We start from the raw sequence: 72,089 nt of genomic DNA on the forward strand, positions 1-72,089 counted from the left end.
CAAATAATAACAACAATGAAACGTTGAAGAACTAAACTCAGGAAATTAAAACAAAAAGAATACCTTAGTAACATCCATCTAAAGCATGCATTATACTTTTTTGCTCAAATATTGGTGTTATTATTAAAAACAAAACTTCAAAACAATTTTCATCCATGGAACTAAATCCTTTCCTAAATAATGTGACCATGATTCATGTCATAGTCAGTTTAATTTTGGTCGACTAGAAAAAAGGCCAGTCACCCTAAACTTGTTTGAAGCTACAAATAATTGATTTAAATAGAAGAAAAAAAGAAAATTGTTTCTACCTATATAAGTCATAACCTCAGTGGTATGTAAACCAATAACCAAAACCATTATTACAATACTAATTGAAATCCAACAATAGAAACTATTAAGAAATGCAGCACAACACAAAATAATTGATCATAACCGTCATCAGAGGTGAATGGTTAACATTACTATACGTATAGAAAAAGAACCAATTTATCATTCCAGTTCAACCCTTAATCATGTTATGTAGATATATACAAAAAGGAAGAGCTACCATCGGCTCGACATATACAATTTTAGTTTAAATATACGTTTAAATTTTCTCTAACTTGTTGCCTCGCAATTTCTATGGGGAACTTTTCTACTTTTGTAGTGACTCTTCTCTTGGCTCGAGTAAGAAACTATACCGGCAAAGGATTTTTGAATTTATGGGTTTGTAAATTATAGTTTAAAATGAACTGAGGCTAAAACCCTAGTTAGGTTGCTTGGACCAACAACGGTAGCTGAGAAACACTGAGCCACCAATGACCTAGGAGTTAAAATAGAGATTTTATCTTACAAATCTTGAGACTAACCTTGAAAGCAACTTGCCAATAGTAATATGATGGTTAATGTAAAAAATTGAAATGAAAGCAAAGTGGATGCAAATGCAGGAAAAACTCTGTCCTGGTGCAGGCATATTGTACCTACAATCGCCAACAGTCTTAATGTTAGAGGAAATTACTAGAATAAAACCCTTAATGAACTTACCTAGTATTGTTGGGAAGACCAAGCAGGAGCATGCAATAACCCTGTGACAAAAAAAATGAGAATTCATTCCACATATCAGAGGTGGACAATTGAAAGAGAAAACATATCAGTTTCGAGGAAGCCTTAGAGAAGATTTACCATTGAGCCTGGGTATTCCAACAGACTCTTACAATAACCATCATATGAAGCGAAATGAAACAAAAATCTTGAATAAGGAACCAAAATGTGATATTTTTTAATGGTAAGCTATGACACAACAGGGTTACATATGAAAAGTGTTGGAGGACCACATTTGTAAGGCTAAATAGTGATAGATTGGAAAGTTATTCTCATGACGTTGCAAATCTTATTCTTGCAAGAGCATCATTGCAAATGACCAGTTAGGCGATGAGAGCGAAGGAAAAATTATTACCCTAACCTCCCAAGTAGACTTACCACCATCAGATTGAACCTCAACAAAATCAGCGGAGTAGAGGGAGCCACCTAGCCATTTTTTCCTATCGAATGTACTCTCGTCAATGTGGCAACTAAGAGAAGGTTCTCGACTCCCATTAATACTCATAACAATAGGTATGGCATAATAATATCATAAAAACAAGTGTGAAATATACAGGCATTAAAGAGATTGGTGTAATTATGCATAATCCACATCTATTAATCAAGTGTCAAGAGGTCATAAGAACCGAGGAGTGATAAACACCCACCTCATAAACTTTTCATAATGTATCCCATGTAAATGTAATTCATAAACAAAGACTTAGTTCGTTGCATAGATGTGTAGGATTTTTTGTATGAATACAACTGAGATAAGGTTGCAGTGAGTATCAAAGTCAAAATATTTAATGTGCTTACAATTATTTAATTCGACAGTGAGTCATTGTTGACGTTTAATGGATCAATAAGATAATAGTAAAAATATTGACTCTATATGTCTTGTGAACCCTAAAATGCACCAAATTATACACTATATGTCTTGTGAACCCTAAAATGCACCAAATTATACACTATATACAAGTAATATCCCACACTTCATATTGATGAAGTTACTTCTAGTGTACATTTTTACGGGTTGACATGGGATAGCTGATTCATTGACTATAAACTATCACATTGCATATTTTTTTAGCTTAAAAATGTTTTTAGAAGGGTTTGGATATTATGCATTCTTTGAGCTAATATGTGTTCAATTTTAAGATGTATAATAATACGTGTTTTGATTTCAAAGCTAATGACTTGTACTTGAGAAAGCATAATGAATTTTTTTAAGTGTAGTTGATACTATTCTTGGGTTCAATTTCCATATGAGAGATATGTGTACGGTTTAAGGGTGGATATTAATCCACATAGAAATGAAAAATTTATTTACAAAATTTTTATAGTCCTTTGTAGACACATGTTTCAAACTATAAAAATTTCTTTGTATTGATTAATATTGTCAATAGAAGGAGGAAGCGATCAAGAAGAAGTATGAGTAATTATACAAAAGCAACCTCTGATTTCAAAGGTTGCGAATCATGATCTATTTCTTTATTTATGAGGCATTCATGTTGGCATAATCAGACAAGGTCTTTAACTTCAACATATGCCTCATGATTTGTAAGGCTCAAGGAAGTATAATTGCACTAATATTTCATTGTAGCATGGTCCATGATGCCATAAAATAATTTGTACTTGCCAATTACTAAATTCTCATGGGACCACAATGGTCACTATGTGAAATTTTCACATGCATTTTTTTGCTTCATCCAACATTTTTTCTTAAAATTATCCATATGTTTCTTTTCTAAAATGAAAATTTCTCAATAATTCCTTCATTTTTATAGCAGTCAGAGAGATGAGTAGGTTATATAATTTTTGGGGACATTATTTTGAAACCTAGGTGAGACGTGGTCTTTTGATGTGTCGTGCTTATGGACCACAGTTGCTTGATTTTCCAGATAAAATCATTTAAATGTTGTTGAATGATCTCTACATTATTATCAATTGCATGACATGGGTTAGATTTACTTAAGCAAGCTCTGTTGGATTAAAAGAAGAACATAGAAAAAATTGAGGAGATTAGTGGTAAAGAGAAATGTGATCTTTTGAATAATTTCAAGGATCATGAATGAAATAACACATGGATGAGTCAACATCCAATAGAGAAACACATGTAATTTTCTCAAGAAGAGATGTAGTTGGTGTTATTCTTGGGTTCAATTTCCATATTGGAGATATGTGCATTTTTATTCAATGGTATATCTTAATTCACATATAAATTCAAAATTTATTTACAAAATTCTTATAGTCCTTTGCAAACAATTTTTTCAAACTATAAAAAAAAATATTTGTACTGATTAAGGTTGTGTATAGCAAGAGGAAATTATCAAGAATAAATATGGAGGAATTGTACCAAAACGACTCGTGATTTTGAAGGTAGGGAATCACAATATATTTCTTTATTTAGGAGGTAATCTCGCATGAAAATGTATGGAGTTAGAACTTTTTTACGCATTTTACCCACAGGTAGCTATCCAAATTACTATTCTAGATTCCTCATTAACCGTTAGATATAATCTTCATCATTACATAAAGTAACTTTACTAATAGAATATTAAATTGCATAATCATTAACAAACGTTGCTGTAGCATATTAACATAAACTTTATGATGCACCATTGCATTAATTTCATGATTATTTTAAATCTATCAGTTAATCATATTCTTGACAATATAAATGTCACATCATGCAAGGAATCAACATCATAAAAATGGCAGAAAATGCAACTGCATCATTTGACACCGATATACCATAGAACCCCGTAGGGTGAAAACCAAAAAACGTTTAATTTTATTATTAAACACTCGTGAGTGTGTTCACTCCTCACTCAATGGTTACAAAGGGATTCCATCCCTTGACAATTTTCATAAAATATTACAAAGAATATCATTTGAAAAACACCATATCTTGTTATAAGCTATTACAATCATCATGGCATCATTTACCCACAACCCTTGAGCATTGTGTCTTTCGGGCCTACTTATTTCCATCAGTAGATTATCTTGCAACCAACATTCCTTAAATTTTCATAGACTTCTTATGAGCCTCGGTATTGCAACAAGAATGTTGCAACTCCCAAGGCTACTGACTTTAATTATCAACTTGTGGTTCGTACAAACTTAAGAGGTATCAGCACTATATGTGTAGCATACAATGTGTCCTTCCTTTGCTGCCATGAGAGAAAATAAATGCTGCCTATTTGCAGGAATGAAAGACTAAATTTAAAAATATTTTTAAAGTAACATGAAATCCTCTATCTACTTACTAACACACTTTTCTTGCAAAAGAACCCTATTTTAATCATATTTGTCACATGTGATGTTTAACTAATCTAAACATGAAATATGATCTAGAGAGTACTAATTATTTTGTGTATGTGTAAATATAAAAGAACTCATTTTTTTAATCCTTTTTCTTAATAAATGCAAATGCTAATCTTTCCTTGATCTTTGGCAGGGGAGAATAGTGTGGAGTAAGAGGGGTCCAATGATTCTGATGGCTTGGAGGTCAAGTAGGGGCCTAATCCCAGCTTCAATGATTTTTTTTCTCAATTTGGGCTCAAAATAGGTTGCTACAAGATTTTCTACATGATGTACTACTTCTCCTACAAGATCCCATAGTTCGCCTACAGGGTCCTTTTTTACTATAGGATGTTACAGATTTACTATATGAAATTATAATTCATCGAATGACCAAGAAAATCAAATCCAAATTGGATGGGATTTTTATTTATTTATTTATTAGGATGTCTTAGGTCCCCATTCCAAGCGGAATCAATCAAATAATACCTCTGTTAACCCATGCTAAAAAATAACAGAAAATTACTAGTTGAAAATCTAAAAACTCGAGAACTCGTGAGCTAGTAAATATAAAAAATGACTATCCTAATCAATTGCAAATGAAATGGGGTAAAATTTGTTATGAAACAGATTTTTTTTTTGACCTAAGTCAAGTGAAACTAGCATAATTGTAGTTTGTTAGTATTCTCTAGAAAAAATAATAGATATTTATTTCTCTTTGCCACAAAGGAGTTCCAGAAATCTAGATTTGGGAATAAGAAAGCTAATCCAAATAGCTCAATGATTACTATGACCTTCCAAATATTTTAAAATGATGAAATAATGCTTATCATCCTACAAGAGAACTTACATCAACCATTTAACCCAATCCTACAACAAGAAATCATTAATACTAAATGAAGAAATAGAAAGAAATAAAAACAAGAGATGCATGTGAATAAGAAGTGAAAATAAGGAAAGAAAATGATATAAAAGGGATCTAAGGGTCCTGGGATGGCCAAGCCCAAGGAAACTCAAAGATCTATGGATGAGAAAAATATTTAGATGCTGAACATGAAACCAATCTTCATTTTTTTCATCAATACAATTATATCCCTACAAGAAAATACAATGGAGTTGCAGAAATATGAATTTTCTCCACAAAAACACTAATGAAAATCTATATCTAGAGGAAAATTCGACTTGGTACTTATACAAAATGATTAGGAATCATTCCCCATGAATGGAGGAAGCTTTCCCAACCAAAATCCTTTAATTAGTGGATCTGGTTCCCAAAACTAGGAATCTGCATTAAATGGCAGGGAACACATTCCTAGATTTTCTCAATCATTGGAGTTTCACAATATGTGCCATAATTACATAATATTTTGTTGGTTTATTATTTAATATTGATCCTCTTGTAGTAAGGACCAAGTCCCTAAATTATCTCCTCCTCCAAATCTCCATAATCTGCCCAATATTCTCATAATATTCCACATAGATAAGTAATATTAGGGACAAATATGCAATTATTTATAAACATTCCTAATGAATATATTAAAGTTAAAAATACATTATCTAATGCAAAAAGAGAGATTTAATGTGTTGAAGGATGGTCATAGGCCTTAATTTATGTTTAATTTAGAGGCATGGGCCTTAATTTATGTCTAATTTAGAAGCCCATCGTACCCACCCTGCTAAAAGTGTTTCTCATCCTCTAAGCAACTTAGTGACCTCATTGTGCCTCATTCATGGCCATGGTGGCCTCTCTCTTGTGCATTAAGAATCTTGGCTGTAAGTTCTAGAAGGACAAGCCCAAAAGCATATTTGTGCAAAGAAAAATCATTTTTTCTTGAGAACATTAATTTTCCTTCTTCCTCTTATTCAAAATGTTTCTTGAATATTTTACAGTTTGGAAAGGTCTTCCACATCCTTATCAACCTTCTACTACCTTGTTCTAACATTTGGAAATCTCTGAAACCTTCAAAATGTCTTGAGATGAGAACTAGGACAACCTATAGTAATTCCTGTCAAAACTACATGAAACCCTTTTTGAGCATAAATGATAGTTTTAGCTTATGACAAACCCTCGTCTTGACTCCGATGCCTTTCTCTCATTTCTATAACATTTTTAGGCCTTGTACAAAAGATAGAAAGAGATTATAGACCTCGTAGAAAGTCTCTTTTCATCACTGCAGTTTGAGTTCTATTTTGATGGTGGATGCCTCATTTCCTTTTGTTACCTTCTTCTTCTCTCTTGTGGCCTAGATGGTTACCTAATGGCCTTGGGGATCCCTGTTTTGATTAGGTATATCTTAGGCACTATCATTTTTGGTTTTAGCAAAATTTTTTCTTTCTTCCTTCTTGTAGCAGCATTTTGCCTTCTTGTAGTAGTCTTCAGAGTCTTCTAACTATATGGGAGTGATGAGAAATGATGTAGGTTTGTGAAAGTGGAGAGGATGCTCTGTTTCTTTCTTAAGAAAATTTGAAGTTGAGATAGGGTTTTCTCTTGAAATTATGAAATCGGGTGGATGAATGATGGATATATAGTGAATATGAAGTGGATGGAGGGCTGTGAGTGCTGTGTTGACTTGGCCTTTGCAAAATTTTCTTCTTTTAACTGTTGTCCTCATCCCTTGAAGTCATCACCCTTCATAATTTGACTTTTCAACATTATACAATTCAAGGAGTGAGCTACAATTAAATAGTTGAATATGACTCAGACTGTTGACGCATCCTTAGCTTATAAATCCTCATCTCTCGTGCATTGACAACAAATTTATAACTATAATATGCCCAAGTGAAGAGGTCAAGAATATTGCATACCTGTACCTACTTGATGGTTGTTGGAGAGACATGCATGCTGCTGTTGAGTTGATGTTGTTATGCTTCTCATGACTGAGGTACATCTTCTTGACTTCCTTTTTCCTTTTTGTTGATACTATTTTGCTGATGAGTTTTCTTCTTGTTGATGTGTAGATGATGGATTCCTTTGTTGTTGCTGAGATCTAGAGGAGTTTCATTGAGCCTATAGTTATGCTTCTCCTCTTTCAATCATCGTGCTAAAGATTAGGCCTGGAGCCTGCTATTACTTTCAAATAGGATGCTATAGCTACCCTTTTTTTTGAATGTTTGTTGCCTTTCTCTGTTGGAGAGTAAATAGGTATTGGAATGAGTGGAAGGTGTGGCCATAGAGTGACATGGTCATGATGGGTGTTGGCTGAGATGTGGTGCAGTCAATGTCATTTTTTCCTACCCAAAATAGACCTGCATCAAAATTTTTCCATCAGACTACCTTTCTTGTAGATTTTCAAAACTTCCTATAGTACTAAAAGAAACTCCTGTAGTAATTCAGGACGACCTCTTGTAACAGACTTGTTTTGTACATATCTCCCAAACGGTATAATTGATTTCCCTGGAACATTTTGAGCATGTTCCCATCATCATTATGCACCTCCCCATAAAAGAAATTTGGTCAATGGATGCATGGATTAAAAAAAAATAAAATAAATAAAAAATGGATGAAAGTGATGGAGGTTGATTTCTTGGAAAATACGCACTTGAATTTGTTCAAATTTCTTGGGTATGTTACCATCATCCATATGCATCTCCCCATGAAACATATTTTTAAATAGATGCACGGATATCGAGAAAATGGAAAAATGGTTGTAGGTGATGGAGGCTGATTTCTCGAAAATTATGAGCTAGAATTTGCTAAAATTGCTTGAGCATGTTACCATCATCAATATACTTTTTTCACTAAAACATATTAACAAATGTATGCATGGGTTTCAAGTTATGGCAAAAACAAATTTCTCCTCTATGTATTTTTTTTCATCTAGTAAAACCGAGCCTTTCTATAATTTTTAGAACAACAAGCAAGTTGAATGGGAAAAGCTTGAGAATGATGGGCGGATGGTGGAAATAGATGAGGCTGATGGATTTTCATGGCCTTGGCCTTGTTGGAGCATTTGAGCAAAGCAGGAGAAAGTCAAAATTTGACATCTTTTGACAAGGTTTGACCTATTTTTTCTTTCTTTGGTGGCAACTTGTTTTCGTTCCTTATAGATGTTGGAGAGCACCTACATTCATCAAAGAGATACATGGAGAGTATATATATATTCTCTAGACTTACTAGCCGCCTCAATGAGGTTTTCAACTAGTAGGTATGCCTAGGCACCTCAAAGTAAGTTTTCACCTAAGATCTTTTATTCTTTTTTTCCTATTTTTTTTTTCCAATCCATTGACTGCCTCATGGAGGTTTTCAATCAATAAGCCAATTTCAAGCACGTCAAAAGAGGTTTTCACCTAAGGTTTTTAATTTTTCTCTTATTTTTCATCTTTTTTCTACCCTACCCTACTTTAAAAACAAAATCACTTTCAAGTATAACAATACTTCCAATGGAGCCATGTGCACATCAAAATGATAGAAAAAACTAATGTGTAGGCCTGAAATGTTTTGACATGTACCTCAATTTGAGTGATCAAATGCTTTGACTTTGATGAATACAAGCACCACTGAAGAAGAGAGTATTTTTGCAACTTGACGACTATCCATAACCATATTTCAGTATAGTTGTGATGTCCTTGGTCCTTCTATTGATCTAGATTATTCTTCATGTCTTCTTATACCATGACCTTCAAATCTTCCTCTTTTTGTTTATTGTTCTCTTGAATACATGGAGGATTTGATGGTAACCATGAAGGAGCTTTCTCATTCTCTAATTTTGATGTTTGTTCTTCACCAATTTTAGCCCATGTTTCCATGGTCTTCTCATTTGAAAATTCTTCTTCTGGATGTGGTGCTTCAATGATATCAAGATAATCTCTTCTTTACAATACTCTTCCTGAGCTATGGTGAATACCATTGAGCTCAAGAGGAGATGTTTGGAAGCGGTGTACCTCAGCATTGTAATTGGGCTGAGCTACTTCAATGTGTGGCTTTGGAAATGGTGGTACAAGTAGTTGACTCGGAGTGGGTATTTGAAATGGATGTGGTTAGGGTTGTGGTTGTGGAACAGATGAATGGTAGGGATAACATAGGGTTGGGTATGGAGGATATTGAGGAAAGTATTGAAAATATTGTGGATGGCTCCCATAAGTTCCTTGCCAACCTTGTTGCCAAGATCGGTTTTGGGGTTAAGATGGCCAATTTTTCTAAGGAAAGGGTGTGTTCCAATTACTTTAAGGTGGATATGCATAACCTTGAAATTTTGAATTAGGATTTTGCATCATGCTAGGTTGACTAGGCTGCCATAGTCCTCCTGGAGCTACATAAGATAGTTTCATTTGTAATTGACTTGCTCCATTGTCCTCTTGGTAAACTTCCTTCAACCTTGGTAATGATGAACAATGTTTAACATCATGTGATTCAGCATAGACAACACAAATATCAGCATCTTGTTTTTCTTCATCTTACATTTTGAACATTCCTACTTGTTTGGTTAGATTGATAAGAATTTTTGCCTTTAAATCATCAAACAAATTTCCAATTTTAGTTTCACTTATAAATCTTGATGTTGATTTACCTACTCTTGCCCTTCCTATTGATATGTGTTTGCATGTTTCACAAATTTATTCAAATGATAATTGGTATACATCACCTCTACTCATGAGATCAAGGAGATCAATCCATGCATCCTTAATTGTTCTAAGTAATAGGGTTTTTAGTCAGTCAGATCCTAAATTATGTAGTTTTTCCCTCTTAACATTATATATGAACCTCTCTATTAGATCCTCTAGACTCTCATCTTCTCTTTGATTCATTCTAAATATTTCTTCTTTAAGATCGTGATCTTTATATTTTTCTAGAAATATCTTTTGCACATCATTCGATGATCTTATTAAATGAGTCCATAACCTCATGAACCATTTAAGAGCTATATCTTTCAATGTTTCCATAAACAATCTTAGTTTTTGAGTTTTTAATAAGTAACCATAAGATCTACAAATAATTTAAAACTAAAATAGAAAGGTTTCCAGATCCTCTGACCTTAAACCATGAAATTTTGGAAGAAAATATGAGGGATGTTCTTCATGTGCACACTACCATTAGTATCTTGAATGGAAAATCCGAGAGGATTTTACTCATTGTCATCATATCCATCCATTTCTTCTACATTATTTGCAATCTTCTTCTTTTACATGCAAAAGTGAATGGTGATGTCGCTTTTACTGCACCACGTGATCAAATGGGGGCGCAGGGGGGTTTGTGTTGGAGATTTTTTGTTTTTATGATTCAATGAAAACAATAATGCGATACACTTTTCTATTTTTGAAATGAAATATGCCTAAAGCAATTATTCTTTTGTTTTTGCAAAACGTAAAATTAAATGAATCAACTCAGGAAAAAAACAATGCATACTTTGACACCTCCCCCACAATGGCAAGAAAAAGTGATGAGCCTCGGTATTGCAACAAGAATACTACAACTCCTAAAGCTACAAACTTTAATTATCAACTTAGGGTTCGTACAAACTTAAAAGGTATCGGAAATATATGTGCAACATACAATGTGTCCTTTCTTTGTTGTCATGAGAGAAAATAAATGTTTCCTATTTGCAGGACTGAAAGGCTGAATTTAAAAATTCTTGTAAGGTAACATGAAATCCTCTATCTACTTATTAACACACTTTTCTTGCAAAAGAACCCTATTTGTCACATGTGATGTTTTAACTAATCTAAGCATGAAATCTAATCTAGAGAGTACTAATTGTTATGTCCATGTGAAAATATAAAAGAACTCATTTTTTTAATGTTTTTGCTTTATAAATGCAAATGTTAATCTTTCCCTGATCTTTGGCAGGAAAGATAGGTGTGGAGGAAGAGGGTTCCAATTATTTTGATGGCTTAGAGGTCAAGTAAGGGCCTAATCCCAGCTTCAGTGATGATTTTTCTCAATTCGGCCTCAAAACATACCATTACAGGATTTCCTACATGGTGTACTAATTCTCCTACACAATCCCTTGTTTTACTACATGATGTTACAAATTTACTATATGAAATTATAATTCATCAAATGACCAAGAAAATCAAATCCAAATTGGATAGGATTTTTTTATTATTTTTTATTGACTAGGATATGTTAGATACCCATTCCAAGTGGAACCACTAAAAGAGACTTGTGTTAACTCATGCTGAAAAATAGCAGAAAATTACTAGTTGAAAATCTAGAAATTCGACAACTAGTGAGCTAGTAAATCTATAAATGACTAACCTAATCAATTGAAAATGAAATGGGGTAATTTTTGTTATGAAATAGAATGATTTTTTGATCTAATGAAAGTAGAACCAACTCAATTGAAGCTCGTTAGCATGCTCTAAAAAATAGAAGCAATTTGTTGTTTTTTGCCACAAAGGAGTTCCACGAATCTAGATTTGGGAATATGAAAGCTAACCAAGTAGCTCAATGATTAATATGACCTTCCAAAGCTTTTCCAAGGATGCAATTATGCTTGTGATCGTGATAAATCACTTACATCAACCATTTAACCCAATCCTACAATAAGAAATCATTAATACTAAATGTAGAAATAGAAAGAAATAAAAACAAGAGATGCATGTGAATAAGAAGTGAAAAGAAGGAAATAAAATGATACAAAATGACTCTGAGGCTCTTGGGATGGCCAAGTACAGAGAAAATCAGAGACCTATGGAGAAGAACAAGATTTAGAGGTTGAGCATGAAACTAATCTTTATTATTTTCATCAATACAATTACATCCCTGTAAGAAAATACAGTGGAGCTCCAAAAATACGAGTTCTCTCCACAAGAACACTAATCAAAATCTATATCTAGAGGAAAATTCAACTTGGTACTTATACAAAATGATTAGGAATCATTCCACATGAATGGAGGAAGCCTTCCCCACCAAAATCCCTTGATTAGTGGATCTGGTTCCCAATACTACGAATCTGCATTAAATGACAGGGAACACATTCCTAGGTTTTCTCAATCATTGGAGTTCCACAATATGTGCCATAATTCTTTTTGATTTATTATTTAATAGTGATCCTCCTGTAGTAGGCAGCAAGTACCTAAATTATCTCCTCCTCCAAATCTTCATAATTTACCCAATATTCTCATAATATTCCACAAAAATAAATAATTTTAGGCACTATGGAATTATTCATAAACCTTCCTAATAGATATATTAAAGTTAAAAATACATTATCTAATGCAAAAATAGAGGTTTAATGCATTGAAGGATGGTCATAAGCCTTAATTTATGTTTAATTTAGAGGCATGGACCTTAATTTAAGTTTAATTTAGAGGCCCATCAACCACTAACTTATTTCTTACAATAACAGTAACTTAATCCATGTTTATATGTCACAACCTTTTCCTACAACTGTTATTGTCAACAACCTTTGATATCATGATTAAATCAAGTATTAATCAAAGCAATTCATAAATCTACAGTAGTAGTGCTTCACCATTTATTCAAGTGCATTCATGAAATGTAAACAAAATATCGTTACATGGTTCCTTTAACAATATTGCATATGTATTAGTTATAAGTGTATAACCATCAATGAATTTATATAATAAAATACCACATTAAGTAATATTCCCCTCGCATAAGCACACATTCTGGCAAGAAAAATCAGTCAACTGCCCAGACATTTCTTTAAAGTAAATTAACACATCAATTATGATCTTCGTGCATGCGAATTACATAAACTTTATCAAAAGAACTACCGCTTCAAATATTACTTTTGGTGCATGGAAATAAGCAAAGAAATATAACACAATGAATGTTATTCCAATGCATGCAAATGCATATACTTTCCAAAATAATGCTTAACACAATAGAGCATGCAACACATGTTTCTTTTTCGAGGAAATCTAGTATAATACGACATGGAAAAACATGTTTTATTTTCCATAAAACAAATATAATAAAGCATACAAATACGTGTCTTATTTTCCAAATATTGTACCAACATTACCCATATATATATTCCAAGGAAACCAACACATTATTATGGTTTTTTTATATGTAATTCATCTTCTTTCGCAAAGAATATTTTCTAATGTTGGCTAACACAACATGTTATCATTTCCCACATACAAATATACATTCTTTCCAAATGAAAGCTAATACATATTTTGTATGCATATACATGATTTTATTCCAAAAAAAACCAACATAATAGTTATGATAGAATAAAAGTAATCACATATAGTTTTTTAAAAGAAATATAGCTCAATAGTTCTTTTATTCATGAAAGAACATATCTCTATAACAAAATGAATAGTATTTCTGTATGCAAGATCTTATGATAATAACCCTTCCTTAATGTACTCAACACATATTCCTCCTCTAGAATTCTACCATCATTAACTATTATTTCAAGTAAATAAATACATACTTCGTTTTTAAAAGAAGTTAATATAACAACATTTCTCTATATTTATATATGGGATTTTCTCATGCCCCCCTTTAAATAAATTACCATAGCTAGCCATATTTTATGCATAAAACCTAGGCAACAATATCAAGTTTAACCTTTTATGAACCTAAATCAAGAAATTAACACAATTCATCTAGCCAGGCAATCTTTTCAAGGGACTATTCTTTTCAAGAATATTTACATACTAAACTTCTCTATCTACACACAAAAATTTATCGTCTATATTATAATCACTACCGTTTTGTACATGCAACATATCTTTTTTTCTAAGACAATGACCTTTAATTCAATGCACATAATATTTTGAAGAAAGCATGTGTTATCCTTCATGTTCTTGTATGAACGAGATTCATGTGCACACTTTAAGAAAACAATTTTTTTTTCATCAATTCATGCACAAAACTCATATGCTTGTCTTTGTGCACTCAAATCATTGTAGTATTTAAATAAACAATATGGGTAATATATGCATACATATTCATCAAAACCCTTCCATGAAAATTAATTTAACTAGCTTTTCTTTTTTCCAAGAATCTAATCATGTATGCAAAGAAATTTCACTTCGAAATATAATATAATGATGAATGCAATTAATATTTTTTTTTCAATAACTAACATAGGAATTTATTTCAAGAATTCCAATATAATGGATATTATTATTGTGCACATATTGCTATCAAGATTCTATAGGAATCTTGCTAATATCTCCAAGGAAATTAATAATATAATTTTCTCTCATAATTTCATGGCAACATTTTCTTTAACGAAATAACTTATTTTCTTTCTCTTTAGAAAAATTTACATACATTCTTTTCTTGAAAAAATATCATGATTTGTTTCATATTTTTGTGTGCAGGTTTCATGTCTGTTTTATTTTCAAGTAAACAACATCCCTAACTTATCTTTTACCATACATTTTTTCTTTCAGTAAAGTAATATGATTTATTTATCTTTTACCATGAAATTTTATTTCAATAAGGTAATATGGTTTCTTTTTATTTTACCATGGAAATTTCACATGCATTCTTTATGAAAAGTATTATGACATCTTAAATCAATATTTTTGCAAGATTCATGTGTATTCTCTTTTCAAGAGTAACAACATACCTACAATATAGGTTTTCAATAAAACAACATGGATTCTTTGTTTTTAATATGTAAAGTTCTCATGCATGTTCTTAGAAAATTATTGCAAGAGTCTAGAGAAATATTTTCATTTAATAGAATAAACTATCATAATTTGCACAAAACACATGCAATTTCCTTCCAAAGAAGTCGAGGTTATCTTGTGCAATAACCATGAAGTCCCATGTGCATTCTGCATGTTCAAGAATACCTTTTGTTGGAGCCACAACATTCCTCACCAAAGTTGTGATGATCAATTCCTCAAGACTTCACATGATGAAAACCAAGTCCCATGTGCATTCCTCATTTTTAGGAATACCATTGTTGGAGCTACAACATTCCTCACCGAAGTTGTGATGATCAATTCCTTAAGACTTCACATGATGAAATCCAAGTCCCATGTGCATTCCTCATTTTTAGGAATACCTTTTGTTGGAGCCACAACATTCCTCACCAAAGTTGTGATGATCAATTCCTCAAGACTTCACATGATGAAAACTAGAGCTAATTAAGATGGAAGTAGTTTTTGTAGTTTCCAAATGAATTTAAAGAACCTGTAAAACACTTTTTCTCAATGAGTTATCATTTTCTTTATTTGATTCAGATTAGTTGCCAACTAGATCATAACGTTTCTTTTTTCAATCATTTCGTTAAACATGGTAAAAATAATCTTTTCCATTGTGAAAATGAAAATAAATGCAATTTATAGGGATATTACAGGCATCATGATTTCTAAGGCTTAAGGAAGCAATATTGCTCTAAGATTTCATTGTTGCATGGTCCTTTCCTTTTGTTGATAATTGCTAGTATTAATTTCTTTTAATAATTTTAAATGTAATTATATGTTTGCACATATAAATACCTTGAGAGGTGTTTTACAACCGAATATAGGGATAGATCTATCGGCACAAACAATTAATATTTACATAAAAATTTAACATCTATATGTCAAATTAATTAAAAAGTAATAAAAGGTGAAAAGTAGTATAGAGCTTTGGCTCAATTAATAATAAAATGTTAAAAGTAAGAGAAGTAAAAAAATTCAATTTGTTATATTGTAAGTTTGTTTTGCAAGGAAACTTAGCCCCTTCAGCATAAGATAAAAATTATTCTTTGGGAAAAATTGCATAAATAATTATAAATTACATTTGTTAATGTAATAAATTGAGATGTGAAGTGGATAATTTGATTTCTTGCTCAAGATATTTCATAAATTTTGGTGCGTAGTAACCATTAGTACGTTTACACATTTATAATTTTACTCCTAAAGAAAAAAAAAAATGGTGAGAAGTAACTCTTGTAAGTATATATTTTTCAATTTTATTCCTATCTTGTTTTTATGCATAAAATATATAAGGAAATTATGCACATGGATTATAGTATGTAGAGGATACAATAATACCTTCAAGTTATGGTCCAATCAAATGTTTGACAATTATTATTTTTAATAATATTGGAAAATTAATATTTATTTTTCAAATTTTAACATTATAATCTGCAGTTGCTATTGCTAAACTAATAGTGATTAGCAAAAAATGGATTATTAGAGTTTTTCCTTGATACTTAGTAATAATGATTCCATAACTATATTTAAATTTAATTAATAAGCACATAAAAACTTAATAGTTACAATACAAGAAGTTTCTTAACCATGGATACCCCCCCCCATTGTACCATGGATATTATTATCTTATAAATAGGTTTTTTTATAATACCATGGTTTGTAAATACCACATCAAAAAACATAGCGCATTTCACAACAAATATTTAAAATGTAAAATATTTTAGACATTACATATAACATTGATTACATAGAGTGAAAATTCTCCGTTGCTTCGAGAGACACAGAGAGGGGAAGAGTGAAGGAGAGAAAGAACGAGACAGTGATAGAGTCAAAGGGTGGACAAAGAGTGATAGAGCGATGGGGGGGAGAGAAAGGAAGGTGTAAGAGTGAGGGAGATGGACGGAGATGAATGAATAGAGATAGACGAGGGAAGGTTGAGGAGAGAGAGATGGAGAGAGAGAGACGATGTTTGAGGGGGAGAGAGAGGGAGGGAAGAACAAAGACATCGAGAGATAGAGGTACATAGTGAGGGAGGGACAAGGGAGAGACAGAGAGAGAGGGAGAAAAGAGAGGAAGTAAGATAGATAGATAGATAGATAGATAGATAGATAGATAGATAGATAGAGAGAGAGAGAGAGAGAGAGAGAGAGAGAGAGAGAGAGAGAGAGACGAAGGGTGGAGATAGGGTAGAGAGAGTCGCAGAGAGGGAGGGATATAGTTATAAAGTTGTAGGGTAGAGAGAAAGATATGACAGGAGAGATAGAGGGATATGGGAGAGAAAGGCTGAGAGACGAAGGAGAATAGATAGGACATGAGAGAGCTAAGGAGAGAGAGAGGGAGGGAGAGATGAAGGGTGTTACACGTCATTTTGTCTCATTAGGAAAATGGCCATCGGTTTGGATCATCCACTATCCATAAATGTGTTCCAAAGAATCCCTTTGCAAGGCTAGAATCCAACCTATCCCAATCAAAGTGAAATTCCTGGATCCCAAGGCTTAAAACCCTATTTTTGTCTTCCTACGCAGTTTTGTAGTCAATTTTTGTGTATACGTAGAAAATCCCATTAGAAGCTGCACACAAGTGTGTTATGTATTACACTGTGGCTTGTGCTCATGACTTAATGAATGTAAAAATAAAAATGAAATTGTAGAACCATTGTTAGTCGTATTTATTCCAACTAACAAGCTTCGAATGGATACCTATTTAGCTCTAATCCCTTCCATCATGGAAACCCTATCTCATCATTAATGGATCTCATCCATTGGAAAATAGATCCCAAACTTACGAGTCTTGGCCTATAAAGCGAACAGAGGCTTGAGGATTGAGTAGGACTGTTGGAAGTAGGCTTATGTTGTAGGAATAAGGTTGGAAAGTTATTCATTCAAGGAGAGGGTTGGCTATTGTAGGAAGGGGCTTTCAACATCAATGCTTGAAGGTTGTAACTATATTCTCCATTTTATTTAATATAAAGGCAACTATTCTCTCTCAGATATATATTTTTTGATAAACTTGTAGGATTCCTTAATCACCTACATAGGTTATGATTGCATGTTGATCCATTTCAATATATGATTGAGTTAATTAGTTCATTTATCTCTTATGCTATATACTGGATGATTTGATCTCATATATGTTTCTGTCTATGGAGATCTCCTTTAGGACATCATGGAGAAGTTCTGGGAAGCAATTGGAATCTCTCTAAAGCATCAAGGAGAAGAGGATGGTCGAAATCTTTGAATGGGACTTCATCAAGAATTTTGAATAAAAGGTAATATCATAGTCTTTGTTTCAATCAATTGCAGTCTAGAGAAAGCTAGAAGTTCCTGGTTGTTTTTTACTAGACTTATCTGAGGTCTAGGGAGATCACTCTTGTCTGAAAAAAGGGATAAGTCCACATAACAAATTATCGACTCTATTGGGGAATCATCTCACTCTCCATTATTTTCCTTATTTAGCCTTTGAACCTTCTATAGAAGACCTCTCTAAGTGTTTGGAAATCTTAAAAATATTGATTTTAGGTTTTATTTGATTTCTTTTTTACTTTTTCCAAAATTTCTCGTTCTGTACATTTTATGTTCAAACACAAAGCACACTTGCCTTTCTACAATAGTGTTTGTGTGCACTAGTTTTCTTTATGACCTTCGCACATGCCTGGAATTTTTGAAAAAATTAGTTTTATCCTCAAGTAACCCCAAATAGTGTTCATTACTTGCTTGGGGGGCAACCACATTATCCTCTTCCTAGAGGACAACCTGGTGTCAGATCTTATCCTATTGTTGGAGGTTAACCTTATACTGGAAATTGTGGCCAGATACCTCAGCTTGGTCCTAGTCAACCTACTATAGCTCAACCTATGATTGGTAATCCTTAACCTGGGATGAACACTATTTGGAACCCTAATTTTACTGAATAGTTTTCTCTAGTTGCTCCACGAGTGCCAATTTATCAACCTGTTCAGCCTACTCAACATCCTATTCCTCAAATACCTATTGCAAGTATTTTTGTACCTGTCCATCATCATGTTCAAGGAATTCCTCAAACATTTGTTCAACAACAAATCCAACAACATGTTCAACAAACATTACAACAACCTGTTGAGAGTGCACCTAAAACACCTATTTAAACACATGTTTCCCAGTTGGTCCCAATTTCACCTCCGAGACCTATCCCAGGAGTATCGCAAATGAATGTTCCATTTATCTCTTGAATTCTTGTTCCTAAAACTACACAGGAAATCCATTAGGTTTCTTCTTATCAAACTCGTCCTAACATCCAATCTACACCACAAATTCCTATCAGGAAACCTGGTATAGGAACAATGCAAGAAACTTTCCAAGTTCAAGCTTTCCAAAGCCCACCTTTTCAAGGTCAAACTTATCAAATTCCACCTTTTCAAAGACAATTTTTTCGAAGACCAACTTTCCAAGGTAAAGATTTCCAAAACCAACCTTTTGAAGGTTAATTTATCCAAATTCAACCCTTTTCAAACTCAATTTGTTCAAGGTCAACATTTACAAGCTCAACCTATATAGGGGCAATATTACTTAGGTAAAATGGTTCAAAGTCAAACTTTGCAGAGTTAGCCATACCCTGGTCATACTTATTAATTCCTTGTTCAACCTCAATCCTAGTATAGCTCACCCTGGTTACCGTGGTGAAATCCCAATCCCAACTGCATAGGCTATTCCAGGATATCTTGGGTATCCTCCTCCACGGGTTAGACTTAACCCGCTACTTCACGGGCTATTCCAGGATATCTTGGGTATCCTCCTCTAGGGGTTGGACTTAACCTACAAGTCTATCAAAATTTACAGTAAGATCCTAAACGACAGTTAACATTCATTGCAACCTTAGATTTACCAGATTTATCCCAGCTAACAAACAGTCTTATTTATTATTATCCTTTTTAGCTGATGATTTCCACCAAGTTACCGAGTGATATACCCAAATTTAAGGGCAAACCAAGAGAAGTCCCATCCAATCATGTGATGACATGTCATCTTCGATGTGAATTGAATTCCTTAATTAGTTATTCTATCTGACTTCACCTTTTCCAACAAACTTTAACTAGTTCGGTAGCCAAATTCTACATTGAGCAACCTCGCGCTTCTTTTCGTAACTTTAACTCTCTAGAAACAATGTTTTTAATGCATTTTCATCTACCAATTCGTTACAATATTGGTATCGAACTATTGACTTCCTTAAAACAATCGAAATTGACTCACATTTCTCGTCATGTACATGAATGGAGATGTAGACGTCAGTTAGTTAAAATTTTTATTCTAGATATGATTTTGGCTTAATGGTTTATGAAGTCATTACTTCTTGTTACTACAAAGGATATTGCTAAGGGAGGTGTCATGATGAAAGAGAAATTAATTGCTCGTGCCCAGTATTTAGACTTAGTCTATACTCAATCTCACACCTTGTATAGGAAAATCTTGAATTTACCATGCCTAACGATTTTGAATGATCAAACATGATCTAATGTCACTGATGGTATAATAAGTTCTATGAGCCAATAATCTAAGGGGAAGAAGAAAAATTCTAAAATTACTCAGACTTTGGCCATACAAGATTCACCCACTAAAAGCCTTTATCCAGAAACTATTTCTGAAATTAATGTCATAGAATCATCTATCAGCAAGTGTCAATCGTCCATAGGTAAAAAGAAGGGGAAAGGCAAATAAAAAAAATGATTCTCCAAAAGAGAAACCCACTAAAATTGAACCTACTGACAGGAAACAAAACCCTCATTTTCCTGGCCTTATTTTTAATGAGGATAATTATACGAGGGAATGCCCATGTCAGGCAAAAGTTTTCAAATTCATTAAAGGTTCTCTAACTCCCGTTGTTTTGATAGATCCCTTGCCTTCTCAAGATAACAAAATGGTTTCTCACAACACATCTTCCTCTTCCACATCGTAATATATGACGATGATGTCTTCGAAACAAGTTATGGTAGCTACAAAATCAAAATATTACGAATCTAAGGGTCCTATGGTCAATGGGAGCGAGGGTAGTTCATATTGTCAACCTTCCATGAACCATTTTAGATCAAAAAATGAAATCCTAATATGATGATTTGACCACCTCCTAAAGGTATGGTTCGAAAATCAAATTTCAACCCACATGTTAGAGCTGCACAAAATTACAACATTGTTAAAGATCTGGCTATATCTCCTTCCTAAATGTCACCTCTTGAGGTGATGCAAACATGTCCAACACAGTGAATTCTATTGTCGTAAGCCATTGGGGCTATTCATCAAAAAATTCTAATATAATTATATTTGGCCTTGAGAGTCATATACCTAGACTCCCACATCAACTGGCATTTTATATTCCAGTTTTTGTTAAAATCAAATGAGTGTTTCACACAATTGTTGAAGAAGGAACTTCTATGTTTATTATGTCGATTGCTTTTTGGAAAGATTTAGCTTCTCCAAATATCATTCATTCACTTATCACTTTGAAATCCTTTCATGAAAGAGTTTTTTGTCCTTATGCAATCCTAAATCATATTCCCATAGAGTTAGAGGGTAAAACGGTCACGATATAAGTTGAAATTATTGATGTTCATCTCAATTATAACCTTTTCCTTTCTTGAGGTTGGTCATACTCTATGTCAACAATGGTCGCAGCGCTTTTCTGAGTGATATAATTTCCTCACAAAGGGAAAATTGTCAAAGTAGACTGGTGGTCTTACTACACTTCAGACCCTAACTCTACAGGTAGCATACCTTTTATCTGAAAAAAGAATACTCTTTATGGCGATATTGATATTAATTTGTTTAAAGACTAATCACTTATGGGGACCTTTACACTCCCTCCACCTAACTTTCCATCTAATTTTACTGAGGTTAACATGATTACATCAATCACTATGGACTCTTATGATCCATGGATAGTGCCTTCAGGGTCTAAATTGACCCCATATGGAAATGAGATGCCTTTGAGCCCACATGAATTGGCTTATCAGGTAGTTAAATTGTTTTCCAACTCATCATCTAATGAGATTTATCGAGTGAATATGGTCAATGATGATTATTCTCCTTTACTTCGGTTAGAACCAATTCACTTCTTGATCGTTCTGACTGTACATTTCTGAATGACAAAAGTATTATGGAGGTCATGAATTCAGACTAAATTCCATGGAACAATTATCATCATCATTCATCCTTTCTACCTGACCTTGATAAAATCGAGAATGATTTTTTAGCTATGTTTTCACTTGAGATTGTAGATATGTAGAATGAACCATTTCAGTTTTTCAAGCTGGATCTGAAAGGAATCTATGAAATATATCTACAACTATTTCCATTGACATCTGAGTCAAAAAATCAATTATTGAAAATATTCACATAGGCGCTTCGTGCTCATTCAAAGAGATTCAAACATATAAAGCCATGTTCCAAGAATTTCACGACATTCTAGGAATTGACCCAAGCATTGTTGTGCATGATATCAAGACTTACCGGGATGCAAAACCTATCAGACAACGATTATGTCTAGTGCATCCATGAAAGGTTGCTACAATTAAAGATGACATCGTGAAACTGCTTAAAGAAGGTTTCATCTACCTGGTTCCCTTGACCAATCAGGTTTCCAATAGTATACCTATTAATAAAAAGTAGGGAACCATTAGATTATGTGTTGATTATAGGATATCAATAAGGCTTCTCTGAAGGACAACTATCCTACCCCTTATATCTATCAAACCATTGATAATTGTGCTAGAAATGAAATGTTTTCATCTATAGATGGATTTTTGGGATACAACCAAATCAACATACTCCCAAATGATCAACACAATACCGCGTTCATCTATCCATGGGGAGTTTTTCCTATCGAAAACATCCATTTGGTTTGAATAAAGCCAGTGCAACTTTCAAACAGGCTATGTGCTATGCATTTCACGATATCAAGCATATTGTGCAACCTAATTTGCATGGCTTTCTAGCTCATTCGTTGAGACAGGGAGACCATCCAATGCATTTGAAAGCTATCTTTATTTGATGTCGTCATTGCAATATATGCTTGAATCCCCAAAAGTTTATTTTTTGTGTGCAATCCAGTTGATTTCTAGGATTTTTCATTTCAAAGGAAACCATTTGTGTCGATCTGCTCAAGGTTAAGGCTATTTTGAATTTGCTTCCTCCTTCCAATCTTTGCTAACTCCAAATTTTGCAAGAGAAAGCAAATTTTCTATGTCGATTCATCCAGAACTATGCCGATTTAACCAAAGGTTTTACTCAACTATTGAAGAAGGGCATCTCATTTATTTGGGATGAAGTGACTCAAAAGACCATTGATGCACTTAAACATATGTTGACACATACACCATTGTTGCATCCTCCTCATTATCATCGAGACTACCTTTTATACTTAGCTACATCCAATATCACTATTGGCATAGTTTTAGTTCAAGAGGACGAATTGAATGAATAGAATGTGATATATTACTTAAGAAGAAATCTAACCAAAATTGAAGCAAAATATACACATGTGGAGAACTTGGCCTTGGCAGTCATTCAAAATGTCCAACGATTTCCTCGCTACATTCTATTGTGAAAAAATACTATGATTTCCAATTTGTAACCCCATGGTTTATATGCTTATGAGACAACTGCTATGGGGTAATTATTCAAAATGGATAGTGATCTTGTAGGAATTTGATTTGGAATTCATAAAATCTAAATATAAGAAATCGCTAGTATTTTTTGAATTAGTATGTGGCTTTCCCCTTATTGAGATGGAAACCATGGGAGAGAATTCTCTTCCACACGAATCTTTATTTCTTATCAGTATTTTATCTCCATAGTATGGAGATATCATCATTTATATTTAGACACATATATTTCAGCTAGAATTCTATCAAACTAATCGTTGGTGTATTCGGTACCAATCCTAGAAATACAATATTGTTGGGGATACACTTTATCGTCGTGGTGTTGATTCCATCTTCAGACGATTTTTAACTAACGAGGAAGTCGAAAAGGCATTAAATGACTACCATTATGGAGCTTGTGGTAGTCATATGTTAGGGTTTTCCACTTCCCAAAAGATCCTGTGGACTAGGTATTTTTGGCTTCTATGTTTAAATACTATATAATTATTGTTTAGAAATGCCATAATTGTTAGATCTATGATTGAAAAATGTGTGCGCACTCAAATCCTCTTCACCCGATCATTTTTGTTAGTCCTTTCACTAAATGGGGCACCAATTTCCTTACTTGTAACCCTCACTTGAACAAGGGGCATCGGGTCATTGTATTCAGTACCAATCCTAGAAATACAATATTGTTGGGGATACACTTTATCGTCATGGTGTTGATTCCATATTCAGGCGATTTTTAACTAACGAGGAAGTCGAAAAGTCGTTGAACGACTTCCATTATGGAGATTGTGGTAGTCATATGTTAGGGGTTTCCACTCCTTAGAAGATCCTATGCACTAGGTATTTTTGGCTTCTATGTTTAAATACTATATAATTATTGTATAGAAATGCCATAATTGTCAGATCTATGATTGAAAAATTCATGCGCACTCAACTCCTCTTCACCCAATCATTTTTTTCGATCCTTTCACTAAATGGGGCATCAATTTCCTTCCATGTAACCCTCACTCGGCTAGGGGGCATCGGTACACTATCCTTGCGGTAGACTATTTTATGAAATGAGCGGAGGTGATTTCTACATATAAGGATGATGGAGAAATAACATCCATTTTCATATTCAATCATGTGATTGTCAGGTTCAGATTTCAATAAACCATCATCACAGACCATGGTATCCATTTTTGAAACTTTATGATGACTGATCATATTAGGAAGCTAGCATTGCGTCATGATAGTTCTACTCCATATTACCTGTAGGTGAATGACCAAGTAGAAGTCGTTAACAAGGTTTTAACCACCATGATTAAAAGGATTATCAAGATTCATAAATGAGATTAGCATCCAATGCCTTTTCCATCCTTGTGGTCATACCTTACCACAGCAAAAAATTCGACTCATTTTACTCCTTTCCAGCATGTTTACAACATAGAAGCAATTTTACCTATTCAATGTGAAATACTGTCTTTGAAACTAGCCGTTGAATTATTACTAGCCACTTCTTCCAAGGAAGTACATTTCCTATACTTAGCATGACTCTATGAGACTCCTCGTGACGTTGAATTAGATAGCCAGGCCTAAAAGAAACGAGTTAAGGCACAATATGATAAAAATGTAAAACCTTGCTCATATGCAGAAGGGGATCTAGTTGTGGTTTATGATCGAGATAACGAGAAGTTAGGTGCTAGAAAATTCGATCCCATGTGGCATGGCCCTTATGTTGTAAAATGTGCATTGGCAAAAGGGGCCTATGAACTAGTTGATTATGACGAAATTCCTCTGGGAAAGCCCATAAATGTTATTTACCATATTTTATGTGTGGCAATTTTAAGCATTTTTTTTAATGATTTTTATGCTACTTCTCCTACTTATCTTGTTTTACACCTAATTTGCAAATGTTGATGCCCCCTCAAACTTACATTGGATTTGCTGATGGCGCTAGTCACAATACTTGGAATTTATCTTTCATAGTATGGGTAATTATTTGCCCACAGATGAGTTAGTGTCTACTCATGGGATATGCCTTGGTTGAAAAATGAATAATATTGTAATGTATATGCATTGATTGATTGATCGTTAGGTTAGATTTGCAACTCATATTATTAAATTTGAATGATGTCTATTTAGTTAGAAGTAATTCAATGTTAAGAATGTTTTTGTGGGTTCATCTCTTGGAAAGAGAGTTTGATTATATCAATTATTAACATATTCTGAGAATTTTAAATACATTGGATAACTATGTATTAAATTGACATTTGTAAAAACATTGGTAAGAAATTAAAATCAATATTCATCCATATATTGTACAATATAGACTAAAATAGAAGTAATAACTTTCATTAGTTAAATGTTTGTAAAAGTGTGCTTTTCACAAAAATTTCATCCACAGACATGAGGCCCCATGGGCTCTACTTTCCAAACATGTCGGTAGATCATCAAAAATAAAAACTCTAGCCCTTAGATTAGTGTATACGCATGCTGAGCATGGTAGCATACAACAACATGAGCTACTCATCATAGTGAACGACTTATAGGTCCAAGAATCCCCACAATGCGCCTGTCATAGACGAGAGGAAAATCATCAATATCGACATCTGAGATGTCCAGGGTCAACCTCTAAAGGTTATCCTCTAAGTCAGTCAATGCCTCTGCTGCGTCTGTGTTCTACATTACGGGAACCACTTGTTTCTCACCACAACTGTCATATCTACATAATGCTACAGATCTAAGCGGAGCCACATCTGCATCATCATTTTCAACCATTTATTTTTATCAAATTATTAAAAGATATTAATTTTTAAAAACATATTTTAGTATTTAATTACATAATTGTATATTTAAAATAGGAAACAATAAATAATTAATTTAAATATATATTTAAAATAAAAAAGCAATAAATAATTTTAAAATTAATTTTCAATCGAATAATATTTAGGGGTACTTTTACTTTTGTTATACTTTGTGTAATGTGACTACAACCAATTTACGGTGTACTTTTGTTTAAGTTTGTGTAATGTGACTAAAACCATTTTTTTTTTAAATCTGTTATAAACATGTCTTGATAATTGAAATTGTGAACACATTCTATTATGTGAAAAAGGAACGTGGTTTTTACCCATTATACTTGGAGGGGCCAACAATGATATTTCTTTTTCTTTATTTTTATGAGCGCACAACCCTAATCACATAAGGAACGTGGTTTTTACCCATTATAGTTGGAGGGGGTCAACAATGATATTTCTTTTTCTTTACTTTTATGAGCGTACAACCCTAATCACAAGTCCTTGAATAACCATTTTGATTAGTTGACACTCGTATAAATAATTGTCGGCGGCACATTTTCAATGATATGCGTGGAATAAATTTATATGCTTAATCCCGCTTCCTTTCATGACAGTAATCATTGTTCAAGGTTTTGTCATAGATTCTCTCCCACGGGAAGATCGAGAAACTCCAGCGACAGAGATAACGCTAACGGCTCCTGCCATCTCAATGAGGCAAATTGGAGGAGCACAATAGATTTATCGTGAGTAGTTTATGGAGGATATAAAAGTTGGTTAGGAAAATAGTGGAAATTGTTAAAATAAGTTATTTATTTTTGTAAGAGGAGTTGGTTAAAATTAGAGACTCAGTGAGTGTTGAGTGTTGAAGTGTTGACTCAGGTTGAATTAAGGCAGAGTCCAATTAAGTGTGTGGTTGTATGTCAAGATATTTTAAGCCAGTTGCTAGTCGAATAGCTTTAAATACGCTTCATTGAATTTATTGGAAAAATGAAGTTTTTATGTGACAAATAGAAAACAGCAACTCATGTAATTTGTGTGTGAATTTGTATTTAAACTTCTCTCCTTTTCCAACCCATTAATATCAAAACAAAGTTAAAAAACAAAAAAACGCGGATCAGTAACAATCCGTGAGAAAAAAAGTGGTAATCCTTATTAAAGTAAAAAGAAGATAAATAATTTTCTCTTAGAAGATAAATAATTCGGATCGTAGTATTCAGGGTGTTATAACGTGCCACATCAGAGATAACATATTTAACACATTTCACATTTTCGAATCAAGCGAATTGAATTTGGATTTCGTATCACTGTCGAAGCATTAGCACGCATGCCATCACCACAACAGGCGTTAACAAACCGAAGAACATACGTTTTTTAAATTGTGAAGTCAAGTTGACGTGGTGCTATCCATGTTTATGAAAGTGCGTTTGTAAAAAGACCTTTTAATATACAAAATAACTTTTAGTTACTAAAGTTTCATAAAGGATTTGTGGAAAAGTGGATATATTATAGGGTTTAGTAAATTTTTTTTTTCTTTTTTAATAAAGAATTTTTTTTATATAAAAGAATAATTAAGGGTTTTAAAGAGTATTTTTTTAAGAAAGATGTTTTGTTCAAATTTTTAGTTCAAGTTTTTATTGTTTACAGGGAAGGATTATGATGTGTGGGGCATTAAGATGACGATCACGTTGCAGGCTTATGATGTTTGGGATTAGGTTTAGTATGTGTTTTTAGAATGTTAAAGTGAAGAAAAAGAACAAGCTCTCACTAATGTGGAGAGGGATCTATGGAAAAAGGAGAAAAAGAATAATGCACAAGCGTTGCAGATTATCCAACAAGGAGTGGACCGAGGAGTGTTCCAAAAGATTATGATGGCGTCTTCAACAGAGGAAGTATGTGATAGTTTGGTGACAAACTATAAAGGTATGGCCAAAGTCAATATTGTTAAGTTGTAGAATACTAGGAGAGATTTTGAAAGTCTGCAGATGAAGTACACAGAGGACATCAATTCTTTCATGAATGGCTCATAATTGTTGTAATTCAATTAAAAATTTATCATAAAGAAATTAAAGAACAAATAGTGGTTGGGAAGGTCCTCAAATCTTTGTCTACGAAATTTGATGTTGTGGTAGCAACCATAGAAGAAGCCAAGGATTTGGCATCATTAATAGTTGATAAGTTGATGGGATCACTTCTATCACATGAAGCGAGGATAGAAAGAAATAAGGGTTCCACTTTAGAAACCGCTTTCAAAATCAAGGTTTATATTTCTAAAGACCGAGGTCGATGGAGAAGTAGATCGAGAGGCAGAGGACGAGGTGGAAGATATGGTGGTCAAAGAGATGGACAAGAAGAGCATGAACATGAAAGTGGAAGAAACTGTAGAAGCTTCAACAATAATAAAAGTGTTGACAAATCAAAAGTGAGATGTTATTATTGTAATAAATTTGGTCACTATGCCTGTGATTGTAGGAAGAAGGTAGCTAATCAAGGGAACCAGAGAGCTAATGTCACTACAGAGACTACTAACGCCATGTTCCTATCTTGCCGTAACATCCATGAACCTTCTGATAATCTGTGAATATTGGACAATGGTTGTAGCAACCGCATGATAGAAAACAAGAATTAGGTTGCAAATTTGGATCAATTCGTGAAGACAGAGGTAAAGTTTGGGACTGAAAAGACTATGGATGTAGATGGAAAAGGAGTGGTCAACATTATTACCAAGCAAGGGGAGCCAAAGATAATCTCAGAGGTATACTATGCCCCTGGTCTTAAACATAATTTGATAAGTGTTGGTCAATTGACATGTAAGGGATACAAAGTTATATTTCAAGAACAAGAGTTTATTATATATGACAAGCCCCCAAGTAAGCAGTTTATAGAAAAGGTGCAAATTATGAGGAATAGACTCTTTCCTCTAGTTATGGAATATAGTGATGAGGTCAGTTCTTTTACAGTTGCATGTTCTAATGATTATTGGTTATGGCACTTTCAGTTTAGACACTTGCAATTTTCTAGTTTAAGATTGTTGCAATAGAAATAGATGGTCAAAGGACTACCTCCCATCAAATAACCTACTAGTACTTATGATTGTTTCATCTTCGGAAAGAAAAACCGTGAAAGTTTTCCAAAGGGAGTTGCATCCAGAGCAAAGCAACCTCTTGAGCTGGTGCATACAGACTTGTGTGGACCTACGAGGACACACTTGATTGGTGGAAGTTTCTACTTCCTCATGTTCATTGATGTCTATAGCATAAAGAATTGGGTTTACTTCTTGAAGCAGAAGTTTGAAAGTTTTGCAAAGTTCAAAGAATTCAAAGCCTTAGCAGAGAACCAAAGTGATTGATAGATCAAGGTATTCAGGTCAGATCATGGTGGAGAATATGATTCAAAGGAATTACATCATTATTTCCAACAACATGGAATTAGAAGACAACTTACAACTAGATACACACCGCAATAGAATGGTGTAGCAGAGAGAAAGAACGAGACAATTATGAACATGGAAAGAAGCATGTTGAAAGGCAGAAACTTGTCTAATGAGTATTGGGGAGAAGTAGTTGAATGTGTTATTAATGTGATCAACAGATCTCCTACAAAGAGTATGATGAACATAATATTAGAGCAATCATGGTCAGGTATGTCTTGTAGTGTTTCTCATCTCAAATTATTTGGATGTGTATCTTATGCATATGTGCCTAAGGAGCGAAGAGGAAAATTGGATGATCAAAGTGAAAAATGTATATTTACTGGTTATAGTGAGCAATAAAAAAATTACAAATTGTATAACCTTGTCACCAAGAAGACCATAATTAGCAGAGATGTTTTGTTCAAAGAACAAGAGTAGTAGAATGGTAGTATAGATAAATCAGTTGATGCACAAGTGCCAATGATAGAAGAAGATGATGTAGTAGAAAAGGAGTAGCAAGAATCACACGTTAAGACACCAAACAGAGACACACCAAAAGGGACTCCAAGATTTTCTCAGCAGCATGAATCTTCAAGTAGATCAATAGATCGAGATTCTCCCAATAGTTAATCAGGTTATAAATCAAGCAATGGTAAGAGAAATATGAGAAGTATGAAAGATATTTATGATGATTTGGATGTTAGTTCAAATTTTTCATTGTTTTCATTCCAACCTTCTTCATTTGAACAAGCTATGAGAGATGAAAATTGTGTGCAAGCCATGGATGAGGAAATTGAAGCTATTGAAAAGAATGATACTTGGGATTTGATTGATTTTCCAAAGGACAAAAGTCTCTTTGGTGTGAAGTGGGTATACAATATTTATGATGTTTTGGATGTTAGTTCAAATTTTTCATTGTTTTCATTCCAACCTTATTCATTTGAAGAAGCTATGAGAGATGAAAATTGGGTGCAAGCCATGGATGAGGAAATTGAAGCTATTGAAAGAATGATACTTGGGCTTTGGTTGATTTTCCAAAGGACAAAAGTCTCTTTGGTGTGAAGTAGGTATACAAGACAAAGTTGAATAAGAAAGGAAAAGTTGAAATATTTGAAGCTATAATTGTAGCAAAAGGATTCTCGTAGAAACTTGGAATAGATTTTGGAGAAATGTTTTCTCTAGTAGCCACATTGGATACTGTATGAGTAGTTCTAGATACAACAGCTCAAAACAAGTGGAAAGTATATCACACAGATGTGAGATCAATCTTGAATGGAATCTAGAAGAAGAAATTTATGTGCAACAACCTCCAGGATATGAAGTTCAAGGTAAAGAATATAGAGTTTACAGGTTGAAGGAAGTTCTCTATGGACTCAAGCAAGCCCCTAGAGCTTTTTATAGTAGAATTGACAACAACATGATCAAGAATGGATTTTGCAAAAGCAACATTCAAGCTACCTTGTACACAAAGAAAAATGAGCATGGAAAGATTTTGATTGGTTTCTTATAAGTTGATGAGATGATTTTTATTGGTGATTTTGAGTTAGATGAATTTAAAGAAACCATGATGAAAGAATTTGAGATGATGGATCTTGGTCTCATGAAATATTTTCTTGGCATAGAAGTTGAGCAATCTGAGAAAGGCATTTTTATTTGTCAAAATGAATATGTTAGAGATTTCCTGAAAAGATTATGGATGGAGAATTGTAAACCTGGACCTCCACCATTTGTAACAAGTACGAAGTTAAGCAAGGATGATGAAGGATCAGATGTCAATATAACTCTATTCAAAATATTGGTTGGTAGACTCATGTATCTCACAGCTACAAGGCCATATATTGTGCATGGAGTAAGCTTGATTTCTAGATTTATGGAAAATTCAAAAAACATAGATTGGAGTGCAGGAAAAATAATTCTCAAATACATAGCAAGAACTAGAGACTGTGGCATAAAGTATGGAAACACATAAAAGAAGGATCTAATTGGATACACAGATAGTGATTTTTTAGGTAGTTTGGATGATAGGAATAACAATTCTAGATATGTGGTCCATATTTGTTCAGGTGTGATTTCATGGGCATCTAAGAAGAAACGTATTGTGACACTTTCATTAGGAGAAGCATAATATGTAGGAGCAACATCAATGGCATGACAAGAAGTATGGTTAAGAAGAGTATTTGATGGAATCAAGAAAAAAACAGGGATCAACAACGATATATTGCGACAACACCTCAAGGATTGCGCTATCCAATAATAGTGTATTTCATCAGAAGAGAAAGCATATTGATAGTGGATATCACTTTATTAGAGAACTTGTGAGAAATGGAAAGGTTCACTTGAAGCCTTGTAAATCTAGTGATCAATTGGATGATATATTTACGAAGTCATTAGCAAAATATTTGTTTGAGTTTCATAGAAGAAACTTGTGTGTCGTAAGGCTAGTTGAGACATAGATAAGCAGCCACATTTGAGTTTTCATGAGTCATGTCTTATTTTAGTGGTCGTAATTAAGGGGGAGTGCTAAATCAAGCTAATTACTCCCGCATGAGGTGTTGGCTAGAATTAGAGAATCAGTTAACTGAGTGTTTCCTCTTGATTGTTGAAGCGTTCAGTTAAGTCGAGTTAAGTCATAGTCGAATTAAGTGTGTGGTTTCATGTCAAGATATTTTAGGCAACTTGCTAGTCGAAAAGGCTTAAATACCCTTTACAAGGGTCATTATAAGAATCAAGTTTTTGTGTGATCAATAGAGAGTTGCAGCCTATTTTTGTGTATTGTATGTGAATTTGTGTTTAATTTCCTCTTCCTTTCCAACATAAATTCTAGTATGATGATTTTTTATTTCTTACCATTATCAAACTTTAGGATTTTTGGTGCTCAAGAGTTTTGATGTTGCAGAATCCATTTCCACCCTTTAAAAAATAATTTGAACACTACTATGATTAGATGTTTTTAAAAATAATTGAAACACTACTATGATCATATTTTTTTAGAGCAAGACCATTTTATCCCAAAAGAAGAAAATCCATCATTTCCATTTGTACCAACCTTGTAGCTTCAAGCTTACTATACTATATTTTCCTCCCTTTAATGAACCCTATTTTCCAGAGCTTTGTTCGGAATTTTAGGAAATGATTGTTGGATAAAGGCCACTCAAAAATCTATGTGCACAGAGATATCCATGTGCATTTAATAATTATTTCACATCATTAGGTTACATAATTGTGTCATGTGCATTTATGTGCGTAGACAAGTTTCTAGTTTCCTTCCCTTCAATTTTTTGAATCTCTCCCATGCTAAGTATTTTTTTTGTAACAACTTGGTTTTTTCCCTGGTTTTTCAGAAAGTATTTCTTTGAACCTTTTGTCTTGTGGTTTACATGAGCTATTCTTTATATTATGTAAATAGAGATATAGATTGTTCACTATAAAATTTCTATGAATTGAGTAGGTTCATGCCAGATCTACCTAGGTTTATTGTATACGACCATTGTTGAAAAGGTAAGGGTATTCAGCCTTTGATTTTCTCCTGACATTAGTCACAATTTCATGCATTATTGATTAATATTTGAATAAGTTTTTCCATGGGCTCCTACAAGCGAATGAAATGCTTCTTCAAGTTAGATTCAGGAGATTCCGCTGCATAGGAGGCTTCTCAAAATGAAACCGAATGAGTAGAAGGAAAATGTTAGCACACGACAACACAAAGTACTGCAGATGATTTCGAGGAATTCATTGTTTTGTTGGATAAAATTTAGTATATGAAAGGTAAGGGTATGAAAACAATGAAAGAAAATGTTGTCAAAACCAAATCACCCTATACACCGTTGTTCGAATGGGAAGACTTTTCTTTATCTACAACTGAGGATTCCATAACTGCACAAGGGGATAAAGTTAGTCATTCTTCATGAAAGATCTAAATATCTCTGAAAAAATTGAAAGCACCATCTGAAAATGGGCTCTTCATCAGATCCCTATGGCAAGTGCGCCACTAAAAGTTTTGATCTGAACATAGAGCCTTCATGACAACATCTCTACTCTTACGATTATAGGTTGGGAATTTTAATCAAGCTTTGTGCAAGTACCGTAGTTGTGTATGTTGAAAGGTATTGTTATTTATGTAAAAATTTGCACTAGCATTAACCATGAGCGACTATTTGAATTGTATCTAGGTGTGATTAAACTAGGCTAGCATTTATGACTGTGTCCAATGTTTATTTTGTAATAGCTTTTATAGTTTTAATTTAACCACAATAAATAATTAATAGGAGATGTTCTCAAAAGGGACGGTCTCAAAATACTTAGTTTTTGTTTGTTTGTTTTTTTTTCCAATTTAATATAAAATTTGTTATAAAATTAAATTAAAAAGCCAATATTTTTTACTATGGTGTGAGTTATTGTTTTATGGGAATGTCATAATTTATTGGTTTCCAGCAATTTTTATTTAATGGTAAAAAATTTCATAAAGAAAGAGTGAATATCAATGTTGAAAAAAACATCTAATATGTTTAACTTAGATACTAGCATAGTCATATGAACTAAATGGCTAGTAAACATTAATAGAAATCAAAACACTTATCTCATAATATATTTTATATTTACAATATAAAATAAAATCATTAAAGCTAAATAAATCATAGATTTATTTAAAATTTTCTTCTTAATAATTATAAAAATCTTTAATATGTCATATATGTGTGTTATGAAACCAGCTCAAGAAAAGATAGAAAAGATAGATCAACGCCTTAGAATTCAGCCTCTTCGAGGGGGCAACCTCCTTTACATTACATAAATGAACAATTCTTTGATGATACAAATGACAAAACCTCCTTTCTATATATAGGAGTCTAAGGAGTCACAATATAATCCAGCCAACCTAACAATAATAATATAAAGCCACAAAAATAACAATAGAGGGATTCTATGGGGCACAAAAATAACAATATGGGGTAATAGGGGCACAACAATATAAATAAGGGGTATAACTACAATAGTAATGGGGTAATCACTAGTATTATAGGGACCCAACATGCCCCTCTCCTTCAAAAACGTGTTGTCCTTAACGCTTGAGTAGTTCTGGATACTTCTACATAAAATTCTCATCCTCCCACGTGGAATCTTCAGCGGATAAGTTCTTCCACTTGATAAGATACTCTGAAATTGATCAATTCCGTAGCTGTCAAGTTCTTGTTTCTGTGACTGCTTCCGGTTCCAATATAATTTTTCCTTCCTCGTCAATTTCTGGAAATATTGTTTGAATTGGGAGCTTGTCGCCTATAACCTTCTTTAAACATGAAACATGGAAAACTGGGTGCAATCGAGAAGCTGCAGGAAGCTCCAATTTATATGCCATAGTACCAATCTTTTGCAACACTTTGTACGGACCATAATACTTTGGTGATAATTTATTATCCTTCTTAGCTTGCTTTAGGGACATTTGCTTATATGGTTGTAGCCGTAGGAATACCCAATCACCTACATCAAAACTTCTTTCACTGCGATGTTGATCTGCCTGTCGTTTCATTCTATTTTGTGCCAACACGAGGTTATCCTATAAGAGTTGGAGGACTTGTTGATGATGTTCAATGTGATGTTCCACTGCCTGAACCTTAGAATTTTCTCTTAAATATGATGTGATGGATGGTGGTTGATACCCATAAAGTGCCATAAATGGGGTCATTTTTGTTGCTGTATGGAAGGAAGTGTTATACCACCATTCAGCCAGAGGCAACCATTTGACCCATTGTGTTTCTTTATCAGATACAAAGCAACGAAGATATCCTTCCAAACATTTGTTTACTATCTCAGTTTGCCCATCAGATTGAGGATGATATGATGAGCTATGAGCTAACTGAGTACCAAGACAAGAAAATAATTGTGTCCAAAAATTTCTAGTGAAAATGGGATCTCTGTCACTTACAATAATCTTTGGGTTTCCATGTAGCTTTTGAACTGTTTCCATAAATGCAGTAGAAACTGTACTGGCTTTAAATGGATGTGATAATGCACAAAAGTGTGCATACTTGATAAGTCTGTCAACTACCACCATGATGACACTCTTTCCCTCGGACTTGGGTAAACCTGTGATAAGATCCATTGAAACCTCCTCCCAATGTTGGCTTGGAATGGATAAAGGTTGTAATAGACCCGGTGTCTTAATTGTTTCAACTTTATTTTGTTGGCAAACCAAACATTCCGCCACAAACTTTTGAATATCTGATTTAAGGCCATCCCAAAAAAATTCCTTCTTAACCCTGTGGTAAGTTTTTAAAAATCCTGAGTGCCCTCCTAAGGGAGAAGTGTGCAATTCCATAAGAATATTTTGTTTTAGCTGGGAATTATTACAGAGGTATAAGCGATCTTTGTACCATAACGAATCATTTTGCCAGCTAAATGTATCAGAAGTACTGGAATCTTGTTGTAGTTTTCGAATAAGTGCCCACACTTCTTCGTCATTCTTCCATTCCTCCCTTGCTTCGTTTATCCAATCTGGTTGGATAATAGAAATGGCACACAACAATGCTTCCACATCCTCATCCTTTCTTGAGAGTGCATCTGCCACCACATTTTGCTTCCCTTTTTTGTAGATGATTTCAAAGTCATAACCCAACATCTTTGTGACCCACTTTTGTTGCTCTTCAAAGGATAATATTTGTTCTAAAAAGTATTTAAGGCTATCATGATCCGTTTTTACCTTGAAGTGTCTTCCCATTAGGTAGGGTCGCCATTTCTTAAGTGCATGGAGCATTGCCAACATTTCCTTCTCATAAATAGCTTTGCTTAAAAACTTTCCCTTGATTGGACGACTTTCAAAAGCAATGGGTCTTTCATCTTGCATTAGAACAACACCAATTCCATTTCCTGAAGCATCACATTCCACAATAAAGCTTTTTGTGAAGTCCAGTGTAGCTAAGACCGGTGCTTGGCACATTGCCTCTTTAAGATGTTCAAAGGCCTTTGTTGCTTCCGGAGTCCATGAAAATGAATCTTTATTCAATAATGTTGTTAGAGGTGCTGCTATTCTCCGATAATTCTTAACAAACTTGCGATAATACCCTGTCAACCCAAGAAATCCTTGCAGATGCTTTATGGATGTGGGGATTTTCCATTCCTTAATGGCTTTAATTTTGCTAGGGTCTACCTTAACTCCTTCATGAGACACAATATGACCCAAATATTCCACCTCCTGGACTCCAAAGAAACATTTGGATCTTTTTGCATATAATTGTTTCTCCTCCAATAGTTGTAGCACCCTGTCAACATGTTCAACATGATCCTTCCAAGACTTGCTGTAGATTAGTATATCATCAAAAATTACTAACACAAATTTTCTAAGGAATGGTTTGAAAATTGAATTCATCAAACCTTGAAATGTTGAAGGTGCATTGGTAAGGCCAAAAGGCATGACCAAAAATTCATAATGACCCTCATGAGTTCTAAATTCCATTTTCGGAATGTCTTCAATCTTCATTCTGATTTGATGATATCCCAAACGAAGATCCAACTTAGTGAAGTAAATTGATCCATGCAATTCATCCAGTAATTTATCAATGACAAGAATGGGGAACTTATCTTTAATAGTGAGCTTGTTGAGCTCCCTATAATCCAGACACATGCGCCATGATCCATCCTTCTTGTGCACCAATACTACTGGAGCTGAGAAAGAACTTTGACTTGGTTGAATTATACCAGCCTCTACCATTTCTGCAACCATACGTTCAATTTCACTTTTTTGGACATAGGGATATCTGTACGGCCTGATGTTTGGAGGAACACTTCCAGGAATCAGATGAATAGCATGATCATGATCACGCATAGGTGGGAGACCTTTGGGAGTCTCAAATACCTTGGAATGATTGTCCAGGACTTTTTGGAGATCTGGAGAAATAGATGATTCCAATGTGGAAACATCTAGCGAACATAATTGTGCAATTACACCTCTTTGCTCCTTTTTTAGAAGCTTTGTCATGCCATTAGAGCTGATTATCTTTCCTGGTTTCCCTGTGATACCCCTTAATTCAACTTCCTTTCCTTCCGCATAAAATTTCATGAAAAGTTCTTGAAAATTAAAAGATATTGTACCCAAGGATTGTAGCCATTGGACTCCTAGTACAACATCAGCACCTCCCATTGGAATGGAAAGCATTGGGCTAGTCAATACATATTCTCCCATGGATAGCTTGATATTATGGCACTTTCCAGAGCAATTTATTGTTCCTCCATTTGCAATCATCACTTGACACTCTGGTGCTGGATATAGGAAGCAATTCAATTCTTTTGCTACCCTACAATGAATAAAATTGTGGGTGCTTCCTGAATCAATCAACACTATTACCTTTTTCTTCTTGATTTGTCCTTCTATCTTGATGGTTTGAGGAGTGGTAATTCCTGCCAATGCATTACAAGATATGGTCGGATTTATTTGTTCTTCATCTAGGCTTTGTTCGTGGAGTATATCCTCTTCTTTTGACCTTTCTTACTCCTTTTCTTCTTCCTCTTCACAATCTATGTAGAATAATTTCTTCTCAGCACACTTATGACCTTTTGTGTATTTTCTATCACAATTGTAACAAAGCCCTTTTGCTCTTTTTTCTTCCAATTGTTGTGGTGTTAACGTTGTAGGTTGTGGAAGACTAAGGGAAACAACACTTCCATCTTTATAGTTGTGAATGGTATGCTTCCTAGTTGCCATAATTTTGCTTTCCATTTTTCTTGGTAACCTGAATGCCTTCTCTAATGAATCAGGTTCCCAAAGGCGAACATCATGTTGGATATTATCCTTTAAAGACCCTATGAACACATCAATCCTATGCTCCTCTGGAATATCTTTTACCCTTATGTTCAATTTTTGGAACTCCTCAATGTGCTCCATTATTGAACCTTTTTGTTTGAGACTTATCAATTGGCTAAAAAAAGTGTTGCTTTTTGTATCCTCATAATGTGCTATCAATTCTTCCGTAAAAATTTCCCAAGTGATAAATTGTTTACGAGAACAAAGCCATTGATACCATACAAACTGATTTGGTTCCAAATATACAGTTGCCATACGTACCTTTTGTGCGTTTTGCACATTATTGAGATCGAAGAATTGCTCCATCTGCAATATCCATGTGGCGGGATCCTTGCCATCAAACTTCCTCATATCGATTTTTGGAATATGGTGATTCTTCTATCCAACATTAGCATCTATGGAATCATGATTAACCTTTATTTTGTTCTCATCATGAGTTTCCTTTACTACCTTTTCACCATTAGTAAGTATTTCTTGTAGAAAATTTGTCAAATCTGTCTTCAAATTTGTGTTCAAATCTATCTTCAAATTGTCCATATTAGCTTCCATGCCATTCATCTTAGATTCCGCACCATTTATCTTAGATTCCACGCCATTTATCTTCGATTCCACGCCACTTATCTTAGCTTCTATTAGCTTTTGTGAGCGTGACATTTGTTGCACTTGTTCTTGTAATTTTGATATATCATGTAGCATTTCTTCCTCTTCTTCATGAGTCATGCTAGATCTTTCAGGTTCCTTACTAGGTTTTTGCATTTTCTTTCCTCGGGGCATCAGTTACCGATAATAATGCTTTACTATGCCCTTTGAATTCTGTTAAACCAAGCTTACACAAAAAATTAAAAAAAAACTACACACCTTTTTTCACTCTATAGAAGCCTGATATTGAATCTGATGTATCTCTATAATTTCATATCAACTAGTTCTGAAATTGTGACCTATAGTAGTCTTCTGCGTCCTCTTTCCAATTCCATAAGGCTGACCCAAATTGGATTCTCTAAGGAAGAGTTATGTGAAATCTCCAACAATGCCTTGCTTTTAGACTAGTTCCGTAGAGTGAACTTGTATGACGTGCCACGAGTCACTGTTTCAACCTTTGAATCTAAAACACACATACAAGAAGCTATAGTCCGTCCTCCTTCTGTACCCTCTTACGAAATTTCAATCCGATCCCCAGAGAGAACGTTATGACAATTTTTCCCAGGTCACCTATTTTGAATGTAATTCAGGAGTCTGCAAAAAGACCAACTTCCTCAGATCATATCTCCGCAAATATCACGCAAAAAGCTCTAAAATTCGGACCCAAGGTGCGACACGATTTCTTCTCAAACGGGTTTTTTTTGTGACTTCTGAAACATCGCAGAAAAAAAGTTATAGCGAAAATGCCATGATGACCTGTTTGGAGCAGCGAAACCCTAGAATCCAAAGCTCTGATACCAAATGTAATGAAACCAGCTCAAGAAAAGATAGAAAAGATAGATCAGCGCCTTAGAATTCAGCCTCTTCAAGGGGGCAACCTCCTTTACATTACATAAATGAACAATTCTTTGATGATACAAATGACAAAACCTCCTTTCTATATATAGGAGTCTAAGGAGTCACAATATAATCCAACCGACCTAACAATAATAATATAAAGCCACAAAAATAACAATAGAGGGATTCTATGGGGCACAGAAATAATAATATGGGGGTAATAGGGGCACAACAATATAAATAAGGGGTATAACTACAATAGTAATCGGGTAATCACTAGTATTATAGGGACCCAACAATGTGTGTATGTGTGTGTGTGTATGTAACAAGGTTTTTAACAATGGAGATTCAATTTCACTTTATTATGAATATTTTTAACATACAATTTTTTTTTTTTTCAATGCCATGCCTTACTAAGATGACATGCCCTAAAAATAATATGTCTTATTGGTATGATACATCTTCACATGACCTTTTTATTCACTAGCGCATCCATATTAATTAAATGTTGATAGTCATCAATCTGTGATAAGAATCTCTAACACCCCCAAATTAACGTGGATTTTACTTTACTTGTTTTTAATTTTTTTTGTGAGGTAGTTATAGATGGTTACTCCTCCCACTCTAAAAAATAGAAAAGAATGTATCTAGTAAGCTTTTGGAGAAAAGAGAGAGGAAAAGGAGATAATTCGAAAGGAAGAACCTGAAAGGTTTGGCACGACATTGTGGAGGGTATTCTTGAGCTGGACTATGAGCCAGTGGAAGCCATGAACTAGACCTGAGAGTCTGAAGGAAATTTTGGCTGGACTCTGGTCTTGATGCTAGAAGAACTAGAGTATAGAGTATTGTCTATTGACCAAGTTTGGAAACCAAAAGGGCTCGATGGGGGTATTGGATGTGATTTCCATACTCAAATGTTCAGATGAGAGCTCTCTTCTTGGAAGGATTTCCCTAGATTGGTAGAATATTAGGATAAGTATACATTATGTAGGAAAAGTTACCTTTCTATTGTTGTTAAGTTAAATTTTTTTCTTTTTACTCAATAAGAGAAAAAGGAAGATACTCTAATTATGGCTAATAAATTATTTGTGAGATATTGGTTATTAAAGCACAATGTGTGTTTTGAACAATATTGTATTATTGTTCAAGTATTCTTTGGTTAGTATTACATTAAAGAAAGAACTTAAAATAATGATGTAGTGGACTATGCTGGCCTGATGTGAGGGTTTGTTAAGACTATGTAAAAGAGAGGAACAAGGGGTATTGTATGACAAGTCTCATTAGCAAAACTATGTTATAACCTAGAGAGACTGGTTAGTATGCCTATCGAACATATGTTCCACAAGAAAAAAGTCTCCATGACAACATAACTGTTTCGGGAGAAGGTGTAATGGGGTGAAAAGGGAACTTGACCCCATAACCTAGAGTTGAATCTTTACAAAACAAATAAAACATCTAAGGAAAGAGTAGTGTGGTAAGAAACCTGTAGGTAGCTAGTCAAGTGACTAATAGTGACAAGAACGAAATATTGAAGAACTAAAGTTAGGGAAATGAAATAGAATGAATACCTTAGGAGCATCCATATAAAGCATGCATAATAACTTTCTTCATAAAATATTGGTGTTATTATTAAAGAAAAAAATTTAAAAACAATTTTCATCCATGGAACTAAACCTTTTCCTAAATAACGTGACCAGGATTCTTGTCACAGTTAGTTTAGTTTTGGTCGATTCGCAAAAAGGTCAGTCATCCTCAACTGGTCCAAAGCTACGAATATTTGACTGAAATAGAAGAAAACAAGAAAATTGTTTCTACCTATATAGGCCATAACCTCAATGGTATGTAAACCAATAACCATAACCATTATTGCAATACTAACTGAAATCCAACAATAACAACTATTAAGCAATCCAACAAAACAAAAAATAATTAGCATAAACCTAATTAGAGCCGAATGATTAACGTTACTATGCATATAAAAAAAGAAACAAGTTATTGTTTCAGTTCAACCCTTAGTGAGGGTATGTACATATATATAAAAAGGAAGACCTACCATCAACTCAACATATACAATTTTAGTTCTTAAAAGAGAGACAGAAGCAAACACATTTAAATTTACTATAACTTGTTGCCTCGTGATTTCGATAGGGAAATTTCCTACTTTTGCAGTGACTCTTCTCTTGGCTCCAGTATCGAACTATACTAGCCAGGGCTTTTTGAATTTACTCATTTGTAAATGAAATTTTAAATGTTTAATCATAACCAAGGCTAAAACCTTAGTTAGGTTGCTAACATCTACAACTGAAACCGCAAAAGGATAAGCTACCAAAGACCTAGAAGTCAAACTATAGATTTTACCTTGCAATTCTTGACACTAACCTTGAAAGCAACCTACCAATAGGAATTTGAGTGTTAACATATAAAATTGTAATGATAGCAAAGTGGACAGAAAGGAAAAACAAACTCCTTCGCGGAGCAGATGTACTATAATTACAATCACTAACAGTTTTATGTTAAAGACATTCTCTAGAATAAAGACCTCAATGAAGCTATTTAAGTTAAGAAAAAATTATTGTAAAATAAGAACTTATGTAGTTCCATTGTCCAGACTAAGCAGGAGCATGCCGTAACCCCGTGACTAAACAAAAAGAAATGAGAATTCATTCCATGTATCAGAGGAGGAAAAGAAAAAGAGAGCCTATTAATTTCGAGGAAGCCATAGAGATGATTCACCTTAGAGCCTGGGTATTCCAATAGGCCCCTGCAATAACCATTGTATGCCATGAACATGAAACAAAAATCCTCAATAAGGAATCAAAATGAGAAAATTTTTAAGGGTAAGCTACGAAACAATAGGGTTATGGAACAAAAGGGTTGTAGTATCATACCTATAAAGCTAAACAGTCATAGAACCCAGAGGTATGCCTATGAATTTACAAGGTTTCTTGTTGCAGGACCATCATTGCAAATGACCAGTCATGTGACAAGAGGGATGGAAAGTTTGTTACCCTATCTCCCCACTAGATTTACCACCACATGATTGAACCTCACCCAGATTAGCGGAGTACAGGAAGCCACCTAACCCTTTCGTCCCATTGAATCCACTCTCACCAGTGTGACTACTGGAAGAATGTTCTCGACCCCCATTAATAATGTCATAACGACAAGTATGGGATAATAATCTCATAAAAACTTGTGTGAAATATACAAGCGTTGAGATTGGTGTAATTATGCATAAGCCACATGTATTAATCAAGTGTCAAGAGGTCATAATATCGGAGAAGCGATAAAATCTAACCTCATAAACTTTTCATAATGCATCCTATATAAATGTAATTCATAAACAAAGACTTAATTCGTTGCATAGATGTGTAGGATGTTTTGTATGAATATAACCGACATAAGGTTTTGGTCACTGTCAAAGTCAAAATATTTAATGTGCTTACAATTATTTAATTCAACAGTGAGTCATTTACGGTTTTTAATGGATAAATAGGTTAATAGTAAAAAATAAATGAAATAAATTAGCTTGGTCTAGTAGGTGTGACAAGTGCTATGAAAGCCTAGGTTTCAATATTGTGGCCTTCTTGGTAACCATGGTAATAACAATGTGTTGATCATGCATAGATAGGAACGATATGACGAGAGGAGTGGGAAATACATTGTTGGTTGGACTAAACACTAAAGTTGGACCTGTGCCAATAGCTAAAGATAATACTATTATGTGGGACCAACTGGGAGAAGAATCACGTAATATAAATGTGATGTTTTTAGAGATTGTCCAATAGTTAAGGGTAACAATGCCTAATCTTAAGCCAGACAATGAAAGGCTAATGAGAGAACAAGAAAGAATCATGAAAAACCTTTCAGATCGACAAAATGAGAGAAATCCTAATCCAAGCTCCAAACAAGAGCACAAAAATTAGATACACCCACCTAGAGACAATAGTAAAGAGTCAGAGGGATGCCAGAATGATAATGGAGAAGAGCTGGAAAATGTTAATGAGCAAGGGAAAGCTAAAATGTAGAAAATTGAGTTACAACGGAGTTTAAAAAGATCAAACACTGAACATTTCACTATCAAAATGAGGAGGCTGAAAAATCATGGTTAATTAACATGAGAAAATATTTCCTTGTTTATAAATATGATGATAATATATAGGCTAGGTTGGACATCTACCAATTGTAGGGCAAGGAAACCCTATGGTGGGAAGAAGTGAAGATTGTTTGGAGAATTAATGAACATGAAGTAACTTGGGATAAATTCCAAAAACATTTTAGAGGGAAATATTTGACAAAGAGATTTCATGATGAGAAGGAAAACTAATTTCATGATTTGATGCTAGGACAATTATATATGGATGAATTTATAACTAATTTCACTTCAAACTAATGTATGGTCCCTATATTCTGGAAGAAAAAGCCAAAGTGCAACATATTATTAGTAGTTTACAATGATTTATGAAGGAGAATTTGGAATTTGATAACTCCAAAACCAATGGATGAGGCATTCCAAAAAGCTCAGATTTATTACTTGCAAACGAAGTCAAAAGGAGAAGAAGGTAGAAATGGGCTTGGAAATAAGGCACAAGGGAACTTCCAGTAGAATAAAAATGTAAAAGTTTGCAATCATAAATATTTGAATAAAAATAAATAGACTAAGTTCCCTAGAAATATCCAACGCGAGTTTCATGTTCAAGGTGAATCAAAGCCAATGGAGGCCTCTAGAAAAATAGAGTTTAATTAGAACCAGAAACATCCTTTATAGTGTCAGGGTTCTAGGGAACCCCATTTCTATAAGAACTTTCCTCATCGAGGCCGAAAAAAAATATGCTAATATTCAAGAAAGTTCCACAAAAGTGGGAAAGATGGAAAAAAGCATACCAAGAATCTATGTTGCCGTGGAGGATCATCACACAGAATACCAATCTACTATGATAGAATTTGAAGGTAACATATTCAATCATGTTGTGTCTATTTTAATATATCCTAGGGCTAGTTTGAGTTATAGTAGCATAATAATAGTAGAAAATTGTCATTTACATACCAGTAAATTCAAAAATCTCTAGATGGTATGTTGGCTACTGGAGCCAAGAGAGGACTCACTACAAAAGTAGAAAATTTCCCTGTCGAAATTATGAGGCAACAAGTTATAGAAAATTTGAACGTGCTCCCTCTATGGTCTTATGATATCCTGATTGGAGTGGATTGGTTAGAAGTATACTGAACCCTAGTAAATTTTAAGGAGAAACCCTTTAACTTCCTCATTGAATAAGGAAGTAGGTAGGAAATTCAAGGAATAAGGAAGATTATTAAGCTCAGACCCATTAAAAACTTACAATTAGGCAAGGACATCAGAATGGCATGTCAAATATATGCAGTGTAAGAAGGATACACTAAATCTAAAGATAAAACAAGTACATTGAAGCATATTCTAATCCTACAAGATTTTTTTGATGTGTTTCTGGAATAAATACAATGATTGCCTCCAAAACTAGACATAGATTTTACTATAGAGTTGGTCCTAGGAGCTACCACAATTTCCAAAGCTCCCTATCATATGAGTGTACCCAAGTTAAACAAACTAAAAATGCAGTTATAAGAACTAGTAGACAAAGGCTACATTCATCTGAGTGCATCACCTTTGGGATCCCCTCTGTTGTTTTTCAAAAAGGACAGTACATTGTGACTATGTATTGAATACCGATAGTTAAATAAATTTCAATAAAATATAAATACAAAATGCCAATAATTAACAACTTGTTCGATCAAGTCAAGGGTGCTAAATTATCTTCTAAAATTAGCTTGCAGTTGGTTTATCACCAGATAAGAGTAAAGGAAGAAGATATTTATAAAAAAACCTTCAAGACACCATAAGAGAATTATGAATTTGTTGTATTACCATTTCGATTCATGAATGCCCCTGCAACATTTATGAGTTTAATGAATATAATTTTTCATTCGTATTTAGACAAATTTGTTCTGATTTTCATAGATGATATTGTTATCGACTCAAAAAATATGGAGGAACATAAGGAGCATTTACGAATAGTGTTGAAAAAGTTATGGAACACCATATATATGCTAAATATAGAAAGTGTAGGTTATATGAGGACTAGATTCAATATTTAGGCCATGTGATATCATCGAAAGGAATAACAGTCGATATTGAGAAGATTAGAACTATTATGGAATGGGTTGTCCCTATGAATGTAGCAAATATTCTATCGTTTATGGGATTAGCAAGTTACTACCATTAGTTTATAGAGGGAATTTCCAAAATTGCTTACTAGATAACCTCCTTTCATAAGAAAGGAAAAAGCTTTTAAATGGACAGTGGAATGTTAGCAAAGTTTTGAACAATTAAAACAACTCCTAACCACAACCCTGATATTAAGAATTGTGGACCCCAAAAAATAGTTTGTGGTCTGCACTAACGCATGTCAGGAAGTTATAGGAAGAGTTATGATGTATGAGTGAAGGGTGGTCGCTTATGAATCTTAGAAATTAAAAGAACACAAGTATAGGTACTCTTCTTATTATCTGGAGTTGACAGTTGTAATACATGTATTAAAAGTATGGAGAAACTACCTATTGTGTAAAAGAATGTGTTAATGACCGCTCATAACATCCTTACTAATCTCTTTAAGAACCAAAATCTTAATGCTCATCAGGGTAGGTGGACTACATTTTTAAGTGAATTTGATTTCGAAATCAAACATCTCAAAGGTAAGGAGAATCGAGTACCTGACACTATAAGCCATAAATTTCATTAAGTATATGAAGTTTCCTATAGTGAGGTATAATTTAAATTCCTTGGTAAAATTAAAGAAGCTATAATAAATGACACAAAATATGAATTTTTATGGAAGCAAACAAAAGAAGCAAACATATCTGGGAAATAGTTTGATTATGGTATAAATAGGGATAACTTAATAACCTTTAAAGGCAGAGTATATGTCCCTAACCAATTCGTTGTTAGAAAATATTTTTAAATGAGTTCCATAGAAATCCTTGTGTTGCTCACCCATGGTATTGACCTGAGATGTGGAAGGATATTGTGCAGTATTTGGCTAAATTCTTGGAGTGTCAAAAAACAAAAGTTGAGCACCAGCATCCAGCCAACTTACTTCATCTATTACCGATAACTTATTGGAAATGGGATACCATTACATTAGATTTTATCATCGGACTACCCAAATCTAAGAAGAAAAATGATAAAATTAGGGTTGTTGTGGATAACTTAGAGTAAGGCAGAACATTTTATCCATGTCCAATCTACATACAAAAAGTGAAAATTGCTGACATTTACATGAATGAAATCTTTCGACTACATGGAATGCCCAAGGCAAGAATCGATGATAGGAATGTAAATTTACTTCTACATTTTAGAAATCTCTTATCACTATACTTGGCATTCAGATCCAAATTATTACCACATATCACCCACAAACAAATGGAAAAATCGAATGAGTGAATCAAGTACTAGAATATATGTTGAGAATGTACGTTATGAAGCAGTTGGCCAAGTGGGAAGAATATCCTCACCTAATCGATTTCGCATAAAATAATAGCTATCATGACTCACTAAAGATGAGCCCTTTTGATGTCCTATATGGAATAAAATTAATGACATCGACTAATTGGAGCAGTCAGGAAGATAATTAATTCTAGGAATCAATATGTTAGCTGAAATGGAAGATACAATAAGGAAACTTCACTAGAATCTTAAAGCTTGCCAAGATGGAAAGAAAGAATATACTGATAAAAGAGGACTTATAGAGAATTTCGAGTCAGATATCATGTCTATGTACAGGTTAAACAAAAAGAAATCACATTGACATGGGGTGGTTGCACAAAAATAGCTCCCCGATATTATGGTCCATCCCAAATCTTAAAATGAATTGGACCTGTAGCTTATCAGCTTGCGTTGCCTAGTCACATACAAGTTCATAATGTATTCCATGTCTCACTATTAAATAAATATGTATATGATTGTAGAGATATCATTATGTGGCAAGATGTCCAGGTAATTTTTTCTAGGAAGTATACATATGTGGGTATCAAATTTGATAATGAAGAACATAGTTGATGATAATTTTGTGACTGTAAATATGTTGAACTAGATGGCGAATTTCTAGTAGAACCCCTACGTATACTCGATCAGAGAGAAATAACACTATGGAGGCAACCTATCGCCCATGTTAAAGTGTTGTGGAAGCACTTTAGCCCAGAAGAGGCCACCTAGGAGGATGAAATTTTTATGTGAGAGATGTACCCTGACTTGTTCCATCGGCAAGAATAAACATCGAGGGCGATGTTTCATTCAAGGGGGGGAGATGTAACACCCCTAGTTACAGTGGATTTTACTCTTTTTTACGATGGAAAATCATGGAAAATGTTGGGTTGAGGTAAAATCCTAGTGAAACATTTTATGTATAGGTTTTAGTTAATTTATTTTCATTAAGAAAATTTTGACATTATTGGGATTCATAGGAGAGAAGCGAGAGGAAAAATATATCATTTGAAAGGAAAAACATGGAATGTTTTGTGGCACGTTGCAGAGGCTATTCTTGAGCTGGATAGTGAGCTAGTGGAAACCCTGCACTAAACCTGAGAGTTCGATGGAAATTTTGGCATGACTATGGTCTTGATGGCAAGAGGTCTCTTCTTGGAATGATTTCCTAGATTGTGAGAATATTAAGATAAGTACACATTTATGCAAGAAGAGTTAACTTTTTGTTGTTGTTAAGTTGAATATTTTGTTTTGAATGAATAATAGGAAAAGGAAGATATTGTAATTATGGCTAATAAATCAGTCATTAGGTAGTGGTTATTAAAGCACAATGTGTGTTCTAAACAATATTGTATTATTGCTAAAGTAGTCACTCGTTAGTATTTCATAAAATAAATGACTTAAAATAACCATGTAGTGACCGTGTTGGTTTGATGTGATGGCTTTCATAGACCATGTAAAACAGAGGAACATGGGGTACCCGGTGACCAGCCTAGTTAGCAAGACCTTGTTCTGACCTGGAGAGACTAGCTAATATGCCTATAGAACCTATGCTCCATTGGCTAAATAGTCTCCACGTTAACATATTTTTTTAAGCAAAGGTGTAATGGGGCTAAAAGTGAGCTCGACCCTATAGCCTAGAGTTGAATCTTTACAAAATAAATAAAGGATATAAGGAAGGTGTAGTGTGGTAGGAAGCATGTAGTTTGCTAGTCGAGAGACTAATAGCGGTTGTAGCAAAACAATGAAGAACTAAACTCAGGAAAAGAAAACATAAAGAATACCTTAGGAAAATCGATTTGAAGCATGCATAATACCTTTTTTCCTCAAATATTGACATTATTATAAAAGACCAAAATTTCAAACCATCTTTCATCTATGGAACTAAATATTTTCCTAAATAATGTTTCCATGATCCACGTAATAGTTAGTTTAGTTTTGGTCATCTGGTAAAAAGTGAAGTCATCTTGAACCACTCCAATCTAAAAATATTTCATTAAAATAAAAGAAAAGAAGAAAATTATTTCTATCTATACGAGTCATAACCTCAATATTATGTAAAATAATAACCAATACCTTTATTTCAATATTAACTAAAATCAAACAATAGCAACAATTAAGCAATGCAATGTAACACAAAATATTTGATTATAACCCTCATTAGAGCTCAATGATTAACATTACAATGCGTATACAAAATGAAATAAGTTGAGATTCGAGTTTAACCCTTAGACGGGGTATGTACATATATACAAAAAGGAAGAGCTACCATCGGCTCAACATATACAATTTCGGTTCTTAAAAGAGAGACATAAGGTAGATAAACACAATATGAAGCAACACACAATCGAGGCTAAAACCCTAGTCAGGCTACCAACATCTACAACTAAAACTGACAAAGACTAAACCACCAATGTCCTAAGAGTTAAAATGCATATTTTATCCTGCAAATATTGAGACTAACCTTGAAAACAACTTGCCAAAAGGAACCTAAGGGTTAACATAATAACCTGAAATGGCAACAAGGTAGATGAAAATGAGAAACAAACTCCTTCGTGGAGCAGGCATACTATACCTACAATCACCACCAGTCTTAAGGTTAGAGACAGTCTCTATGAGAAAACCCTCAACGAACGTGTGTAAGCTAATAAAAAATAAATGTAAAATAATAAATTACCTAGTTCCATTATGTAGACCGAGCAAGAGCATGGCGTAACCTTGTAACAAAACAAAGAGAAATGAGAAGTCATCCCATGTATCAGAGTAGAAAAATAAAATGAGAAAACACATTAATTTTGAGGAATCCATAGAGCATGGGTATTCCAACAGAATCCTACAATACCCAATGTACGTCGTGAAAATGAAATAGAAATTATGAAATAAGGAATCAAAATGAGAAAAGTTTTAAGGGTAAGCCACGACACAGTAGGGTTACAAAACCAAAGTGTTAGAGGAACATACATGTAAAGTTAAATAGTCATAGAAACCAGAGGTATGCTTTCAAGGTTGCAGAGCTTCTTCTTGTAGGAGCATCATTGCAAATGATCAGGCAGGCAGTGACACTGAAGGAAAATTTGTTACCTTAACCTCCAACCTAGACTTACTGCATCAAATTGAACCGTTTCTAGATCAATGAAGTAGAGCATGCCACCTAGCCCTTTCGTCCCATCAAATGTACCCTCACTGGTGTGGTATATGGGATAAGGTTATTGATTCCCATTAATAATCTCATAACAATAGGCCTAAAATATACAAGGGTTGCCAACATTGTTGTAATTATGCATAAGCCACATGTATTAATCAAGTGTAAAGAGGTCATAAGAACCGAGTAGAGGTAAACACCCACCATATAAAACTTTCATAATGCATGCCCTTTACATGTAATTCATAAAAAAATACTTAATTTGTCACATAGCTGCATAGGATGTGTTGTATGAATATAGCCCAGATAAGGTTGCCATCATTTTCAAGAGTCAAAATATTCAATCTGCTTACAATTATTTAATTTGAGAGTGGTTTATTCATGGTGTTTAATGGAAAAATAAGGTAATAGTAAAAAGGAAAAAAAATTATCTTGATCCTGTAGCCATGACATAATCATGTCTCTTACCCACTGATACACCCCACATTGTCCAAATTTTAAAAAATCATGAAAATTAATTAAACTGTAACTTTATATATATATATATATATATATATTAGTTAAGACACGTACATTTTAAAAAACATGTAACAATATTTTCAACCATGGAGATTCACCTCGAGTTTACCATGCAAATTCTTAACTTGTCAATAGCTCCCATTTCAATATCATGAGTCAATAGTATGGATTACATATGACATTTGTTGATATTACATTTTCTTTATTTAGTAATTCGAGATAAATTAATTTAAAAAGAATAACTAACTTGGAGATAAATATTAATCATTGATTAGTGAATAATAATATGAATATTGTCGAATATTTTGTGGATATTAAATATGTATAATCCACTTAATAATTAATTATAATTAAATTAAGATTATACAAAGCCGATTGTGGAATAGAGATGTCTATTTTCCTAATTAATCAATTTGACTAAAAATGAAGAAAATTGCATAACTTATTTTATTTGTTGAATTGAGGCTTCTGTTATCCATATCAAGATTTATGAGAAGATTTTTCGGCGTAAATCACATTATAATACATTTGTCGACGTGTCTCAAACCAACGAGTGTGGTTCATCGTTAGGGCAAGTTGAAGAACCAGATCATGGTTGCATGTTAAATATGGAGAGCAAATCTTCTAGCGGCTATGTTTGACTCGGAAACAGCTATATCGAACTGGGCAACTAGACTGGACCAACGACTATATTTGACTATGAAACAGATAAATTTGACTAGCCAACTAGACTGGACCAAGGGATAGGGATATGGACTAATATTATATTTGATAATATTATTTAATTATAATAATATTATTAGATATTATATTTGAATACAATTAATGTCTGAAATACTAATTTATGAATGCTATTTATGAATATTTATTTTAATACTTTTATGTTAGTCATGTTTATCATTTATGTAGAATGTTAACTATATTTATGTTAACATCTTAATAGTAAAATATTAATAAATCTAGGGATTTATTAATATTAATAATCTTATAGATGTAGATAGTATGGATTTATTATTACTCTTAATATTGCTAAATATATAACTAGATTAATAATATTATAAAAAAAATTATTATTTTATAAATTATATTTTTATTATTTTCAAGGGGAGTTCATGAACCATGGCAGTCTAGGGTTTCTGACAAACCCTACCACGGCAGGAGTACAGGTGTGGCAGGCCTCCATTGTAGCAACGTAGTCTCTCGAGCACTGGTTCAGATGCATTGAAGGAGTCTACGTAATGAATATTCAGATGGGGGAGGCCACGGGGCCTCCCCCCATAGGTAACAATGACAACCGAAATCCCAACTTGAATACCAATGAAAATGAAAAGCCATCATCCAGAACAGTGGCACAGCTGTCCAATCAATCCACCCAGCAGCAGGAGGTGGAAGCTTCAAACAAAGGGAAGGAGAAGGAATCCACAGAAAATGCAGAACCCGTGAAAGCGACATCGTCCACAAGCCCATAGTAGCAGAGCGTCGCAAGATCAACCTACCAAGCCATCGAATCAATGCCCAAATACAGTTTATGAAGGACCATGCACTTATAGGTAAATTCATTGGTTTCTGGCCAACAGAGAAAGCCTTGCAGGGATGGATTGCTTCAAAATGGAAACCAAAAGGACATGTTACCCTATAGCTAGGGCCAAAAGGTTTCTTCAATGCTATATTCAACTGCATCGAAGATAAGAATAGAATCTTAGACAACGGCCCTTATTTCTTCAATGCAGCGGGTCTGTATTTAAGGGATTGGATTGAAAGATTTAATCCAGATAAAGAGGACTTCAGTTGGGTGCCGGTTTGGATTCGAATGTACTCTTTGCCTCTGGAATACTGGGATGAAGAATCACTAAAAGACATTGGCAATGGCCTAGGAGAATTCATAAATATTGCAGAGGAAACAAAGCTCTGAAGGTATACCTTGTATGCTCACATTTGCATTTACATGCGGCTAGGCAAAGCCCTCACGGATTCGGTAAGCCTACTTCATGATGATTTTGAATGGATTCAGCCCATAGATTATGAACATGTGCCCTTCAGATGTAGAAAATGCCATGCTCATGGCCATCTATTCTGAGATTGTCCATTAAATGCTTCCCCCAAAACCAATGATAACTCGGAGAAGTCTGATTCTGAAGGATTCACCAAGGTTACCAATCGAAAGAAGCATGCCAAAAAGCCCCCATCTACCCCCAAAAACCCCATGCCCACTTCCTCTGCACCCTCCACTAGTAATAGCTTTGATATTTTGTCACAACATTCCATGCCTGAAGCAGATCCGTCCAAACCTGTTGAACCATCCACCACGCCATCTACCTCAACTCAAGCTACTGATTCTAGTATACCTTTGCATGATCCAAAAATAGATCAAAAGATAGCAGCCTCTCCCTCCATCCCCAACCAGGAGACAGATATAGTTATATGGCAGGCAAAAGGAATGGACATCGACAACTTTTTATTAGATCTTGCCAAGACAACTGACTCAATGCCTGAGAGCAGCCAACCTAGCCACATGGATGAGGAACTAGAGAGCTTTGACCTTGGAGACCTAGACATCTTTAGTCTTGAACAAGCTTGCCGAAAGAAAGAGTTTGACAAAATTTCCTATAGGCAACTCGAAAATTTGGAAGTAGTCCTTTCAAGAGTGCATCAGCAAAGAACCTTAGGCATACAACTAGGCAGTAGTTGGGATGGGAAAAATCTCAACAAAGATAGCAAGAAAAGGGGAAGAAAGACAGATTTGCAAAGAACCATCATCATTAGGGAAATGTTGGTGGAGTCAGGAAGATATTCCAAGTCAACCAAGTACTATAGGTTGTTACCCACTGGTCAGCCATGAAGCTCATCTCATGGAATTTAAGAGGGCTCAACAGCCTTGGGAAATATAGAATGATAAAAAACATGATACAGCATGAAAGACCACAAATATTCTTTATGCAAGAAACAAAATGCAACAGTAATACATTGGGTTCCATTCTATCTAGAGCTTGGCCAGGATGTCATTCAGTTGCGGTGGATGCTTCTGGCGCCTCGAGAGGACTCACCATCACCTGGAATACACAGGCTATCTTACTCACATAGTTTCATGCCTCCCATCATCTCATACAGGCCACTTTCCACATCATAGGAACCAATATACATGGTCATCCGTCAAATGTATATTTTCCTCAGGACTCATTGCAAAAGATTGCATTGCTAAACACATTGGAAGCTCTCAATTCCACCAGAACACACCCACTATGGATCACAGGTGGGGATTTCAACATGATTACTAAACTGGAAGAGAAAAAAGGAGGTAGAGTAAAACTGGACAATGAAAGAAGCCACTTCAGAGACTACATACAAAACAACTGGCTGATAGATTTACCATTCAATAATGGAATCTATACTTGGAATAACAGAAGATCAGGATCCCAACAAATTGCATCTCGGCTGGATCGATTTCTCATTTCAGACAATGCCATTCACCTAGGCGGAGACATCACAGCCTCAATCTTGCCTCTGTCAGGCTTGGACCATTGGCCCATTTCACTTCAGTGGCAAAGACCGGGAGACTCTACCAGAAGGCCTTTCTGATTTGAAGCTTTCTGGCTCTCTCATCCAGACTTCAAAAATATGGTCAAAACAGCTTGGGAAAACTTCACTCCTCCTGAAGGATCAACCATGTATCAATTCCAACAACGACTAAAGAATCTCAAATGGAAAATCAAGCAATGGAATCATTCCACCTTTGGAAATATTTTTCAAGCTCACTGAAAACTTGAGCAGAGAATGGTTCAGCTCCAGTAGAGAATTATCGAGGAAGGGAGAACCGAAACTCTAGCAAATCAAGAACAAGATCTTCTTACTCAGCTAGAAGATAGAAGGAAGCAAGAGGAGGTACTTTGGAAGCAAAAATCAAGAATCAAATGGTTAAAAGAGGGGGAAAGGAATACCAAATTCTTTCATCACACCACCATACAGAGACGAATGCATAATAACATTGCACAACTTCAGAATCAACAGGGAGAAAGAATGGAGGAACATGATGACATTGAGAGAGAACTCCTCACCCATTTTAAATTTGTACATCAAGAGCCTCAAGTAAATAGGAAACTGACCATAAACAAAATTCTTCAGCATGTGCCTAAAATTATAACAGAAGAGCACAATCAGCTACTACTTCGACCGGTTACTCTTCTGGAAGTCGAATCAGCAATAGCTCAATTGAAAGATGGGAAAGCCCCTGGACCTGACGGATTTACCTCCAACTTTTTCCATCACTTCTGGGATCTCATCAAACTGGAGGTTTGGAAAGTTGTGGAAGAATCTTGGACTATGCACTGGCTTCTTCTGTCTCTAAATGCAACCTTCATAGCTCTCATTCCCAAAGAAGATCAACCAAATACTCTAGATAAGTTCAGGCCCATAGCGCTCTGCAATGTTATCTACAAAATCATCTCGAAAGTCATTACCAACAGACTCAAGCCGCTGCTCCCTATGCTCATCTCGCAGGAACAATCAGGATATGTGGAGGGATGTCAAATCCTAGATGGCATAATTCTGACGCATGAGATCATTCACTCCCTAAAGCACAACAAACAGGTAGGTATGCTTCTCAAAATTGACTTATCTAAAGCATTTGACAAATTAAGCTGGACATATATAAAACAAATGCTTACAGCCTTTGGCTTCAGCCCAACCTGGGTCAGATGGGTTATGAATCTCATTTCATCCACCTTTTTCTCCATCTTGGTAAATGGCATCCCCTCTTGCCCCTTCTCCCCCTCTAGAGGCATACGTCAAGGCGATCCCCTCTCCCCTTTTCTTTTTGTCCTCATGGCAGAAGGCTTAGGTCGTCTCATAAAGCATGCTCTTCATTCTCAAAACCTTAGAGGCATTTCTGTCCATGGATCCTCTGCCATCACTCATCAACAATTCATGGATGATAATATGTTGTTCGGGCACCCTTCAGTCCAAGAAGCTTATACACTCAAATCCCTGTTAGATACTTTCTCTGAGGCTTCAGGAACTACCATTAACATTGTTAAGTCTCAAATCTTCTTCTTTCATACTCCCTCAGTAACACAAAGAAATATAGCTAGAATCCTGGGTTTTACTGTCGCCAATCTTCCCTCCAAATACTTGGGCACACCATTGATTGACTCTGCTATAAAGCAGCATCCTGGCATCTACTCCTAGAAAAACTTGAAGGCCGCCTCTCTTTATGGACTTATAGAGCCCTCAATATGGCAAGCCGGCTCGTTCTTGTCAAAGTGGTACTACAAACTATGCCTCTATACCTTTTCTCTATTCTCGCAGCGCCGAAGTGGGTGCTCAAAAAGATCAAGGACATACAATGCAACTTTCTCTGGGGATCCTCAGGGAAAAATCACAAATGGGTCTTAGTGAAATGGTCGACAGTTTGCACACCAAAAAAGCAGGGAGGCCTTGGACTACGAGATCCTCAACATAGTAACGCAGTGATGGGGCGAGACTATGGTGGAAATGGTTATCAGCCCCACACACACCATGGGCCAAATTATGGACAGCAAAATATGCAAATAATCGACCGCCGGAAGAGCTTATCAGACTCACAAATAATGATGCAGGCTCTCTAATTTGGAATGCAGCAAAACAGCACAGGGCAATGATACAACAACACAGTTTTTGGGAGATTAGAGATGGTGGCACTGCTAGATTTTGGGTTGACTCATGGCAACAATGACCCAAATTATTAGAAGCCATCCATCCCCAAAATCCTGAGGAACATGCTATTCATCAAGATGACAAAGTCTCTCAGCACTGGACTCAACATATCAACCAGGGATACAGGCAATGGAAAAAGGCAGAACAGATCATTCATCAAGAAACAGAGGACTTCTACAAAGCAATGGACACAGAGCTCAACAATAGGAAAATCAGATATTCAGATAAAAAGGACATTTTAAGATGGGGATACACCCCGCGGGGAATTTTTTCAACTAAGGAGGCATATGGTTTGATGATTCAAACTCAGGAACCCGTGGACCCAGTCTGGGAACGTATGTGGACCCCTGGAATATGGCCCAAAGTATCTACTTTCATATGGTTGCTCTGTCATAGAAGAATTCTCACATGGGATAATCTCATTAAAAGAGGTTTCCACGGACCCTCATACTGCCCCAATTGCAATCAGCAAAACGAAACCATTCAGCACCTCATGGATTCGTGCAACTTGGCCAACAAATTATGGGAAAAACTCAGCTTCAGGTGTCAAAGAACTTGCAGAATTTTAGGGGATATTATCAGCACCATCTGTAACTGGGTCTCCGCTCCCTACAATAGCAAGCTACTAAATTCTCTATGGCAAATCCTTCCGGGTCTGCTTCTTTGGACAATTTGGAAGGAAAGAAATAAGCGAATCTTTAAGAATCAATGCACTCCCTTGGACATCATTTGGAGCAATTTATGCCAGAATATTCAAGAAACCTTGGCTCTCCAGAAATGGCAGGCAGATGATCTTCCTACTCAAGCACAGGAACGGAATATTTGGGAGAATTGGAATATCCTGATTCCGCCTGTTCAGGATGATCTCAACATCTCTCCCACCACTTCTAGCCCTTCCACTCAATGGAATCCCCCTCCAATAGGTATGATCAAGTTAAACTTTGATGGTGCCTCAAAAGGCAACCCAGGCAAGGTAGGATATGGAGGTATATTCAGGAATCATGAAGGCACCCCTCTTTTAATTTATTTTGGATCAATTGGCTGGGATACGAATAACTCAGCAGAACTGGAAGGTCTATGGCAGGGACTTTGTTTGGCTCATCAATACAATTTTCACCCTGTTGTGATCGAAGGGGATTCCCAAATCCTCATCAACATGGCCAATCAAATTCAACTGGGGACCCCGGCTTCTAAAGTGGCTACTAGCTGGAGACTGGCATCTCATTTAGAACTCATTGAGAAATGGTTAAAAAACAGAAGAGCTATCACCTTCAATCATGTCAAGAGGGAAGGAACAAGGTTGCTGATATTTTGGCAAATACAGGGGTAGACAACGACCAAGTACTTAGATCAGGATCCCTCACCATCCTCAATGATAGCACTCAATTACAGGAATGCACTGCCCTGGTGCACAAAGAAGAAAAACTCCTGGATGTAGGTGTTTTCAATGGTTGATGCGATGGTGGAGATACAGGCCAGCAAGTGGTGTAGCCACATGGCCACCTATAATCTCACACACTGCACCATAAAAATGTCTTATAGCCCTTCATAAATGCGCTTCAATGCTGCACCCACACCAATTTACCGTCTCCATCCCACCTCGACTCTTCATTATGGAGACCTCAAGCGCTCTTTGGCATCCATCCTCATCTGCTTATGCTCCTATGCCTCTAAAATGTAAGTGTCCCTTGGCTGTCGTGGAGCCAAGCTCTCGCACGACAACAGGCAGGAGATGCCAAATTCTCTGTTGTACAGAGTTTGGGAAGGGAAACCACTATTCACAAAGCCTATGTAACTTGACCCTCGCTTCTGAACCTTCTGCCTCTGATAACGCCATCCTAAGTGACCATTTCTACTCCGTGCCTACTCCTCACAGTTAGTCCCTTTCTCCCTATGAAATTATGCCTTGGCTGCGTCAGTGAATGTGTTGCAGGAGAGGCAGCAGCTGAGGAAAAATGCTCCATTCTTCTCCCTCAACTGCCTCTAACTCCTCCTCCCCCTCTTCAAATCATTTCTAAACTCGTTATCCTGATACACGTAGTGGCAGGGGTCACACTCCCGTTATTAGATCCTAGCCTCCGCAAGCCTGTCCATCAGCTACTGTTCTCCCTTCTAGCTCTCAGCATTCCAATAATACAGCTCACTTCACATACCAATGCTCTCTAGATTAACCTCTTATCAAGTCCACCATAACAGTTACCTTTCAGGAGGAGCCTTCCATCGCTGAAGGATGTCCCACTAGCACAATGGAGAAGAATGACACTGCCTAAGGCAAGCCTTCTGCTCTCAATTCTGATAGCAACAGAGCAGAATCAACAAAATTTGGACCACCCCACGGTCGGCAAGAGTGAGAAGGAAGACACGGGTGAATTGCAAAAAGAAGAGGATGACCTCGATGCCTACAGGTGCCTAATTCTTGAAGAACACCCATCAACACCAAATGACAATTAAACCAACATGTTTCTTCAGGTTTCAGATTCTCAGCACCCAGTCCTATGGGCTTATTTCTGCATTTTTGAGAAAAATAGTTAGTTTTGAAGCTTTTTTCCAAAGAATATCACACTATGTTCACATGTTGGTTTCCCCTACAAGAGTAACAAATATATTTTGGACTGAACTGATTTCCCTCTTCTGGGCAGTCTTCATTTTGTTTTTGTTGCAATATGCCATGAAATTTGGCTAACAACTGCAGAGGTTAGTGCCTCCATATATCATTTTGTTATAGTAATATATTTTAGACATATTTAGAAAAAAAATGGTTTGTATAACTTACTAATAGAACTTATTAATTAAATATCAATTTAAATCATTAAGCTATATAATATAAACTTAAACTTTCTAATTAAATATAAATTTTAGATCAATAATAATCTATAATAGACAATTTTTTAAACCCATTAAGTTAGTTAGATAATGGACCATCTAATAAATTTAAGGAAAAGAATATGAGGGAAATTTCCCTAAAATGACTAAAACCAAAGAGGAACTAATGAGAAAGAAAATAGTTTGTTTTAATTGGCTAGTTAAATTAAAACTGTACTCATCAATATTTAGGAATAGAAAAAGGATTTTTATTCCATGTATAGACAATTTGTTCTAATAATTAATTGAGAAGGGGTGAAAGAGACCAGGCGACCATAAAAATTAAAAACTTAAATGTCAAAGAGATGATAAAGAAGGAAACAACAACAAACTAGAAGAAGAGGGGGAAAAATGACTAGGAAGAGAGGGCAGTGATCCAGCAACTGCTAATTTTAAAGTCGTCATCTCTATTGAGATTTCTTGGACTTTTTTCAATCTCAATGGCTTCCTTAAATTTCTGATGATGAAGCAACACAACCTTAGCAATAACACGAGTCTCCTCAATACATACATGATTTATGATTTCAATCTTTGATCTCAATCTTTGATTTATGATTACTACTAAGAATACTATGCAATATTCCATGGAGGTGGAATCACTAAAATCCACCTAATCATTATTGATAAATATATAAAAAATATAGAATATCTAATACAAAATAGACACACCAATTGGTGTAATTAATTACTTCTATAATTAATAATAACAAAATAATTTAAAATAATGGTATAATTCAATTGTTTTTTATGATATATTTTTTAAACTTGACAATGTGACATGTATCATGATGTATAGTTAAAAATATTAAAAATATTGTATAACTAATAATAATTAAATTAATTAAACTTTAATATTTATATAATTTCTAATGATCCAAGATGATCCCTAATGGCTCAAAAATCAAATTCCTCAAATCTGAGTGAAATAAGGATAGGATTGAAGAGGTTGTCAAAAGGAACCCAACAATGCAAATGACACCTCAATTTGAGTTTGTACGCAAAATTTATGCATGTCTTAGGTTCAAGAAAATAAAAAATGCAGATTGGTAACACAAGGTGCCAAGTGGCACCTCCTCGGGCTACCACGTAGTAAATCCATCAATAGCATAATAAGAAATATGGTTCAACATGTCACCATTGACATAGCACCAAGTGGCACCATCGAGAGAGTGCCACACAACATCTAGTGGCTTGACTGGGCATTAAGGTGCACTAACCCATGGTTTCCATATGGTCCAATCACTAGGCACAACATGGCACCCCATGGTTGGCCACTCTATTCTACCAATTAAAAAATAAAGCTTAATAGGCAGGAATCAAAGCCTCCACTAGTGTGAGATAGCACAATCAATTAATATTGCACCACGATGGTAGTACCTATCTTGGTATTGCGGCAACATACATTTAAGTTTGAATATCTGTATGGTGGGTTAGCACAACTTCCAAAGCTAGCGGCTTCACTAGAATTGAATTTTGGATAACAGATTAATAGGGGAAGCTTATAATTTATCGATGATGTTTTCAATTCGACATATATTAACCAAGGATGGTCCATATAAATGCTAGGGTTATATGTTATATATGGTAATGCTTACAAGTCCAACATTAAATGGTTATACGATGATAATTTTTATTATTATTGTTGGCAGGTGTAAAATCGATTGCTAACATAAAAAATATAGTTATATTGCAAGAGAATTTTTTTAACTATTTGTTGGTTAATTTTATTAAAAAGAAGCATCTAGTGATTTCATACCTCGACTTATTGTAACAAATGGCCTATCAATAACCATGATAGTCAGCTACCCATCAGGTGCTTTTTTGGATTGACCACCAGTGCATTAATATTTAAATGAACCTCAATTCATGTGACAAGAGGAGGCTAAGAGTGGATCAGAACCAAGTGGAGGCCTGCGGAATTAAGAGTGTTGGAACTGTGTGGATGGGAACCTTCTATGGGTGCGATTTTTGAGGAGGAATACTCAAAGTGAAAATTCTAATCAAATTCCCACAAAATCTATTGTGGGATCTAAAAGATTCTATGAGGGTTCAAAGTTGACAGTGATAGTTATACTCAATCTACCCTCATTTTACTTTGAATCTCGTAATGATTTCAATGGTCTAGTAAGATTTGGAATATAAGCAAGAAATATTAGGGTATATGGAGGAAGCTCACATTTTTGGTTAATTAATGAATGCAAAGTTTTAAAATACAATGCACCTTTCAAAAGTGGGTCATGCTTAAAATAAAAAATCTAAAAGGGATGAGACAAACATGCTGGTGTTGTGAATTTTTGGTTTTTAGCAGTGGAACTTCAATTCACTCCCAAGAATGGAGTTATATTAATGTATTTCTCCACGTACTCAATTTTTTTTTTGCTAAGATGAATGAAGCAACCTCCTCACTATTGAAGTAAGGCCCAAAGGCGTAGTCCACATGGCATGATGTTGATTATCAAACTTTTTTGTGCATTATGCTTTTGGTTTCCTCTACGTTGCATCTTCTTAAGTGTTTGCACATATGTGTTTTACATGATCTTTCATGCAATTATGATAATTTCAACCAAAGAAAAGATCTTGGATAATGTTGGTAATAGAGGAATACATGATCATGTTTGGTATCATAGTGGTCTTCTTGATGATGTGAATTGTGAATGTGAATGATAACCAAGGAAAAACTCAAAAATGATGAAGGAAAACATAATTAGTTTGACCTAGAGATTAGGCGTGAAAAACAGAGTAGGAAAATGGCATATGATGATATTTGCACCAAACATGACAAAGATTTTGAAAAATCCTTCTACAACATGAAAAATAGGATAACTAGATTATTTGCAGATAATGAGAAGAGAGTGGTAAAGAACGAAAAGAAGACAAAAGAGAAAGAAGAGGGTGGTGCCTTGTTAAATCTTGGAAACAATGGTGAACCACTTAAACCTCCATCTCCATATTCTAGTGAATGTTCTACTTCTTCATCTTCTTCTCATCGTTCTACTAATTAGAGTAGAAATGCTTCTAGAAAGGTCTTCTTTTTTTTAGTGTTGGATGTGATATTTTGTTTTCCCATGTTTAATGGAGAATATATTGCAAAAAACATAAACAATTGGATTAGAGAGATTGGAGTATATTGCAGAATACAACATATCAAAAGGGATAAGAAAAAGATCCAATTAGCATCTCTTCAACTGGGAGGCACAACTCTTATATGGTGGGAGAATAAACTTCTAAAAGGTACCAAGCATCTGAGTAAACTCATTTCTTCTTGATCTAAATTTGTTTTTGCATTAAAAGGGAAATTTTATCCATATTGAGAGGAAGCCATGATAAAATGAAAACATTTAAGACAAGGCAAAGATCAAAATTTTGAAAGTGTCACAGAGGAATTTAGGAAGAATGGATTCCCATTGGGAATTATTTTAGATTCACTTGATACTTTGATGACATATGTTGGTTCTTTACATAATTATCTTTGACACCAATTGTTTGTTTTTCAACCCACTACTCTTGATGCAGCTAGTGTGAAATCTGTTAACCTTGAAAGCAGGGGAAAGTGTGAATGCTGCAACCTTGCAAAGAATACAATGATGACAAGGTAAAATGAAGAAAATTCATCTTATGCTTATTGCAAGAAATCCGTGCAGGATGAAGAGAACTTGATGAAAAGAGATCTTGAGTATTTGCCAAAATTCCCTTTCTTGTAAAAATCTCGATCCTTGACCTGTGGGATATGGCCCACTAAATCTCGTCGGAAGCGTTCTAATCTTAAAAAATTTTAATTTTATTAACGCGGATCTTCATTAACGTTTGAGCCATCCCTTTAATCTCTTAAAAACAGCACTGGGCGACTTTTAAATAATCATTGTACAAGTACAAAATATGCGTTAAGACCTCATGACCAAACATTATATAAATACACGGGAGTATTATATAAATTGTGCTGTCGTCCACATATACAGATCTCAAAACATATTACACCCGCCTCTGTGGATATCGGCGGGTCCGCCGATTCAACCAACTCCGATTTGATACATTCTCCGCTGCTCCGATCCGATCAGTCGGAAGTCGGAGATCGCAAAGATCATAACCGTCAGCAATCTTACCAATTCTGATGCGATTACCCCGGAAATCACCAATCAGCGTTTGTAATGTCGATTCTGCATTTCGTCTCTCCGGAATTCCAATTGCGATCCAACCGGAATCGCTAATCGTTGAGTTATGTGTCACTTGATTATCGCCGATTCAACTCTCGGACCCGATTCACATCGAAACTGACTTATAGTTAATTGCATCCATTTCTATTGTAATATGGATTGTCTCTTGGTTCCGATGCGACATTCTACTGTGGCAAGTCAACATTACCCAAACCGCATTACACACACATAGTTATAATCGATCAACATATATAACAGTTACACAATAATTCAGATCGCCATCGATCCTGTAAGTGATCGATGTCGATCAACAAACTCGCACATAGAAATTAACTCATAGATTTAAACTACAAAATCCATAGCTCGACACGCAGGAAATCAACAGAATATATTATTTTGATTATATACAAAAATCGCTTACATCTAAGGCATTGCAGCCTTAGAACAAGCTCGCTCTCGGTTACATCCTGCTCACCCACAACGCCTATCTATTACATATATAAGGTTTGAAATAGCATGGATCACAACAGATCTGAAATCTCCTCCTACACGTAATTAACTATTCCAATGAATCCCTAAGATCTCGTAAGGATCTCGATTCATGCTCATCTCAATGCAACGATCACATCTTTTCCACTTTAAATCTGTTTTAAAGCGAATTTTTCCTATTTTCTCCTTCAATTCAGCTCCTCTGATCCACGTACTCTTCGCTCTGCTTTGAATTCTTCTTTGATTTAGGGAGGGGTTAGATGCTCCTGCATCAGACTCCCGAGGTACAAAAATTTTTATGACCTCCTGGTCATATACTTCTCCTTGTCCTTAGCAATTCTACCCACTGTATTTCTTCAGTGGTACTACCTTCATGATCTTTTGTGAGCTACAACCAACCTCTGCAGTAACAGTCTCCTTTGTTACACGATACCTCACCAAGCCCTCCGCACTCGGTCTTTTGGCATCCTTCTGGTTCTCTTCTCTAGAACCAATTGAGCACACCTTGCTCTAGGTTGCTGCAAATCTTCTCACCTTCCGCTGCTGCCATCTGCACGACAGTAAGACCATAAACTCTCCAGCTTTAACACAACTGTACCTCTTTCCCCTTCTTCTTGCATTCCTCTTCCTTCTCGCAGGAAATCCTTTCCCTGCTCTGATACCACTTGATGAAAAGAGATCTTGGGTATTTTCCAAAATCCCCTTTCTTGTAAAAATCTCGATCCTTGACCTGTGGGTTATGGCCCACTAAATCTCGTCGGAAGCATTCTAAGCTTAAAACCTTTTAATTTTATTAACGCGGATCTTCATTAACATTTGAGCCATCCCTTTAATCTCTTAAAAACAGCATTGGGCGCCTTTTAAATAACCACTGCACAATTACAAAATATGTGTTAAGACCCCGTGACCAAGCATTATATAAATACACGGGAGTATTATATAAATTGTGTTGTCGTCCACATATACAGATCTCAAAACATATTACACCCGCCTCTGTGGATATCGACGGGTCTGCCGATTCAACCAATTCCAATTTGATACATTCTCCGCTGCTCCGATCCAATCAGTTGGAAGTTGGAGATCGCAAAGATCATAATCGTCAGCAATCTTACCAATTATGATGCGATTACCCCGGAAATCACCAATCGGAGTTTTTAATGTCGAATCTGCATTTCATCTCTCCGAAATTCCGATTGTGATCCAACCGGAATCGCTAATCGTCGAGTTATGTGTCACTTGATTATCGCCGATTCGACTCTCGGACCCGATTCACATCGAAACTGACTTATAGTTAATTGCATCCATTTCTATTGTAATATGGATTGTCTCTTAGTTCCGATGTGACATTCTACTGTGGCAAGTCAACATTACCCAAACCGCACTACACACACACATAGTTATAATCGATCAAAATATATAACAGTTACACAATAATTTAGATCGCCATCGATCCTGTAAGTGATCGATGTCGATCAACAAACTCGCACACAAAAATTAACTCATAGATTTAAACTAAAAAATCCATAGCTCGACACGCAGGAAATCAACACAATATATTATTTTGATTATATACAAAAATCGCTTACATCTAAGGCATTGCAGCCTTAGAACAAGCTCGCTCTCAGTTACATCCTGCTCACCCACAACGCCTATCTATTACATATATAAGGTTTGAAATAGCATGGATCACAACAGATCCGAAATCTCCTCCTACACGTAATTAACTACTCCAATGAATCCCTAAGATCTCGTAAGGATCTCGATTCATGCTCATCTCAATTCAAAGATCACATCCTTTCCGCTTTAAATCTGTTTTAAAGCGAGTTGTTCCTATTTTCTCCTTCAATTCAGCGCCTCTGATCCACGTACTCTTCGCTCTGCTTTGAATTCTTCTTTGATTTAGGGAGGCGTTAGATGCTCCTGCATCAGAACTATTGGAAACTACATCCAAAATTGAAGCCAAAGAAGTATGGTGGAAAAAGGAAGCAGAAGAGGATTGCGACAATGCAAAAAATACCTTGAGTTTATGGCTTTGCATTGTAGGACCCTTCATGACGACTATATGAACCTGACTCATTCACCTTGTTTACCAGCTTAATTTGTGCTTCCTTCCGCACCTTCTTCCCTCTGTCTACATTCAAAACGCCAACATTCATCCTAGGCGTGGTGATAACTCATTCTACTATCACATGAGTAAATCAACCACTCTCTCTAGCCATAGTTTACTATCATTACCTTCTCATTATAATTAATTATAGTGTAAACCATCCATCACTTCATTTACTTCACTATTAGTAAAATGCCACATATGCCATCTAATTTTCCAAGTGAGATAATGATGTTGTGCCCCCACCCCTCAGGCTAGTTAATCACCCCACTCGAAAAACATAATTATAAAAATTATAAAATATAAATTTCTTATATTTTTCAGTTTTCTTAATATCAAAAATATAATAATATAAAAAGCTAATACATAACAATGCATTGTTATTAATGTCTTTCACTAAACAATTGTATGTGTGGTTAGATAATGTATGGCTATACTTATAAATTTAAAAAATAATTTCTATATGGGGTGATGCATTTGGAGAGAAGATTAGGGTTGTATAATCATGGCTACCATTTTTAATTGGAAAAATGTTCTCGATGTGAATTCACAAATTTACAAATAGCTATATGCAAGTATGAGTTAAAAGATGTCAAATTTTCAGAATGTCTACCTATTTTAGGAAGCAAGCATTGCCAATAGGCATTCTTTTAGATTCAGTTATACTTTGATGACATATGTTGGTTCTTTACATAATTATATTTGACAACAATTGTTTATTATTGAACCCACTACTCTTAATGCAGCTAGTGTGAAATCGATTAATCTTGAAAGCAAGGGAAGGAGAAAATGAGACAACCATGTAAGGAATACAATGATGACAAAGTAAAAGGAAGAAAAGTCATTTTATGCTCATTGCAAGAAAGAAGGGCATGATGAGAAGCACTATTGGAAACTACATCCAGAATTGAAGTTAAAGAAGAACGGTGGAAAAGGGAAGCAGAAGAAGATCACTACAGTGCAAAAATACCTTGAACTTATAGCTCTACATTGTAGGTCCCTTCATGACGACTATATGAACCTGACTCGTTCACCATGGTTACCAACGTGATTTGTGATTCCTTCCCCACCTTCTTCCCTCTGTCTACATTAAAAAAGCCAACATTCTATTTCCCTGGATCTAAACAGGGTGATAACTCATTCTGCCATCACATGAGTAAATCAAACACTCTCTCCAAACATAATTTTCTATCATTACCATCTCATTATAATTAATTATATGTATAACACATCCATGACTTCATTTAACATCACCATTAGTAAAATGCGACATATCCCAACTAATTTGCCAAGTGAGACAGTGATGTTGTGCCGCCACCACCCCTCAATCTCGTTAATCACCCATTCACAAAATATATTTATAAGAATATAAATTTCTTAGATTTTTCCAATTTTCTTAATCCTAAAATACAATAATATAAAAATCTATTACATAAAAATGCATATTTATTGAAGTCTTTCACTAACTTTATTCTTTCATTGAGATTAAATGACGTATATCTATAATCAATGCTTGTGTCTTCATAAGCATTATAAATGCTTCTCAATTTTATTCGGTTAGGTTTGCTTTGCATCACATTACGAACAACTCTCTTGTTTTCCATATATATTGCATTACAAATATGTGTTCTCAATATTAAAAAAAAAAACAAAGTCGTTGAGAATAAAGATACCTTTCGTGAGTTTGACATGATGAGCACATGTTATTAAGGCACATAGGGCTAAAAAATAATGATCCATTTCCCTTTTAAAATAATGTTTTTATTATTTTTTTTAATAAAAATTAAAAGCATATGGTAATCGTTTGGGAAAGGATTTAGTTAACATTTTTTTTAAATGTGAATTAGGTTAATTGTTATTTTTTTAATATATTAATATTTGGTATTTTTTTTGGATTTTGGTGGATTCGGTTTTAGTATTGTTTTTGAAGATATTGATTATTTCGTTAGGAATTTTATATTATAAATTTTATATTTTTATTTTGAGATATTTATTGAATTTGAATTTAGAGGAGAATTTGGAGAAGACTAACTTATAAGTTTTAATTTCAATGTGGTTACATAATGGATGGCTACAATTTTCAATCTAATAAATATTATCTAAATGGGATCACATTTGGAGAGAGATTTAAGCTGGTATAGAATTTGGTGAAGATTAGTTTTTAAGCTCCAATTTCAATGTGGTTAGATAATGGATGGCTACAATTATCAATCTAACAAATATTCTCTAAATGGGCTTGCATTTGGAGAGAGTTTTAAGGTGGAATAAGCAATTGTATGTGTGGTCGGATAAAGTATGGCTATACTTATAAATTTAACAAATAATTTCTATATGGGGTGATGCATTTGGAGAGAAGATTAAGGTGGTATAAGCATGGAATCTAATCCCAAAATGATATCTAATGTAATGCACAATGTAAACCCCCTAATACTTAAATGACTACCATTGTTAATTCAAAAAATGTTCTCTATGTGAATTCACAAATCTAAAAATAGCTATATGCAAGTATGATTTAAAAGATGTCAAATTTTCAGAAAGTCTATCTATCCTGAAGATCACACACTTATTGAATTGAAGTCATTGAATTGAAATCTAGAAAATTATGATTCTACTACAAAGTCCATTCACTACAAAATCAAAAATATTAAAAAATAAGAAGTAAAGTAGAATTTCTTAAATTATTCCTAAATTTAGTTGCAAGCTAATATTTTTATAAAAGTTCCTTCCAATGCTTCTTCTCTCCCCAATGCCTTCATTAATGAAAAAACCTGTTCCTCAAAAAAATTAATATCTCAAGAAAATGAACATCTTACCTTTATAAATCAATCAAATAATAAGAAATATCAAATAGTAAGTAAACATGAATTTAGTTAATTTATTTTTATCAATTTATTAAGAAATAATTTTCACTAGTTAATTAATTAATTAAAAAATATTTAATTACAAAATTATATATTAAAAATAAAAAAAAATAAATCGTTTATTAAATAAAGTTTTAAAAGTTTTATAATTTTCAAAAAATAATTTTGAATCGAATAATATTTACGGTATACTTTTTTATTTTATTTTTTAATGTGATTACAACTAATTTTTATTTAGAAAATGTTTTTTTTTAATCTAATACAAACATGACGTGATAATTGAAATTGTGAACAAATTCTATATGAAAAAGGAACGTGGCTTTCGCCCATTATAGTTGGACGAGTCAGCAATGATGTTTGTATTACTTTATTTTTATGAGCGTAAAACCCTAACCAGATGTCCTTGAATGACAATTTTGATTAGTTCACTCCTATAAAGTATTGTGGGCAGCACATGAAGTTATGATTCCTCTCATATTTTGAGTGATATGCCTGGAATAAATTTCTGTTTAATCCCACTTCCTTTCGTGACAGTGATAATTGCTCCAGATTTTGTCATAGATTCTCTCCCATGGCCCGGTCGAGAAACTAGGGCGCCCGCCATCTCGATGAGGCAAACAGGCAATTTGGATGAGCACAATCGAGATTTTACCGTAAGTAGTTTATTGAAGTTATAAAATTTTTTAAAAAAATATGGAAATTTTGGCATGTTTTTTTTAAATTTGGTAGATATTTTGGGAAATCTGGGTTACAGTTATTAAATTTTATAGTTTTAGGTGTTTATAAGGTTTTAGAGTTTTGGGTGTTATGAGGTTTTTGATGGTGTTGAATGAACAACTGAAATTCAATCACTCTTGTGATCAAGATTCTATAAGAATGTTTGAAAAAAATTAGGCTAATTTGGGTTCGATACACAACCCTATTTTATCCCACAAAGAAACAAAATGACCTTCGCATCCATCATTTCCATCTGTACCAATCTTCCACCTTCAAGCTCAATATGCTATATTTTCTTTCAGTAATTTGCTCAGAAAATCATATCATGGAAATTCTGGCAGGATTTTGATAAAATGCTGCCAAACTTTTGTAAATCCAAATTACAGTTGTAAAAATTCAAAAATTTCAATACCCAAAAATATAATTTCAAAACTTTAAATGTTCCAACAGTGATTTTTGATGATGCTAAATCTATTTCTACTATTAAAAACAATATTCAAACACTTGTACTATCAAATTTTTTGAAAAAAAAATTACCACATTCCCGCCTTTTTAACCATCTTATCGAATGTACAAATCCGTAGACGGCGCCGATTTTCTGGAGCTTTATTCGGAATTTTAGGAAATGATAGCAGAATAAAAGCCAGTCGCAAATTAGTGTGCAAAGAGATATCCATGTGCGTTAAATAATTTGGTCACATCATTAGGTTACAAGTTTCAGTTTCTGTCCTTCCCAGTTGTCGAATCTCTCCCTCGTCAAGTATTTCTTTCTAGACAGTGGGTTTTTCCCCGGTTTTTCAGAAAGTATTTCTGCGACCCTTTTTTCTCGTGGTTTACAAGAGCTAATTCTTTATATAATGCAGATATAGATATCGACTGTTCACTATGAAATTTCTGAATTGAGTTGGTTCGTGCCGGTTCTACATAGCTTTATTGCATACGGCCGCTGTTGAAAAGTATTCACCGTCTGATTTCCTCGTGACAACGCTAGATATCAGTGCCAACTTCGTGCGTTATTGATTAATCTTTGAACAAGTATTTCCATGGACTCCTACAAGGGATCTAAACGATTGTTCGAGTTAGAGTCAGGAGGTTCCGCTCCACGGGAATCCTCTCAAAATGAAAGAGATCGAGTGGAAGGAAAACGCCAGCGCACGGCAATAGAAAGTACTGGAGACGATTTCGAGGAATTCGTTGGTTTGTTGGATAAAATTCAGTATACGAAAAGCAGGTATATGAACACAATGAAAGAAAATGTTATCAAAGCAAATCGCCCTATACACCCTCGTTCGAATGGGAAGACTTTTCTCTATCTACAGCTGAGGAATTCATAGCTGCACAAAGGGATATAGGTAGTCTTTGTGCGGAGAAAGATCCGAATATCTCTGAGAAGAATGGAAAGTACCGTCTGAAAACGAGTCTTTCATTGGATCCTTATGGTAAGTGCCCTACTGAAAATTTTGATCAGAGCCTTCATGACAACATATCTACCCTTGACGGTTATAGATTGGGAATTTTAAATCGAACTGTGTGCAAGTAGCAGAGTTGTGTACGCTGAAACGTATTTTTATTTATGTAAAAATCTGCACTGGCATTAACCATGAGCGACTGTTTGAATTGTATCCCGGTGTGATTAAACTAGGTTAGCATTCATAACTGCGTCGAACGTTTATTTTGTAATAGCTTTTATAGTTTTAATTTAACCACAATAAATAATTAACAGAAGATCTTCTCAATAGAGGCGGTCTCAAAAGAAGTCAGTTTTACTTCTTTTTTCCAATTTAATAAAAAGAATTGTTATAATTCACAAGTTACTGTATTTCAACCAATTTTATTTAATGGTAAAAAACTTTTATGGTAAAAAGGGTGAATATCAATTTTTAAAAATCTATTTAATATGTTTTTTTAATATATATGGTTAACTTAGATACTAATATAATTATATGAATTAAATGACTAATAAATACTAATAGACATAAAAACACTTTTCTTATAATATATTTTATATTAACAATATAAAA

Source organism: Pinus tabuliformis, chromosome 1_1, assembly GCF_031772625.1.
Source record: "Pinus tabuliformis cultivar Carrire ecotype Pingquan chromosome 1_1, CPIR1, whole genome shotgun sequence".
In the NCBI taxonomy this organism is placed as follows: Eukaryota; Viridiplantae; Streptophyta; class Pinopsida; order Pinales; family Pinaceae; genus Pinus; species Pinus tabuliformis.